The sequence below is a fragment of the Centruroides vittatus genome, unplaced genomic scaffold (assembly GCF_030686945.1).
Source record: "Centruroides vittatus isolate TY-2023 unplaced genomic scaffold, ASM3068694v2 scaffold_712, whole genome shotgun sequence".
Classification (NCBI taxonomy): domain Eukaryota; kingdom Metazoa; phylum Arthropoda; class Arachnida; order Scorpiones; family Buthidae; genus Centruroides; species Centruroides vittatus.
The window spans coordinates 1,918,074-1,990,162 of NW_027122715.1; the positions used below are offsets into that span (position 1 = coordinate 1,918,074).

At 27.0% G+C, this 72,089-nt stretch overlaps 1 protein-coding gene across 1 annotated transcript; it reads right to left on the bottom strand.

Annotated features, from left to right (window-relative positions):
- Positions 1-6,699: 6,699 nt before the first annotated feature.
- Positions 6,700-48,607, bottom strand: LOC136989586 (uncharacterized). Its single transcript, XM_067287802.1, has 5 exons — positions 48,256-48,607; positions 35,299-35,614; positions 16,021-16,192; positions 7,531-8,526; positions 6,700-7,415 (listed from the first exon to the last, which is right to left on the bottom strand). Exons 2-4 carry the CDS (start codon positions 35,589-35,591, stop codon positions 8,236-8,238), a joined length of 756 nt encoding a protein of 251 aa, XP_067143903.1. The 5' UTR covers positions 35,592-35,614; positions 48,256-48,607; the 3' UTR covers positions 6,700-7,415; positions 7,531-8,235.
- Positions 48,608-72,089: the final 23,482 nt, after the last annotated feature.

Sequence of the window (72,089 nt, forward strand, 5' to 3'; positions counted from 1 at the left end):
TTTTTTACTGCCTATTCGTATTATTAATATATACTACGTATAGTACAGTACATTATATTGCCATTAAATAATAATAATAGGATCATCACTCAAGAAGAAATAATGAAATTAAATTATATCAACATAATCCCAGTTATAATTTTGATTTACTCGTAAAGTTTTATATTTTATCAGATAAAATACATTTTTTTTTTTTTTGCTGTTTTATTTAATATAATTCTTCTTTATTGTTTGATTATTTAATTATGTTATGAACATAGTAATAATTAAAAATTAGAGTAAATTATATATGGGAACTATAAGTATCCGCTAAGGTTCTTCCCATACATAAGTCTTTAATCATTATCCGTATATAAGTCGTATTTTATTTGTTATAAATAAAAAAGGCTATTTACACCCGAAACAGTGGTTCGTATGGTGACCAGGCGAATTTGAATTAGGGGACCCCACGTGCAGTATTGATTTCAGACATTCTTCTTCGGGGAAGTTTGTATTGAAAAAAATATTTTTTTTTATATAAAAAAGTTGGTTTGGGGCCCCAAGCAAGTTCCCTTTTTGTCCATAGGAGAACGCTCCAGGACACGAAATGCATTTTCTAACAACAAATACAATAATAAATATGTATATTGGTAAAATAGCGCATCGAGATCTTTAATTTGTCGCTGGAACCATTAAAAAATGGCTATGGAAAGGAGGACCCTATCGTGGGGTTCCAAGCAATTGCCCTTTTTGCTTCGCCACTTATTACGATAAAAATAATATTTACTTATCCTCCGATAGAAAAGATTATAATTCGTTTACGAGTTTATTAATTATTTATAATTATAAAACTTTAATTACCCAATTTGTAACATACGAAATTACAAATAATTACATAAAAAAACATTTCATCAAATGAAAATGCCTATTTTTCAACACGATAAATTCATTATTTATTTATTTATTTTCGTGAATAAAACTACTTAAACTTTCTTTATATTTTATAATTATTAAAACAAAATATATATATTTCATTTATGACGAATTTAAACTTTAATAAAATTCGAAATAGCTAATCAATTATTTTTATTCCTCTTTCATTGTTTTATTTATTTATTTTCTAATATTTTATTCACACATTGATTCAAAAGTTACTCAGATATTCTTTGATGTCTAATGATTAAAATGTTTATTAAAGTTACATTCAAAATTCTTAGGGCTATACAAATTTCGGTTTACAAATTGGAAATCGGAATTTTATTTTACATTGTGTTATCGATATTCTTTGATTAGGGATAAAAGAAACCGAAAGAAATATTTTTTAAAAATTTTGTATTATAGTAAACATTACCTTAATGATATTTTATCGTAAATTATTTCGTAACAAAAATAATTGCCTTTAATTTTATAAAATATAATTATTTAGAGGAGAGGAAAAAAATAATAATAATAAATAACGTGATGATGATTAGACATATAAAATTAAACTCATTTGTAAATTACTTTGTTTCAGAAATTTTCCACAAAACTCTCAATTTTATTTTTAATATTGATGATAGGAACGTGTTATTAGTTAATTAATTTAGTAATTAAGCCGTGCTAAATCTATATAATTCAAAATCCGGAATCAAATTACCACTAAACAAACTGAATTTTTAAGAATTTAATTTATTATATTTAGTAATATTAAACTTAATATATAATTTTCAATTAATTTATTCATAACAAAAATAACAACAATTATTTTAAATAAACATTTAAGTTTTATTTTAAAAGAAAATCTCCGCAATGATTAATTTTTAATTAGAAATTTTATAAATAAAAATTTATTATTTAGTTACATTATAATAAACTGTAATTTAATCCTTGAAACAAGATAAATAAAATTTTTTTTTTTTTTTGTAAATTGTTTTCTAGTTTTATATACTTTTTTTAAAAATCAAATAAACGAATTTCTTTAACATTTACAAGCAGATTCAATCGATTTTAAAGAAATTTTAGTCTGCTTTCGAGTTAATGCTTTTATATTGAACACCTTTTCTCCAACAGACTGATACAACAGTTTCAACTTTTTTCCCTTTTTCTTCCTCTTCCTCTTCTTATTCTTCTTCCTCCCATCTTTCGTCACACTCTTTCTTTCATTCCAGTTTATTTTTAGTTTCAATAGATAGAATTTTTCGTCATTTTCCAACTTGGCAATCTTTATTTTCCTTATTTTGATATTTTCTCCTGTATTTTTACTTTTTTATCTGTTGAAATTCGGTAATGTATACCTTTTTTCACTTCTTACATTTATTGTATAGAAGATTATTTTATATATACAAAAAAAGAATCTGATTTGTAAACAGAATTAGAATAGAAATGTTAAATTTAGTGGGATTTTGTTAGCATTTTTTTTTTTTTTAAATATCTTAAAAACAATATTAAACCAAAAGTATGCTAGAAATTTGTCTTTTCGAGCTTGGTTTCTTTATTGAAAAAATATTCTGTTAAACTACATATATATATATATTCTCGTTTATATTCGTGATATAAGGGAAAGAAAGAAAAAAAATGAAATTCAACTTTTCTTCAATCAATGTTCAGATTGCCATAGAAACAGAAAATATTATTTGCTTTGTTGCTTTTTTTTTCTTATATTAGGCAACATTCCAATAGGGCAACATTCCAACATCCCTTTACTATTGCTTATTCTCAACACCGCATTCAAACAATAGCAACAATGCTATTTGAATATTGACATTTCGGCTGCAAAATTCTTCAAAAATTCTTAAAGTTTTGCTGTTTTAAATTCTGTAATACTTTGAGAAAACATTTTATAAAATTTTAATTTTTATATATAAGTTTATATACAGTTTTGTTTGTTTTTTTTAAATAATAAAGGAACGTTTTCTGAAATACTTAAAAAAATATTTTATAATATAAAATAAACTATTAGTATTAAATTTAATTATATTTAATGTATATACATTTATTTATTTAAAGATTTAAATTGCATTAGATTAAACATTATAATTCATTATTATATAAAAGTATTATTAAACGAGAGAATAAAAAAATAATAATAATATGTTTAAATAAATAAACAAAAGCTATTTCTAATTTATTCTTTTAAATTACAAAATTAAAGATTAATTTTTTTTAAAAATAATTTAATAGAATATTTTATGATGATTAATTTCACTAGTAGATTTTCTAATGTTTTTATCAAAATTTTATTATTTTAAAATTATAAATAACTTTAGAAGTTTTATCATTACTTCCTTCGTAAATGGTTAAACGACATTTTGATGTTATAAACTGTTTTAAAATTTCATTGAAAAATAGTTTTTTTTTTAAAAATTTCTCAAAGAATCCATTTTTCTATCTTTAAATTTTTAAAGTAATAAAAACATTTTTACTACTTTAAGCTAATTATCAATGCTAAACTCTTTTCAAGGAAGAAAAGTTTACTTTTTCTATACAAAACCTTTTTATAATTCGCACTTTTAATATTAAAAAAAAAAAAAAAACTCATTTTATATTTTTCCTTGATATATTCTTTTTCTTCTGATTTTTATCTCTTAGTTTTACAGTTTAACATTCTCAACATCCCTATCGATTAAAATTGTTTGCATAAGAAAGTCGATAACGAAGTCATTTACTTGACATTCAAGTAACTAAAATCTTGTAACTGTTAAAAACAAACTTTCGCTTGGGTAAAATATATAAATATATACTGAAAAAGAAAAAGTTGCGTGTTGTTTTTCTGATGAGAAATATAAACTTAACGTGCTTTTCCCATCTGGGTGCAAAATGAAGCTGATTTATATGCATACCATCTCTTGTAGCCACTTCTTTTAAATGCACAAAAATACCAAGAATCGAAATTCTTTTCTTTATAAAAATTTTTTGTAAATATTCAGAATAAATTCTACAATTTATAATGTGTAATAACTAGACTTTTTCTTCTCCTTTTTTTTTAAAATACAGAATATAAAAATCGAAAAGCATTTTAAATCCTCTTACTCTCACTGAAACATGACTTTTGATTTATTTTTATTTTCTTCATTTTAATTAAACGAATGTTTTATTATTTAAAATAGTATTCTAATATTAGTATCTGTTAAATAAATTATTATTTTATACTATTTTTAATTCTTTTACTTCATAAATTAATTTTTGTGTGTGTGTGTGTGTGTGTCCGTCCGAAATCAGTTTTTAAAGTTGAAATTTAATTATCAATAAGTTTAATGAAAGATTTTGAAGTTCAGAAAATAAAATTAGTATAAAGTTTTTACGTAGATTTTGCCAGTTAGTTATACACTTTAATTAATTCTTAATTAACGCTTAATAATTGAGTTAAATCAGTCCTCTTAAATAAGTCTGGAGAAAGGAGTTTCTCTTCTTTTCTCGTCTTTTCGAAAATTTTATTTTAGAGAAGTTACCTTTGCAAATTAAAGTTATACACATAAAAGAGATTATTTTTTTATTCTTTAAAAATCTCTGCAGATTTAAAACATTTATGAGTAAAATATTAAAAACAAACAAGAGACATACGATGAAAATCCGGTTTATTGCTGGTAAAATGTATACATTTTTTTCCTTTTTTTTTTGTTTGTTCAGAAACAGAATTATCAAAAAACTCATTTTTGCCTATAGGAACAAGGAAGGATTTCCAATCGATCCTTCACATATATATATATATTTATTTATTTATTTTTATATCACTTATTTTTTCAATTTAATAATCATGATGCAACATTTTGTGTCAAATTTATACAGAAAGATTTTTAATTACCATTTTGATCAGTCAATCTCTTAATGCTAAATTAACACATTTAATATAATTAAATTCAAAAAAAGACTTAAAATATATGTTTTCTTTTAGCAAAAAAACAAGCGATAAGAGTCTAAATCTATAAAGATAAACACAATAAGAATAAAAATATGCGTCCATCAATTCTTTTATGGTAGAGATCTGTTTAGGAGAGACGTTTTGTGAACAGTCATCACAGAAAATTCATTTTTCGGCTCTTTTGTCAGCAGCAGTTTCCAAACGACGTGTCCGCAGTAATTTTGTTTCATTTTTTTATTTTTTTTTACATTTTTCTGCCACAGGGCACAGTTTCTATCAAATACACATCTAACAAATAAGAATCTGCTTAGACTTATGTTTTCCAAGAAAAAAATAAAAAAAAAGAGGGAGGAAAAAATTGTAGTCATAAAAGACTACTTTATTACATTCTATACAGAGCAGAGCTTATATATATAATATATATATATATATATATATATATATATATATAAAACTTTGCTTAGCATCACTGACATTTTCTTAAATTTTTTGCGCTTCACATGTTCTTTTCTTGGAGTGTTGCCTTCGACTATCTTTGAAAAACTTGCCGCCATACTTTACAATATATTTTAAAATCAGAATATATATATATATTATTAAATTTTTCTATTTTTTTATTATGTTTTATCCCGTTAGTATTGCTTATAAACTGTTTAAGAAGTCACCTATAACCGTTCAATATTCAATCTCGAAAGAAAATATTGAATTTTATTTTATTTTTTTCTTCAAATGGAAGCAATTTATATGTATATATATATATTTTTTTATACATAAAAGTATCATTTATTTGTTGAAATAATTTTGTTTATCACAATATAAATTTTTCAATTTTCTGATAATTTTATCAATAAATAATCATTGTAATAGTCTTAAAAACTAATTATAATTAATTTCTACGTAAGCTTTTAATGACGATAATGTGAAATAATCACTTAGCGCAATCATTGTAAATGCATATTGACATTTTTTTTTTTTTGGTTTGATCAGCAGTTACAATGATTGATCGATTTTCAAGCTCATCTCGGAATAGTTTATGGGAGAGTAGAATAATTTACATATTATACTCTTCTTATACCATATACTGCATGTACAAGACACTTTTTTTTTAACCACAATTTTTTACGTAATTAATCTTAAATATAACACATTTAACAATACGCAACACTTAATAATTTTACTTAACATCAAAGGAAAATGTGTAAAACGTAGTTTTATCACTCATATATGCTAAAACTAGGGAGAAACAATGCACTAGAAACTAGATATCGTTCGGGATTTTCTCGGTTTTATTCACTTTTCTTGCATATCAAATTTTGGGAAATACTATCCTGGAATGTCAGACAATAATAATTCACAACTATAAAAACACAATTTATCTTAAGATTCAATACAGAAGGGTAATTGCATCATTCGTATTTATATACACTGTACACACTGCTTTCTGTTTTCAAATTTATATATTAACTACATTTTTTTTATTATTATTATTATTATTTTAACAACACTATCTTATATGGCAAATTTGCATAGACACGTTAAATGATGGCATCTTTGTTTTTGTAATAAAACGCAAAAACTTCGAAAAATTTGGGAAAAATGACATCACTGGGAGGCCATGGTTAAAATACATTGCTAGGGAATAATTGGGCATTAAGCGAGCGAAATAGCCCATACAGCTCATACACGATGAACTGTAAGTGAATAAATAAATTTACGAGATGATAGAAGAGATAAAATTAAAAAGAATTCCTGCTTTTCAATTATTTATTTAAAATATCAAATTTATGTTATAACGGCAAAACTAAATTAATGTAAACTAACTTCTGTTTACACTTTATTTCTTCTAGAAGTTATATTTATGTTTATAATATTTGATGCTCGGTTATCTTGTATACATTGCTAAAGTCTCTCTCTGAAGGAAAGATTCAATTTTATCTTTCATTTCTACTATCTCCATTTTTTATTCTATTTACTTACAGTTCATTCTGTATTTTTGGGGTGCCTTGAAAGATTGTCAGGCGCTTCTTAAGGGAGCATATGTATATATATATATATTTTTTTTTTGTCTTTTATTAAAGGCTATTTAAAATTTGCCATCGCTCTACGTCTATACAATATCTACACTTTAGCACTGGATAAAGTTGGGATTAAGGAAATATTCGCGATTGATTTTAAAAATGTTTTTCGATTCTATATCTATCGGGAATTATTCCGTGGTTTTTTTTTTTTTTTTTAAATATTTACAATATTTCGGAGAATGGGAAAAGTCAGAACTTTAACGAATAAGTTCTTCGTTTTCTCGTCTCCTATTCAACATCATAAATCATTCAACAAATTTTGGCTTTCTAGAACTTCGAGTCTTTACTAGAAATATTCATATACGCGATAGGATTATTGTTTTATCAATTCGAGCGCGATCTGATATTGAAAAAAAAAAAATTGGTTAAACTTAGAAACCGCCCTTCTTAACCAAACAATGATCACAGTTTAATATTTTATACGGACGATTTCTGTCTTTGTTGATCAGTTGGCCAGATTTCTTGCAGCTGCAGCTCGACTTTGGAATCAAGTTGTTAAATCTGATTATCGGTAATGAAAGCTACAAATATTAAATGGCATTATTATTAAAGAAAGAAAATTTTACTGTTTAAGATATTTATATTTCTCTATCTTTGGAGGTTCTATAGTATACGTTAAGATATAAAAGTACTCACATGTTCAGAAGCGCTACCGTTTCTCTCCTATATCTTGCAAAACTTGTGCTCTATCTAAAATTCTCGAACCTAAAATTGAAGAGCCTCTAGTCAGTCCAGCTATGGGATCACTGTATTTTCGACTTGCTATAGTAGCATAAGCCGGACGGATCTCGGCAGAATCTTCGTCTATGCTGTAATAAATATTTTCTGTAGACAAATGTCTGTCGTCTTCATTAGCGGGATATGGATGATAAGCGGATAAGAGCTGTTGGATTCTGGATTCTTCCGGAGTTCTCAGTAGTCTCTTCGATTCCTCTTTCTTTGACGGCATAGTCGAAGAACCTCTTCTGAAAGTAGGCGACCGCGAAGAATCTTCGTTCTGTTGGCTTCGGATAGTGAGGTGTATATTGTCTCTAGCTTCTTGAGGAGTTCTTCTAGAAGATCCCATAAGTAGTCTGTTATTTTGTGTAGATGGGGACGACTGGGCCAGGAAATAGGAGTGATCTGGTAACGAAGTGATGCTCGACCTATGTCTTTCGGTTGATCGTTCGTTCGGAAGCGAATTCTGTCTTCCATCAATTGTTCGAAAGCCTTCTGGAAAGATGAAATCCGGATGACGAAAATCCCTTGCTAAATAACGCCCTCTTGGATACACTTCCATGTACTTTCTAGCTCGGGGTTCTCTACGTAAAAATAACGCCATTAAAGCATTACTGCTACGATCTAGTGCGGGATCTTCTTGTATATTGGCAGAAGGGTTACGTCAACTGGTTGGGAGTTGTTGCTCAATCTTCTGGCTCTGTAAGTACCTCTTCCCGAATCTGTATCGTTGGATAGGTCGTTTATAGTTGACCGTTTGGATTTGTTTTCATTCCCGGCTCCAACTTCTTCGTAAATGGGTTCTAACGTTTCTTTACTTCCCGTTCTATCTCTGGTAGTTAAACCCATCAGGTCTTCTTGCTTTAATGGGACAAGTTGAGTGGCACCGCTATTATTTTTCATGACAGCCAGCAACTGAATGGTGGAAAAATAAAAACACGATACCATAATTTTTCCATAAAACTTTAAATATTTTGAATATATATATATATTAAACGTACAACAAACAACTCTCATTTTTCTGCATTTGAATTAAAGTCATATCATTAATAAAATTGAAGAGAAACAGAATTAGAGAAATAAGTGACTAAACATTAAAATAAAAATTATCTACATTATTTTTTATTATTTTCAATTACGATGCGAGTTTAATTGCGACTGATTTAATCGTACGGTTCCCTAAAGAGTAGATATCTCATGTTTAATGAGTACGTTATAATAAAAATCTCTCTTTTCTCTTTGAATGATAATACAGAGAGGACCGAAGAGATAAAAATTATCTCAGTAAGTATACATTACTAAAATAATGATATAATACACACAAAAACATTTTTATTATTACGTTGATGTTAATTGGTCCTTCCTTACTTTTTAAACGTATTTGTTTTAAAGTTTATTATAAAAAGAAGTTTTTTTTTCTTGTAATTAAAGTATGAAACACTCTCAAATGTAGTATATTACGAAAACAATAGCAATAAAATTACTTGAGATTGCACATATCTTTCTGAGTCAATTCACGCAAATTAACTTGGAAACTTGGACAAAAGTTGGATAAGAAAAATTTTAAAGTATCTGGAAAGACTTATTTTTTCTTCTTTATTTATCCAAACAATATAACCTGTCTTGGATTGGTTTAAACATAGAAATACTTGAGACAGTTCCATAAAGAAAAGCTCCTTCTGAACTCGAAAGCAATCTGTGTACTGTAGTTGCATTACTTTCTCACAGGACCTGATATTGCTTTGTCCTCTAAGCCTATTGGTATTTCTAACGAATTCCCTAAGGAACTGTGAGACACGAACCAAGTATAAGTCACAGAAGACGTGATGTGATCCGATTTCTACAGTTCAACTCATTACATCACAACCCTTTACATCTAAAGAATATCCTCTTGGGTCCTTTTCATCCTGAATTACCGACTAAGTCCCAAATGAATAGACAGCAATTTTACAACATCACCACCACTTTATATAACGGATAATGATATATATTGCACCCGAAACATTTAGCTGTAAATTAATTAAAATATTAATGCCTATTTTCTTTTTTACTTTCGACTTTATTTGTTTATTTATATTTAGTTTCTTTCGTTTAAAAAAAAAAAACAAATTCTAGATTACGAGACATTAATCAGGCGTTAATTAAGATAAAATTAAGCTGTTGATGCATGAATTTTCTTGTAATTTTAATATATTATTTTTAAAAGAAAAAAAGTAACACACTTTGCAATGTATCCATTATCATGTTGGTCACTTTTCTATTGACCTTTGGGAATGTGCCAACGACCAAGTCGGCCTTGATCCTATTTTAATAGAATTTAATTCACAACAGACCTACTTACTTCTTTTATCATCTGATCACGTTCGACTATCATTAAATTAAGCAATTTATGGTTAAATGGCCACTTTGAAAAAGAATATAACGAAATTAAAAAAGTCATAAATATTCTTAACAAAAGTTAATAGTAAAAATTAAAATTTTTAACAATATTAAATGACTTGCGAATACAGTTTTATAATCATCGTTAAAAATAGGAAAGGAATAAGGTCTTTAATCAAATAATACTTATGATCATTATTTATTTTTCAATTAGAAGGCCCATGGGATGGAATGTAGAGAGTTCTTAAACGATTTTGATCGCATCCATTAGCTCGACATTCCAATACTCATAATGAAGCAATAATGAGAGCATTTAGGTGATGTGTTCATCGGTAAAGAGAACGTAGAAAGGGGAGGATAACACCTTGTCTGGATAAGGAAATTCCATCCTCCCGGCACCCGTCGTCCAACAGGAAGTTCGAGGCACCAACCAAAGTGTTTGTCGTGCTTCGAACCTTCTTATCAACACCGGAAATTGGGCAATAGCGGAAGCGAATAGCGGAAGCAACCATAGTTAGCGGAAGTGGCATTCTGACGATTTATGAGCAGTCGTAATGAGAGTGGTTAGTTTGATTTGCTCACCTTTGTAAATCATCTCAGTTCTATCTTCGACATTGAAGCGGAAATCGGCTATTTTGTGGCTTTTTTTGTTTGTTTCAGACTAGCTAAACTATTACTTATTCCACTTTATTTAATTCTTCTTCCAATTAAATTATCTCAAAGAAATTTCAACTCGTCAAACATATGAACTATTCTTTTCTTATACATTTTTAATTATTAGAACCATAAGTCACTATTTATATGATTTTTAGATGTCCTAGCTCTAACAATTATAAACTAATTTGCCATTCATATTTTATAATTATAAAAATAATTTAAAATTTATGTTAAACTAAAGTAAATATATTATCAAAAGTAACTTTTTAATGGAAAAAAAGAGTAAGAATAAGAGAGAAAAATCTGAGCTTTTTTAGATGAATTTATATATTATATATTTAGTTAAAATGTTAATTTGAAAAATTATATAAAATATGCATGAATCTTGCTCATAAGATGTTTAATGTTAAAAAAAAATATATATTATCCATATTAAAATTGGGAAAATTCGGAAATTTATATGGAAGAAAAAAGAAATCCAATTTTAAATTTTTGATATATATTTTTTCTTTTTTTTTTAAGAATTAAAACCTGACATTCTTGGCTTCCTTCTTAAAAAGCAATTAAATTAACAAGAAGCGAATCTCATCCATTGAAAAGTAGGAATTTTCTTTACTACAGTCAAATCGAAGAGAAAGAGAGTAATGAATTATGCAATTTCTAATGGGAATTCATTACGAAAATATAATCACAGCAAAGATGAGAAAAGAGATGAGAGAAGTCGGGTTAGACAGAAAATAAAAAAATATATTAAAAAATTATATATATATATAAAAAATTCTGGCGTCAACATTGAAAGGCCAGGTTGAGGAAATGTGGTCGAGAATTATTATTAGCAAAGTAAAGGAAGAGAAGAAGAAGAAGAAGAAGAAGAAGAAGAAAAAAAAAAACTGAATTAATCTAAAGTTTTGAAAGAGCGCACCAATGGAAACTCAATTACCTTATTTCTAATGAGGAAAGATAGTCGAGGAAAAGATAGCGAATTAATGAATTCTGAGAAACGAACTTAATTAAAATAAAAAAGAAGGCAAAACTGGAAAAATAATGAAGGAAATAAATAAGATGGTGAAGTAGAGAGATAGCAATTGAAAAAAAAAAGAAGGGGGACTCTTCTTTGCCAGAAAGAATAAAGGCGATATGAAGGAAATCCATCTTTTGAATGCCTTTGATGGGTGAGGATTATTAACTCGGAAATTTAATGGAAATTTAAATTTTAATTTATTTTTTTCTCATCTTCCGAAATTATTATTATAACATTTATCAATATTCGAAGTTAAAAAAAAACGAAATTAATCATTAAAAAAATATATAGATATATATATTTTATTAAATAACAAAATATGAATATTCTATCTATTCTTACATTGCCACCTATTCGTTTGACTGATTTTATATTCCCACCTGTGCTATTTGGAACGGTGCCACGTTTTCTGATCAGACTGTCGACAATCTCAAGTATATAGAAGATAGCAAACAACTCGAGATTTCTTTCCTCCTGAACACAAGCAAAGTATAACCATTTATTCCAACTAAACTAATATAGATAAAATGTATCTTTATCTTAATAATTATTAGTCACAAGAGATGATTTTATTATTTAGATGAGCTGTCTTGAAGAGTCTCTTAAGCCTCTATTCTATTAATATTAAAACGGAGAAAGGAATAAGGATTCGTCTTATTATTTAGTAAATGAACTATTCTTCTAACAAACTCTACAAATTGACAAGACATTTCGATATATATTCTTTTGAATCATTTATAAACTTATCTGAAATTTAGCCTACATTATTGGTAATTTTTCAAAGGCCTCGAAGGAAGATCTTTAAAGGGAAAAAAAGAGGTAATTTGATTATGTTCGAATAAACCCAATGATGGCGCCAGAAAAGCCTAATCCGATTTCAAACTCACGAATTATTTATAAGGAAACGAATGAGATTATCTGTCATATCACACATTGAACAGTAACATGGAGGAAAGGGTCTGTGTTGTTTTTACGTTACAACAATAACTTGATCTGATATGATCTAAAGATGATTTTCTTTTTATTATATTTATATATATAGAAAATTGCCATCAAGATATAATTGTTATGTTTAAAACTCTAATAAAATTAATATAGATGGATTTCGTGATAGCATTTATTATACGATATGTTTTTCTTGCTGATAATTTTTCCCTTTGTTCTTTTTTCTCTTTCTGTAGATCTTATCGTAAAGATAGTTTTGATCTAAATCTTGCTTATATTGAGAATTCCTTCAACTTGCTCTACGTTAATTAAAATTTATTATTTTTACCAATGTATTAATTGTGAAAATGCAGTTTCAAAATCTGTTTTCGAATTCAGAAGCTCTTGAATAAATTATTAGAACAATCAGAATTAATAATGACTATTCTAAAATTCGACTATTTTACTATTCCTTAACCTATTAGTATTTAATTTCGCATGTTTTATAATTAAATTTTAATAAATTATTTCTCTTTTAAAAATTTTCGTGTAGAAACGATGGGAATTTAAAGTGTATCTTCATCATTATCGTGAGAAGATATCAGATGTCAAATTATAAATTCAGCATAATAATGTTTCAACAAATCTAGAATATTATGAAAATCACATGTGTTAAATATAGGAATTACATAACTTCCTTAATTTCTCTAAGGAATTTCGTTAACGCATCGTCCATTACGATTTGCTTAAATTATGGAAATTAATAGAAATGAATTATCCCAATTTATATACAATCATCGAACATGTTTAGATGTATAAAAATGATACAGTTTTGACACTTATCAATTTAGTTATTATATATTTATGAATCGATGATAATAAGCTAAACAATTCATGAAAAGAACATTATCTTAACTAGATTAATCTCGTTAATAGAGTTAATAATGCTTCTTAAACATGCTTGTTTATACATAAACTTTCATGATAAATATATTAAAATAAAACTTCTTAATACAGGAAATCAAATTGGAAAGTTTTATTTAATTTACATGTTTTATTTTCTACATTATTAAAGCATTAAGTTTTCTTAAGTATTATCTTAATTGGTTTACTCTTTTCATAAATAAAAACGGATAAATCGATTATATGAATCTAATATGGAATGGTCTTTTCGTGGAAGTAAGGATAATCAGAATAATAATTTATCAGAGGATGGATTCTTTCTAATTAAAGAGAATTCTGTAGACTTAAAGGGAAAAATAAAGAGAAGAGGAAGAGGGAAAAAAAAACTCTGGAGGGTGTAAGAAGCTGAGTAGGAGGGGAAAAAAAGGAAAACTGTAGGTCCGAAGAGAAAAGTAGCAGCGCTAATTGTGGCTAATTCCGGAATCATCCAACTGTGAAAAGAAGACGAAAGGAAATTAGTCGCGCGGAAACAGCAGCGTATACTCGTTCCCCTTTACTTAATTGCGTCATCAAAAGCATCTAGAAGAATCTGAAGATGAAAGAGGAGGAGGAGGAGGAGGAGAAACAAAGTAACAGCAACACATCGCCCATTCCTAGTTTATCTCATTGTTCTTCACTTTTAAATAAATTCTATTTTTCTGATTTAAAATAATTTAAAATCATTTCCCTTAGTAATAATGTCTACCTGATTAAAGTGCAAATCCTTTAAACATAAACATTGTTTATTTCGAAGAATTAAAGTTTTCCAACGAAGTAATAAAGCTTAGCGCTGATCTAAGTAATGCTTTTATGAATTAGCAAATGGAGATAATGTAAAAATAATCAAATAGAAGATAGATTCTATTTATTTAAAATAAATGGAATTTCCATTCCAAAAATGGCGACGGAACATTAATAAAGAAAAAAGTTTTCTGAAGTTTATATTCGTTCGAGTTTGTTCTAAGACATAAAAGATAATGATGGCCATGATAATTATACTGTAAAATTCAAGAAAAATGTATCTTACATCCGCTTAAATTATGTCTAGAAAAAAATTTTTTACACCAGTCTGGTGCCAAGTATTAACTGTTTTCGGTTGAAGCATTAGCTAGATGATATACAGAGTTTTTATTCAAGCAAACTCAGAATCCAATAATCTTTCTAAGCCATCAATAGTTGGTTGGAGTTAATTAAGACATTGGTGGCGCGTACCTTTCTACATAAACCTAATGGAAGCTATTTTGGAGAGACCGATGTGTCATTACCGAAATCGCTTGTTAGAGATTCTATATATTTTTGGGTGAAAAACGCATCGCGTGTCCTACCAAATGACGTCATTTCCGAACGAAACGAATCTCGAAGCAATGACCGCTAAAGAACATCTCCAACGTTCTTTGCTCGCTCATTTCTTAGAAGCATCTACCAAGTAATTTCCATTCTCGTCTAGATAAATGGATCGACTTTGATTACGCGTTTATTTCGGAGATATATTTGATTCCAAGTTGTCCCTTGAGTGAATTCACTTCGAGCTTTAATGTCCTCCACTCTCATTCCTTCCATCAATGTTGATAAAACTTTATCAAAAGCAAAAGAAAAATTTTATTTATTTATTTCAAAATTTTTCATAATGTAATTTAAATTTTTTTTCCAGTAAAGTTATTATAACTTGATGCAAAAAATTCTAAAATATTTATACGTTGAAAAGAATATATATATAAAGCACATAATGTTTTCGAGTTTCTCACGATATTCATTCAAAAAAGTGAACCAGCTTATACTTGGCTTTTAGAAGATATATGCTGGCTGACAATAGACGTGGCTGCTTTAAGTCACGTATTAATCTGCAGAAAGGTCATGAACTGTCCTAAGATAGGAGATCTTTTTGGAAAGTAGATGCAGCCATGAATGTTTGACGTGTTTGCTATCAATGATTCATTATATCACTGTAATACACAACGTGACACCCTACGTAGTCGTCAAAGAAATATTTCACGAATCCTAGTCTATGCAGTCGGATTCGATCCCATAATTGTACCGAAAGTCGTAAAGTAGACCACTTTCAATCTGGATTCCACTATAAAATCTCTGAGAGTTTAAGAACCCTACACGAAATTTCTTTTGTTGTTTATTTTAGCCTATCATTTTCTCCAATTCGAATCATCCTCTACGTGTTCCTGCAACTGGACGAATAAATGCCGAGTAAAGATGGAATGTGCAGCTTTACATTCTTTTTATTGCACTACCTTTTCTTAACATCTTTCCATCATACACTTCGATTTTCTCTATACCTTCGACTTTTATAATTTACAATACTTCGACTATTTTCTTAAAATTATATATCAGGGAAAAGCTAAGTTTAAATTTGTTCTACTATTCTGTGTAACATATATCTGTTCCTCTTGGAGGTTGAAATTTCATTAATGGAAGGAAAAAAAAACACTCTTATGTTTATATTTAAGTTATGCACGTGTACTGTATATATTTACCTCGAACGGAGTAACGGACTGTGCAGGTTGATCTGTCGTGGTTGGGGGTAGACGAGTAGGATGATGATTGATGATGACATCATCATAGGTTATCCCATTTGGGTTAGGGAGCTCACATCGTCCTTGAGGTTCTTCTTTACAAGGTAGAAAATTTTGCACTTTTTTCTTATGTCTGTCAAGTAGAAAAACCAACTATTTATTATGAAAAAATAATGTTACAGATTTAATAGAATTTCATACAAACATTTCATTTAATTAAAAATTGATTATTCCTAATAACAAAGTAAGGAAAATAACAAGCAAACTATATTATTCTTTTTTTAAGTAGGTCTGGAATTTTTAATGTACAGGAGAAGAAAAAAAAAGAATAACTAATAACTTAGACGAATAAAAATTTAAAGAATTAAAGAAATTAAAAAAACATCATTTGTTTCGTAGAAATGTGACCAAGCACCTATATTGCTATGGAAGTAAAGTAGACATTACAAACCTATTTACGGATGACAAATGGTCTCTTCGATGGGATTTGTACAGAAACTCATTTATAAAAAAAAAAGTCACGAAAATAAATTTTATAAAACTCAATCCATTTATAAATAATTCCCTTTTCCACTTAATGATTATTTTCTCGACAAGTTTTTATTTTTCTCCTCTTTTTAAAAAAAAATTTTATATATATAGTCATTAGGAATTCCAAGAAAAATTTTATGGATACGGTTCTCTTTCTAATAATGATTATCCACCTTTAGAACGTGATTATTCTCCTCTTAATAGAAAAAAAAAAGGTAACATTTGTCTTATTTCTCAAATACTAAATAATAAAACGATAGGGAAAATAATATAAAAAGTCAGTCAGTCAGTCATCAAGTAGTAAGATCTATCATCTTTCTACATCATTCTCTTATCAAGATTTTATCTTGTCTTTGATAACTTAATTATTATTTTTCTTTTTAAATATAACAAAGTAAGATTATGAAAATTAAGAGAATTATCCACTTCACGATTGTTTAACATCGTTTAGAATTAAATTTGCAAGGAATAAATACTTCAAAAATCAATTAACCATTTAATCACATTTACTGAAAAAATAATAAATTTTTACATAAAATTATTTCGTTTATTTTGTTTCATTTTTATTAGTCGTTATAAATAATTATTTATCATTAAACATTTTTAATTAATTAATGCAATAAACATAAATTTTATTTAATAATTTGATCATCTTTAAATTAGTTCAATGTTTGAAGAATTAATCATTAATATGTTTTATTTTTTTTCTAATTATCATCTTAAGAAGGTAAATTTTTTGAGAGAGAGATGTAATTAAACGCTCTTTTAGTTTAGTTTCAATTTTTTTTTCTTCTTCTTCTTCTTCTTTTTTCCGACTTACAAACACGTATTTTCTAAATAAATATTTCACTTAAAGATTCAAATTGTTGTTTGAACTTTAATTACCCAAGGGAATTCTCGAGATTCTTAATGAAAATTTCATTTTTGGAAAACTGAATTCTATCTACAAAATTATCCTTAAATATTTTTTAGTCGCACTAATGACCTTATATTTAATCTTTCTTTGTTAGATTGCACAATAAAATAATAATATAAATTTATTTATTTTCTTATTTTTTCCCTCCTCCTTTCGCTCGAGAAAGCTAAAACGACCTAAATTCTCTACAAATTTTAATTGAAATTTCTTAAATTTTAGTATATTTTTAAGTACCGGTAACATTGCTAAAATGCGATAGATTAATATTTCTCTACTACAATAACATATTTAAAAAAAAAAGAGCATTAAATAGTCAACATACTAAATTTTCTAGAGAATTATTTATTGTTTAAAATGGTAAATAGTCTAAATTACACAATTTAATGCGTAATTCTATGTCCTGGAGGACGAATAACCGTGATTACAAAGGATATCACGATATTATCTAATGCGAAAGAGTAATCCGATTATTAAAAGTATACTAATTTTGCATATTAATATCTAACAGAACAAGGAAAATTGTTATTGAATTTATATATAAATAGATTACAAATATGAAACAAAAGGAAAAAAAAATATATATATATATATATTAGATTTAATAATTATCAAAAAATTCTATTCGTGAAAGAAAATAATTTTAATACACGTTACAATTTATTTATTTTATTAAATTTAGTAATTTATATTTTTATGAGGAATCATAAACATTAAACATTTACCAAGTTCTCTTAAAATTTATCACATTTCCCTTCCTTTCCATCTTTACCTATAAAATATGAGTGTATATATATATATATATATATATATATATATATATATTTATATATATAAAGTACAGATACCATTTTATGGCTGGAAAACAGTTTGCTTCATCCGAAAGAGAAAAATTTCACTTTCTAACTTGATTAAATTCATAAAAAAAAAGTATTTTGGGATATTTCTTATTTCGAAAGTTTTTTCTCTTTAAAATGTTGTAAATTTTCCAATAAAACCATTTTATCTTGAATATTTTTCCTGCTGAGAAAATTGCTCTTGTTCGTTAATATCTTTCTTTTCTATTCTACGGTCGTGTATATAAAATTACTGAACGTACTACATTCAACGTGACTGGAAAAAACTATGTTTCAATTGCTGACAGCCGAGTCAATGAAAAGCCTAGTCACACCATAATTCTTTCTATTGCCGTTCTACAGTCATTCATCACCTCTCCCTGGACGACTTCTTTGTCATATAAATTAGTGAAATACGCTTTGCATCTGCTTGACCAAGCTTATGATTTATAAGCTATCACCTCAACTTGTCTAAATTCTATCGTAAATTTTTGCTATAATGCGCCAAGTAAACTGTATGAAAAATTGAAATCTTTGCTTATTTACTTGGGATTTTTTTTTAAAATTCTTTTCTCTAAAAAGTATTTAAACTTATTTCTAAATTATATGAAAAATTTGAGAGTATTAGATAATAACTTTAAATAAAATCCCATCTTGTTTGGTGAATAAATAAAATATATTTCGAACAGTAAATTTAATCAGCATTTTAAGAAAACTTTAATGGAAAATTTATGTATGAAAATTATATTATGAAAGCGGAAGCATTTCAGAGATTAAAACGAGATCACTCGTTAAGAAATATAATAAACGAGGAAGGAAGTGAAAAGATAAAATCAAGAGCTAAGCATCCTTATTTATATGTACGGTCCAGTAAATAGCAACTAAGATACAGCTTTAAAACTATTTGTGGTTTGCTCTAATCTGATTGGCTGATGTTTACCCCATCAACCAATCAGTTCAAACGAAGTGTGTATAAATATTTATTTTGAATTTATAGCTTAACTTGATTATTTATAGATCGTAAAGGCTAAAAGATTTATGTCAAAACACAATATTTAATTAAATTCAGATATTATTGGAGGAATAAATGTATTATAATTTCATAAAAGACACAGAAAGAGTAAATAATGATTAAGATATAAGAATTATATAATAAGCTTATAATAATAAAAATACACTCGTAATTTTGTAGGACGTTTACAAGATCTGTTCTTACTCAAATATCATCGTCCCCGGACATGTGAATTCGTGACCAGCGTGACGCCTACCTAGTGACGTGCGCCACGAATTTTTTCATTTGTTGCAGTTAGTGATGTGACAAGTTATTCTATCGCCCTCCAGAAAACCACACATGGCGCCAACCAGTCCCCATAACTGATCGATGACATAACGCATCGAGCATGACTATGTAATTTCGCAGCTTTGCAAAAATTTTAACTTAAAAATAATGATTTATATTTTCTTTATTTTATAAACTTTTCACTAAATACGAAATAATAATACTAATTAAAATATAAAAATTAAATTATATTAAAGGATATTAGATCAGAAAACAACACAAAAGGGAGAGAGAAATTTTATAATTATAGACACTATGCTGCCATCTGTAAGGGAAGTAAGATATTAAATTGAATACACACACACTATAAACAGATAGATATTTTGATACATTTTAATTAAACTGTTAACAATTTAAAAAAAGTCTAAAAATTGGATTAAATTTTCCAGTTAAATTTTATATAAAGTCCCTAACGTAATTTAAACTCATTCTCATTACGATTTTAAGGACAATAATAAAATAAAAGGCAAACGAAATAATTAAAATTTTCTCCAGAAAGAATTGAAGAATGCTACTTTGTTGCTTAATATTCGAGTTAACACTATCAAAATCATTTAGTGCGCTTACCCTCCTATGTTCTCCAGAGAATAAGCTCATCCGTTCGGCCAGATCGCCATAGCAACGGTTGACACTCGTAAACAGACTCTAATTACCTAATTATAAAGTAAAAGTAGCCAGAACTAAATATACGAAAAGGCATAATTAAAGTATGGAGGCCCTAAACCCCATTTCCATATGCTTTGATACAATACATGAAGGAAAAACAGTAGAGAAAGAAAGAGAGAGAGAGAGCTTTATTGATCTTCGTCCGAAGTATCTTTTAGAATAATGATTTAGACGCTTATATCGAAAAAGTTTAAGTAACGTATAGGCTTTAAAATGGCAACATCCCTGCGAAAGTGATGAAAACTAGTCACTATCTCAGCTAAACACAGCCCTGGTAAAGCTATATATTAGAGTTTAGAGCTAAATATTAGTTGTAAAAAAATATAAAACTTACTTTTCTGAAAATTTTATCAGAAATATTACGTAAGTTATATTTAACTACAAATAATTTAAAACACAAGGAAACTCTGTTACAATAACAAGCACTTTTATAAATCAAATTTTAAAACAAAATTATACACTATAAATAATTTTAGACGTAAATAAACATAATTGAAAGTCATCTTAAAAGTGTGAATTATCGGTCAGATTGTTCTGTATGAGAGGATTATCATTTCAAATGCAAATATACACCTCTTCTTCGGACTTTGGTGTAACTTTTATAATTATGAACGTGAATATCATTCCTTATTTCATTCTTCGTACGTTTCCGTTCGCTTCACTGGGCTTACATATAACAAAGTAAGAAAGTATTCTGTAAAATTGAACTTTCTAGTTATTAGTAAGTTCACAATTCTCCAGCTAGTTCAAATTCCATTCACCGCACGGCGCTGCCGGCAGGTTTGCTTGATATAATGCTGAAGGTTGTTTCCCATCGGGTGAAGTTCGTTAGATGTTGCTATGTCGGAATAAATAGTTTGGACTAAACCCGGCTTTAAGTAGAAGTTGTGGCAAGTCTGAAGCTTTATTTCCGTTCTGTACTGACTCGTTTCTAACGCTCCCCTGTGTGAGATACGTGACTAGAATTGCCACTTTATTTCTATTGTAGTTTCTATTCCCTAGCGGATAGAGAAGTTTTTGGCAGTAGAAGAATGTATACAGTATATATACTCGTTGTCAATACATGATATTTTACACTTATATATAAAATAAATTTAATTTTAAGTAGTGAAAACCTGCTTAAATCTCTTATATTTATGTAGAAAACTATATGAATTTGTGAAGCATTGCTCTAAGGTCTCGGGTTCACTTAACCTTAAATTATATTCCTGCAGTACTGGAGCATGATATACAATGTTGTGACGTCATGTTTACAATGTGCAGGTATAATAAGTGTTGCTCGTTGACCTTCGCACCTTTCATCAGATTGTCACGCCTCAGTAGACGTTCTTAACGACTTAATGAGGGATAAAACCGAGTCTTTTAAATCCTTACAACAAAAATCTACTTTATAGTAAATTTATCTAGCATAAAATATTTTTTAAATTTAAAAAAAAAGTATTAGTTAAAAAAGTTAGCAATAAATTTAAAAATTTATAACCCTACATCATTTTAAATAGAAACTTTTCCTCATAACCGAATAGGTAAACATTAATAACGTTAAAATATTATATTTGCACATTATAAATTCTATATTTATATAGATATATTTGAAAATAAAATATGAGTAAAAGTGATTTTATTGGAGATGAATAATTATACTTAATGATAATTTTATTCAGGATCTTTATGGAAATTACCGATTACCTTACTGGAAAATGATAAGAGAAGTTTAACGAAAACAAATTTGGAAGTTATTGTCTGTAATAAAATTTAATGAGATGATTAAAAAATTTATCTATAGTCTTGAAGTAATTCAGAGTTGAATTTACAGCTATCACTTTCATTAAAGATATTACATCCTTATTCTAGGAATTTTATCTGGAATTTTTACTATTTAATAACGAGCTAAAAAAAACATTTTTTCATAAGTTTATATTAAAATTTATTGTATAAATAACTGAAAAGATTGTATCAATTTTTTCGTGATAAAGTTTTCCAACGAAAAGTATCATATGTATACAGATTGATCCACAATAAACTCTGGATATTTTATAAAAAAAAAGATATAGGGCCTATACACTATCCGAATTTTGGAGCAAACTTTATTTTTCAATTTTTATCATCTCATAAAATTTTTAAAACGAATTTTGATCTATGGAAGATGAGATGTTATATTACATTTTTATATAAAAATAGAAATAATTTTGCTTTATTTTTATATAAAAAAATATAAACATTATTATTTCTATTATATGAACATATATTACATAATAGAACATACGTTATATATGTTATATTCTTTATATAAAAAAAATGTCTTTAAAGCCATTGTAAAATATTAAAATTTAAGTATAAATATTTCAATATTTAAGATGTTGTTATAACATGAATAGAAACATTTTAAAATAAAGCGAAAAGAAAAAAATATTCAATAAATAAATGATTAAATTTAAATATTAGTTTAGTTAGAAAACTATTCATAATTTAAAAATTAATATTTAATTGGAAAGGAGAAAAGAAAAGAAAAAAAAATAGATAAAATAAATTTCCAGGATATAAATGGTAAACAATGAATGAATATTTAATAAATATTTATAATGTTTAGGAACATTAAAAAGATAACAATTTGAAACCAAATAACAATAATAAATTATATTAACTTGTAATTTTTACAAGAATAAAAATTTCCTTCTGTATTAATTTGCATAATCATAAAATTCAATTAGAAATTACATCTAATCATACAAAATAATGTACAGGTCGAACTTCCAACGTCAGCAATCTCCTAAAAATGGCCACCTCTTAACAACGAGTTTTTTATGTTCCTGTCAGTGGCCGTTCTTCAGAGCTTTAACTGTATTTGGAATAAAAGAAAAAAAGATACTTCTCTTTGCTAAAATTTAATAAATATTAAATTATTTAGTCGCATTTTCTACTTTAACATTGATACTAAATATAAAATTAAAATAAAAAATTTAATGCTTGTAACATTTGATGTATATAATATACAAATAAATTTAAATAAACATCTAAACTTTGACTAAATATTAATTTAGAAGATTATCTTTAATATATATATATTTAAGCCTACAAAAATAATTTTCAAACTGCTAATTACATTAAAACTTTATTATTAGGCTGCTAGATCTCTTTTATATAAAATTATGTTCTCTAATTACGTTAAATTTTATAGATTTCTTTAATTTTTACTTTATTAAATTTTAAATATCTTTAATATACTTAACAAATTCCGCACAGCACTAATCTCATTTATCATGTATTAATTTATAGAATTTAATCTATTCAGAGTATAAACTTCTATTAGATAATTAATGTCATAAGCAATTCTACAAGCTATACAGAACTTTAATTAACATTAATATTTACTAAATATTAGAAACTGCATAGATATATTATATCTTCAGATAGTAAGTTTCCCAGCTTAACAGTCATAAATAACAGCCATAAACACACTTAAGAGAGATGTAAGCAATTAATTTTCTTCATGTAAATTTTAGCATTTTTGAGAAAAATATAATTATAACAAATTATTTATGAGGCTTGTTTGTGCTTATAATTAATTTAATACATTAATATATATATATATATATATAGAGAGAGAGAGAGAGAACAATAACAATATTAATACAGAGAAAAATCACAGAAAGGAAAGAGGAAAAGAATGAAAAAAAATTCCTTAGAGAATCACCATAAATCTTGAAAATTAATGACAATCACACAAAGCATGAGTAATCAATAAAGTTCATTGTTAAAAGTTGGGTTATCCTAATTGTAATTTGATTATTTACCTAAATAAGCTGTAAAATTTATGTATGGTTTATTCAAATAAAGCAATCTTGCTAAATTATTGTAGTATTATTCTGAAAGTCACAGTAGTAGTGATAATTAATTTTAATTATAGAAAGTTTGTGAAAAGACCACACTAATGATATTACATTAGATTAGTTAGGATTAGTTAGACTTCTATTCACGAAAAGTGTTGATATTGCCGAAACTTTTCAAAAGTAAAAATAAATAAAATCTTTCGAGTGCAATTTTAATTCATTTTACAATAACTTAATTATATAATCTTTTACATTTAATTAAAATAAATGATATTTTAAAACTGGTTCAACATTTTCCACTAAATTAATATCAAATTAGTATTTAGGTAAATTAAAATAGTTCATTTTCACCTGATTTTCTAGTTATAACCTCATATATTTTTATTTCGTTTAAACAATTTTTACTCGCTCCTTAACACACGAACTCAACAATAAAAAACATAATTCGTACAATATACACGTGGGATAATTCAGATTTTCATAAATAAATAAAATACACTTATTTCAATGCTAAAAATAGGTTTTAAAATAAATAAATAAATACAAAAAAAGCATTCATGATAACATAAAAATAAATAAAGAATTAATAAGTAGTTATTTTATGTGATTTATGAAAGATCAGGATAAAAACTAAATTCAATTTCTTTCAAAATCGAATGAAAGTTTTGGAAATCTGATAACATACGAAAGAAAAAAAAATTTGTAGAATATTTTTTTCCCTCTTTTTCGTTAACTTATAAATAAAAGTAACAATGGTGGAACATGGTAGAAAATGGTTTTTTCGGTATTGATTGGTACGTCGTTTCAATTTTATCTAAAATGGGTGATTACCAACGAAACAAAAGTGTACTATACAAGGAATAAAATTAAAGTTTAAAATTTGTGAATATATCTTTTTTTTTCTTCTGTTTTCTAGTAAAATTTCGCAGAGAAAATTCATTTATTTTTTACGATTTTTTTCCCTTCTTTAATAACACTATGCTGCATTCATGAATGTTATAACATTAAATTCAATTGATCCGTAGAGATTTTTCGAAACTTGCAATAATCAAAACGAAAAAAAAATAATCTTTATATATATATATAGGCTTAGAAATATCTAAAAAGATTTTAATATTTCAAATATATAAGTTATAATTACATAATTAATGAATTAAATTATTTTTGAATTATTATGGAATATTTATTTGAAAAATTAACTTTAAATAAGAAATGCGAGCAACTACACAGTTATTTTTATAATATTCAATTGTTTAAAGCGAGTTTTAAAGTGATTTATATTATTAGCAATCATTTTATGTTACATCTTTCATAATAAACAGATGATATATTAATATTTTTATCAGTTGTTTTCATAATAAACTTTGAAGAATATTGAAAATAATTTAAGTTCTTCTTATTTTAGTCATTTTATTCAGTTGATGGCCATAAAGTTTCAGATTTATTATGATATTTTTGGCAATAAAATCTTGCCAAAAATAGATATTTGAAAGAATCGAAAATAAAAATTTATATTATTAGCATTCTTTTCCTTTCTTTAACTCTTCACATTTTTCTTATGGTTAAGATTAGAAAATAATCTATAAATTTAAGCAAAAAAAGGATTTTATATTAGCCTAAAATTTTTACAAAAAAAAAAAACATTTCTTACGTTAAATAATATCTACTTGAGGAAATTTCGATTGTCGTTAAAGTCATATTTAAAAACTTAACTACGAGCCAAGTAAACTTATTACCGGAAAATTCCAATATTGTGCTCGAAAATTCTCTGTTATCAATGCACTTTAATACGTTAGAAAGTATTGTATCCTTTCATACGAACGTGTACATTCGCATAATAGGTTTGCTCCTATTTATTATCCTTTTATTCGATATTTTACTCGGGACGAATGTTCTCGTTAGTGATGGACTAGCCGAACTGTAAGACATGGTGTACACTGATGTTACAATCTGTTTGGGTAGTCAACTTCAAAACTACCCAATAATTACCTCGAAAGCACAACTTACAAGCGAGCCATTAAATACGATCGATACTTGTATTGTCAAACTCTGCAAACCAGAAGTTTATTCCATGCTTTTTCTAATCATATCCGCTTTTACATTATTTTAATGCCCTCACTAAATTATCACAAGACAGTTCTTCGCTTCTACTCAACGATTCCTTATTCCTAAAATGGCTCCATCATTAAAAAAAAAAAATTTGAAACAAACGTGAATGTTTATCAATTGATTCTGTCTCTTACAGGGAAAAAGAATTTTTCTTAATAATTTTAATTAGTTATAAATTATATTTCTTGTCAATTTTTTAAAAAAATTTATAGCGCAAAGTAACTTTAAATAAGAACTTTTAAAAATCTTTGTAAAAAAAAAAAAAGGAAAAATTTATTTTCATATTTATTGATTTATCGTTTTGCATGATGTATTGCCCATTTATCCAAGAAGCCTTCAATCTTGTCATTTTTACAAAAAAACTTATACCCCTTTTAAAAGGGTATAAATAATGTTATATTTATTCGTTAAAAGTGTAATGCTCGATTTTGCACTTTTGTAGGTTTTCCTAAATTTGATTCAAATAAGAAGACACAACTTTGTACTTTGCAACTTGGCTATAACTAAATCGATATAGATTGCCGACAATATATCAGAAAGTAAAAAGAAAAATAATAATAATAAAAAAAGAAACAAAACTCAATTCGCCAAAAACATCGAACTAGCACGTTTTTCCACGCATTTCATTATAAAATGACGTTTGAATGATATTTTTCTATAAGAGGAGAAAATAGCAGCTCATAATCTTATCTAGAACACGGCACGATCGCAGAGAATCACCTCCAACACTTCTTCCGACTTTAAAGCATCATTTGTTTTAATTTAATTTTACAGCTTTGTATCTACACCAAATGGTCGAAAACGATCGCGTATTTATTTTCATAATTCCTAACAAGAAACTCAAAAATTTTCACTTAGAAAATTGCTATTCTTCCACACAAAAAAAGAAGAAAATAAAAAGAAGGTTTTACAACAAACAATCCTTCCCCATTTTCGATATTATATCGTGAAAACGACAAGAGAACTTTAGCTATAAAGTGAATACTTTTATATATAAAAGTTTATTAAGGACATTTTAACTGATAATAAAATTAACAAAAATGAGTTAATTAAAGTTTCCTATTTAACGATTAAACTTTAATGGACAGTTTGTTTTAGTTAATTGCTTACAAATCCATGAAAGAATTAGGTTATTTTTTGTTTTACTACAGTAATTATTTTCTGCAGAAAGAGAAGAAAATAAAAATTAAAAAAAAAAAAGTCACGTTTGAAAATTACACAAAAGAAAAATAAAATATGTAGAAAATTTTGCTAGAATATTCCTGAAAAATTTTTAAAATTGAAGTTGGAAGTCCAAGAAGAATCTAATAATAAATTCGGGATTCTTAGAGACAAGAATTGCGCTTGTCGAAAATGTAGAAAAATATTAAAAATTTACCAAACCGTATAAGATTAAGAAAATGTAAATTTTGTTTATGATAATTAACTTGAAAAAAAAATAAATAAAATAATAATAATAATAATAAAGTTAAACGAGTTAATATTATACAAACTCGATTACGAAGAATGTAAATAAATTATAATTATTTGCGATATTTAAAAATTACTGAATGAGTTTAATGAAGCAATAGATATATAATTGAATCGATTATGCTTTAAGGAATGCGTAATTTTATTATACAAGAATTACTCATGCTCATATTGCTAATATATCCTAAATTGGGCATGTTTGTACTTTCTGCTTAATGATCAGAGAAATCGGAATGACCATCTCATGATCATTTAGTAGCATCACGCAACATTACTTGCATTACCGTCCGCTTTTACCACTGTTTGTTTATTATCGTACGCTTAATTAGTAAAAATTACGAAGTATTCCTTTAATGTCTAACTATAACATCGCCCCGAAACATTCTATACGATAGCTCATATAGTGATAATAAAGCATAATAGCCATTTATACAACTTATTCGTTTTTATTTATGTATTCATTTTCCATAAGAAAACTTCTCTAAAGTAAATTAGATTTTATATATATATATATATAAACAAAGAAGAAAACATTAATTTTAACGACATAAACTTCAATAATAATAAATGAATATGGCGTGATGAAGTTAAATAATCTCTATGCTAACCTATTCAAAGTTTGTTACTCGTTTATGTGTTTAAGCATTAAAATTCACGAATGTTAGTTAAATTTCCTTATTTTCTCTTAAGTGAAAGTTCAAAAAATACGTCACACACTTAGTAATATTGCTGACGTATAAAGTTAGACTTCTTCCAATAGAATATTAATTAATTTCGAAATCGAAAATTGCTACCATCGACAATCCATATCATCACCTTTAGGGATCCAAACATCGGATTATCCAGGCTGTAGATTTTTAATTTTATTGCTAAGCTTCATTCCCTCCACTAAGAAACATATTGCTTTCCTTTCCTACCAGTTGGATTTGCATTGAAATGACGTGTCAACAGTGCCTATTATTAATTATGGTCCTCTCCCCTTTCGACTTTCCATCAATCTCGAGTGCCAAATATTGGCTAGAGAGCGAGATGAAGGGGGAAATATATATATATATATAATTCAGGCGGAGTAATTTTTTTGATAAATAAGAAAGCGAATTATATATGCAAATGATAAAAGCGTTTTGAAATTATATGTAAATGTATAGAATACGTTTAGCAATCGTTTCAACTTTCGAAATTATTTTAGCTGTTTGTTTTCAATATAAATTTAAATTCTGTTTCTAAAGTAATGTTTTACATTCAAATTGAGTCTTTGCCATATTTATACATCGAAACGGAATCATTGTTAAGAGTTATGAAAGGAAATTTAAAGAAAAGAATTTTTTAGATGATTCAAAAAAAGGTTTAAAATAAAAAGAAAATACTATTTCTCCTTTTTCTTCTATATATATTCAACATTCAAAAATTTTCTATTCTTTCGAATAATCTATGAAAAGAATCGTTTCTATAGAATTTTCCCCCCTCACTTTAAATCGTCTATCATTTCAAAATGTTATCAGCGCAAATATTTAACAATAAGCTGGAAGAAAACCTATAAATCATAATCCATTCATTGAAAAGCAATAAATCACTCGATTTAAAAAAAAAAAATTATATATAATAATCGAATCGATTATAAATTTTAAACGTAAAATGGCGCGACTAATGAAAAAAATAATAATAATTTTTTTAAAAAAAATCTACTAAATCAATAATACGAAAAGTTGAAAATTTGTTTAAAAACAAACAAAACAGTTGTTTTGGATAGAAATAGGCTCGCTAGAATCAATGAGTGCGTGTTAACAGGCCATTTAAGTTGGCCCCCTTTATGATTTTTCATCTCTTACTAGAGACTTTCATCTCCATCTTCTGTGAAAACGTAGTTTACCATTGCTTGGGTTAAGTCTGTTCAACCGATGTCCGTATAGCATAGTGGAAGGTGACGAATAGATCCGATTTACTATAGCGTGATGAGATTTTTGCGTGTTTTTCGGCAGTTTAAAGGAATGACCTGCCGCCTAGATATACACCGACGTGCAGTATTAGACTTAGTCATCGCTAGAAGGTGGGACAATGTACATCCTGCGCCTTTATATGCGATGGACACGAAGGCTACAGGATGATGGCAGAGAAAGATAAAATAGCTACGCCTGATGGCAGTTGATTTTCACATCACTACAGAAGAATTTAATGTACTCATTTTGTGTTGTTTTGTAAAATTAGAAATTGCTTTTTTTTTGCCTTTAATTTATTCTTTAATACACGCTTTTCTCGATTTATGTTAAAAAAAAGTTTTTTAATCCTATTTCTTAATGATAAAAAAACTATGGCAAATTTTGTTTATAAAATATTTACGCAGATATATAATAATTTCAATATTTAACTTAAAAATTTTTAGTATTTTTCATAGCATAATACTTTTTGATAAGATTTGAGGATTGTAGTAAGAGGATAAACTTATATGTGACATTTTGAATTTAAAAAACTCGAAAGGATAAAAAAAAAGGGGGAGGAAAAGGAGTCGGAAAATGTTATTTTTCCAATCAAATCAACGAAATTTCGACATTTCTATAGAAAATTTCTCCCCTTTAAACAAATAAAGGTTGTTATTTTTAGAAAATTCTTCTGATCTTATAGATGATTTTGATATTTCTGAATATTTGATGTAAGAACTAGAATGAACTTATTATACTACGACTGGTATACATGTATACAAGATTACTTATGGGTTATTCATTTAATTTTGTCAAAATGCAATGTTATAATAATAACTTTTCGAGTAGTTTACTATGAAAATGTTGATGTTTTCAATATCGGTATGAAAAATCTCAAAAAAATTCTCTTTATCTAGCTCAACGAAACTTCGGCATCAGTTATAACTAGAATATTCGATCTAAATAAAGTACTTATATTGAGAAAATTGTATATATTGTAGACTAAAGAGATGACACTCAGTCTCTGTTGGGTTAAGTTAGCTTGTGTCGGGTGTCTTCATCATCTCGCAGCATCCAATCAGATACCTTAGTTTTTCTCTATTAAATCCTCCCGCAGAAACTGGATTCAGTGTTTCGTCCGATAGAAGCTGTGTTTAAAATCTCTCTTACTCGTTTCATATCAGGCGTATTTTTTTCTTTGTTTTTTTCTTTCTTATCTAGCTCAGCTTATTGGGATTTAGCAAAAAAGCCTTATCGACGTTGACGGTGAGTCGGCATTGCAGAAATTGACTTTCTTCCTTCCATGTGGAGTTGATTTTCTTTCTGTAAAGAAAGCAAAGTGATTACGTGCTTCTGTCGGAGAACGTCACGTAATTGATGTTGACTGCACAAGAAGCTCACGCGTGATACACTGCATCGAGGCTGAAGCTGACACCGAATATAATTCTAAAGCTAATTGAATGGAAATTACACATTGCATACTAACAATTTACCATATTCTGAATAATAATTTGTTGATTATTCTAGCCGTAACTTGCCAAACAATAATTCTGATGAGGCGAAACATACTCCAGAAGTTTATTATAATACAATATCCATAACAAAAATTAAGTCCTTGTAATAAAAAAGGAGCTTCTTATTTATTTATTTTTCTTTCTTAAGTTAATGCATTAACTTAAGTATTAAGCCAGCGATTATTTATATAAAATTTAAATATAATTCCGTTATAACTATATGAAGAAAAATACATAATCGAATACAAAATTATATATTTTGGTCTACACATTTTGTATGGTAAGTTAATATTTATAATTAAATTTTAAAAAATATATATATATATGTATCAAAAATGTCGAAATCAAATAACATTTTTTAAATTGTTCCAGAGAAAATATTTATATGGATACGTTTCAGGAATACGTACTCATATATATATATATAAAATACATTAAAAATATAATATTTTAGGATTACTTAGAGGAAATTTTTTTTATAAATTTTATTTTATTTTATAGTAAAATCCGACTTCTGTCCTCATTATTCGGACAAAGTTTCATCCCAGATATTGCCATTTTGATGCTTGGCAGAGAAAATTTCCATTGGAATGAATACTGTTGCTGTAGATATGTCTTCTTGAATAAGAAAAATAGAGGAAAAAACGACAAAAGAAGGTGCAATAAATGGAGTGTAAAAACATCCTCAAATGTTGAAAATGTTCTTTATATGTCAGAAAAGGATAAAAGTGTTGAAAGGATACATTTTATTCTCTTCTTGCATGGATAAGTTTTATCATATCGAAATGTACTGATTTTAATAAAACTACTACTACAACAACAATGCTGTAAAAAGTCCATTAATTATATGAATATTATTTGAATTTTAAACTAAATTTTTTAATATAATATAATAAAATCTTGAAAGAAATTTAATAAAAACAAAAATCTTTTCGATAAATCAATGCGTTGTAGCATTTTTTAACGTTAAAAGTGAACCTTTTTTTAAATAAAAATTCTAGTAAAAAACGTTAGCTTTGTGAACAATATATAATAAAAAATAATTTAAAAACGTCTTTTGAACGTATTTATGTGATAAAAATGTAATCTATTATTCATGAAATTGTATGAAGTTTCAAATTACTTAATTTGTATCTATATAAATAAATAAAAAAACTTTTTTTACTCTTATAAATTGTAAAAAAATTCTCATGCCATAATGTAAAGTAATCAGTACATTTTCTCTCAGGTAATTCCAATGGATTAAAAAGTATCATCATATAAACAATTTTTTTTAACAATGTAATTTTAGCTTAAAGCAATTTTATTTATCTTATTATACATAATGAAATTATAAATTTGCAAGAAAGATTTTACTCTGATTAATAAGATTTTTCTTAATAATAGTAGTAATAATAATAATAATAATGACAACAATCTATTGCTTTAAGCAATCAATTTTAAATGATTTTGGAAAATATTTTTCAAGTAATTAACACTAAAAAAACAATTTTGTATGTTTGTACATATACAAAACTAACAAAGTAAATGGAGTGATTCAACAACGAACACAGTAAATGGAATGATTCAACAATGAACTATATAGAAATTTATTTTAAAATATTTATTAATATATAAGGATTAAGCTCTATACGACGTACTTCTAAATTATTTTTTTAATTTAAATATAAAAAATAAGCTTATATTTTAGGTTTTTTTTTTTGCAATAAATTATGCTCTTTCCGTATTAGTTATTCGTAAAATTATTATTATAATTTAATAAATTCTTATAGATTAAAAACCATGGAATATAACACTCGAACGAACAAAAAAAATAACAATATTTGGACATAACAAAATATTTTCTTTTTGATAAAAGAGAATATAGATTCTGAATGACGTGGGTTCACTTCCCATTTGGTCCAAAACATCATTTTTTTCTTCTTTCGACATATGATTTATGTTCTAGGCTTATGTTCGTGGTTAATTTATTTATTTTTATTCTCTACATTATCATTATTATAAAAATTATTATTTTCTGGTCATTAAACACGTAAAGAGCATATTTTTCAAAATTTTCTCGTAATTTGTATTTATTCAAATCAATTTTATTTGCATGTAAATTACGATTATTCTAAAATATTTTACTTTATACTTTAAAATGTTTACTTTACGCGATATCTATGAAATATTCTTTCGAATTATTCGAAGTTATTCTCTGTGACTGACAAGAGCTTAAAAGTAAGAGCACTACGAAAACCACTGGAGTCTTCTCAGTGCTTCACTCTTAACCTGTCAACGCTTTATCATACCTGATACTTTCAACTGAATTTAAATATATATATATATATATATTAAAATATTTGGTTAAATTTACCTATGGTAGTCAAAATGGCGGCTCGTCTCTGATTCCAGCAAACAGAAGAAAGGAAACAGTGGGGACGCATGTTCTAACCTAACCTATTCTAATAAATTACCATAATTATTACTAAACAAAATTATTAGAATAGGTTAGGTTAGATTAGAACGTGCGTCCCTACTGTTTCCTTTCTTCTGTTTGCTGGAATCAGAGGCGAGCCGCCATTTTGACTACCATAGGTAAATAGTAAATGTTACCTATGGTTCCAAGATGGCGGCTCGTCTCTGATTCCAGCAAATAGAAGAAGGGAAACAGTGGGGACGCGCGTTCTAACCTAACCTATTCTAATAAATGACCATAATTATTACCAACAAAATTATTAGAACAGGTTAGGTTAGAACGTGCATCCCCACTGTTTCCTTGCTGGAATCAGACGAGCCGCCATCTTGGAACCATAGGTAACATTAACCGAAAAAATATTTATAGTAACTTAAAAATTTATCAGGTGAAGCTAATGCTAAGCAAGCCTAGAAGCTAAGGTATTAGTATCTGATAAGTTAGCTTTCTAGACCCCATAGAAGAAGTTTAAATATTAAAAATTTAATTTTTTTTTTCAAATATTGCTTATTTTGAAATCGCATAACGAATTTAAATATAAAATCTTTTTCGTTGCTCGATTCTTCTCACCATAAAGAGTATCATCCTTCTTAATTCCGGATTATTTGTACTGATAAGATGACTAATATAATCCTTACACTTATTAAGAAAAGTTTGAGGAATCATTCAGGTAGTCAATTAACAAAAGTTTCGTTCCAGATGACATACCTTCTACCTAATCCCTAGCAATCATTAACTCCTCTTCATAATTATGCTCGGATGACATTTTAGTCTATAAACTTGTTTTCTTTAAAGAATAAATAAAGAAAAACTGTAAAAGTTGTAATCTCGTTTGCTTATCTAGATTAAGCTTAACGATGCCAGTAATTATATCTTATTTTGTTAAGGCAACGAAGTCGATAGTGATTTCGCATCAAAGCTGATCAAATATAGAACAAGACTTAATTAACGAGATGTTATTACTTTAAAGTTAATAAGATGAAGAAATAAGGCAGAGCCATAAAATTTCTCTCTACTTTCTACTGGATTATTTTAAGTTTAATTCACTTTGCTACATTTAATTTCTTTTTATATATATTATTAAAAGTAATTTTCTCTTATAAACTTGCTATTTTTAGATTCTTATCGTCTTGGTTTAAAAAAGAGAATGTGGAATTTTCTTTAGCCTTTTTTTTTTAAAAAAAATAAGAGGAAAAAAAATTATTTTAATGATGTTGAGAGAGGAAAAAAAATTTTTTTTTTCTATCGGAATCTAACAATGCTAGACAATTGATAAGCTCAATATAAGTTTATCTACTGAAATTTATTTTTTCAAAATACGTTTGGCATTTTCCTGCCATCTTATCGCATCATCGTCATCACGCCACTTCTCTTATGTAAATTATTTAAAGTAAAGTTATATATATATTTGTCTCAATACTTTAAAAAATACCAAAGTTTAAAACACTTCTTAAATTAAAAACATTACATTATTAACATTTTTATACGTTATTTAGTTAGCGCTCGACCATCAGCAACGAGTCTGAATTTGGTACTAGCTCATTTGATAAGATTAAAAATCATACTTTTTCTCCTCTTTTTATTTCAAGAAATTAAAGTATAGAAGCTATATGATTTATGTTCTACAGGAACACGTAGAAAATAAGTTATTTTTGGTACTTACTTCCAGAGAAGAAAGAAAGCAACGACCAATGCCACGATCACTACTGATGTGCAAACGGCTATAACTGGAAGGTAAGGAAAACTGGAATGACGATAGATTGTTCCGACAGTCACCAGATGACAATTTTGAAGTCCAGTACCACCCGCTCGACATTGCTGTTGTGATGGCGGGGGAGGAGGAGGGGGAACACCAAACTGCGGAGGTGGAGGTGGGCAGTCGCATTGAGTGTAATCGACTTCTTCGGCTTCCCAATAGGGACTTGGATGGGGATAATGTCCCACTGGTGACTCCATAGGGTCTTCACCCGGGTTGGTACCTAAAAATAAAAATAAAAAAAGAAAGTAATTCCAAACCTAAATCTCTTTTACTCTTCGTTCAAAGACGAAGAAATCAATAGAAAACATAACATAAGGATGCACGTTAACACAATGACGTTAGTTACTATTTAAATGCAAATATTACAGATAATTCTCGATAATTGAAACTGCCCGAGGAATTAGTTATAACAGTGGCGTGTTTAATGAGAACAATATGTAAATATTAATAATATTTTCATACAGAAAAGCTCATTTTAAATATTTTAATTGAAAATAAATCGAAATTTTTCTTCCAAAAATATAATTATTTTTAATTTTTTTTTCTTTCGAATGCGGGTCGAGATATTTGCATTTTTATTACATAATTTCACCTTGGAAAATTTATTATCATCTTTTTTTTATTGTTATTATTACGATTATTATTATTATTATTTTTTCTTAGCTGGAAAATTTCATCTTAGGACATTAAACACGCATCCCACAGATAATCATATCAGACAGTCCATATTTTTCGTTGAAAATGGAAAAATTTCCATCACAAACTTTTCCCGTTATCGAGTAAGTTTTCCAATGATGCCAGAAAAGCAAGTTTCTTTGGGACGGCTAAAAATTTAAAATTTAAATCAATCCAAATCCTACAGTTCACTCGTCCAAAACCAGTCAACAGGAATTGCCCGTTCCTATCAGTTCCAGCAGAGTGCCCATAGCGGATGGTAAGCGATATCCCGTCATGCACCGCGAACCACACTCTGGTATCTTAATCGAACATTTCAGGAGTCTTTTGTCATCCTTTCCATGGAATTATGGCAAAACTCTCCATTGCTGAAATGAATAATTCTTCCAACCGTATAAAAGTCTCCATAAACACGTGTTCCTCAATCCAATACAGTTAGACATATGTTACTTAATAATTATAAAATTTACCACTCGTGCTTAAAATTAAGGATAAAATGGTAAATTAAAAGCATTAAAAGTATAGATTTTCACTACTTACCGAACGAGTCGCCTTTAGCTAAACTAGTAAGAATTTTTAATTAATTTAACATTAAACAAACTGAAACGAATAAAGACAAGTTTACATTTGTGTGATTCTTAAAGATTTATATATATATATATATATATAAATTTTTAAAATATTCGTTTTTAAAAGGTTATTTTCGTGTAATAAAAAAGTACAACTTTTACTTTTTGAATATTTTGAATGTAGATATCCCTTAGAATTCCTATAATAAGACGACGACTTGCGGCGATTTCGAATAAATCTTCAATCCACGATTCAATAGTTTTGTATCAAATATTCTTTCTAGAAATTTTCGAATCCTGGAGAGAATATTTAATAAGGAACTACATAATTCAAAGAAATGCAAAATAATAGTTAGAGAAGAAAAAAATTGAACTTTTTCGATATATATTTTCTTTTTACTTTAAAAAAGTTGACATTTATGAATTTCTCCTCAAGCTAGAATCGAATTATAAAAGTTTTATATAGGTAAAAAAAAAAAAAAAAGAAAATACTATTTAAAGAGTTAAAGGATTTCTAATTAATTCTAGATGCGATGCCTTACAGAACAGGAAGAGACGAAGTGAAAAACGTAACAATATAAGCCGATTAATGTATGTTAAAAAAGAACTTTTTTTTATTTTAGGTTATTTACGTTATTTTCTGCGATTATTTTTTTTTACTTTATCGTAATTAGTTAGCATTAAAATCGAATTTTAAACCGTGTCAGCCCTTAAAACGTTCCTACAAAATCTTTCATCCGAATTAATTTACATATGCAACTAGTATTTTCGATTTTGTATCATTATTAAACTATTATTAGTTTTGTTTTTTTTAATATAAATAATAAATAATAATGGCATTAATCCTTAGAAATAACGTAAATTTTAAGAAGCTTTAACAAGCTTTTGATTAAAAGGATGTTTATTTATAGATTTAACCTTAATATTTATATAATAATGATTTTATTAAAGAGAAGTTTAAAAAAAGAGAGAGAGGAAAAGGGGAGGAATAAGGTAAAAATTGTAAAATTTTAATTAGATTAAGGAAGAAAATGTTATGTTTTTGTCAAATTTACGATTTAATTAGAACAATTTAAATTGTGTACAATCTTGACAATTTTCTTCTTAATGAAAAATATTTTGGCGATATAAACTTTGTTTAATACAAACACTTATAGTAAAGATACGCAGGTTGCTTTAATTGAGGTCTTATTACACGTCAGTCGTCAGTTCAAATGACAATAATCCCATAGGAAACGTAATTAAACTAACAGTTGTCAGTTATAAGCAGCAGCTGTCATTAATTCGAAGGAATAAAGATAGTTTGAACGGCAATTGATAAATTGAAACAAAAATTAATTAGCTGTGTTTTTCTATTTTGTTATAAGATTAATGATCTCCAGCATCTTTTGAACGTTGAACGGTACTTAAAAAATCATTTATATATATGTATATATGTATTTATATATGAATATCTTTCTCTTTTCGATATCTTACTCTAAAAGAAACTTCTAGAGTATTATAATAGAGAAAATAGCTTTAAATTTTCCATTAAATTTGTCATTTTTTCCCCTTCTCCAAGAGATTTTGCTACTTGGAAAATGAGAAATCATTTGTTGTACAGAAGAGGAGAGAAGAAAAAAAATACCAAGATCGACTTTATCATGAAAATACTTTTCTAGCAGATAAATATTCAGTTTAAATAACTATTGATAAAAATCATTACCTGCTAATCTACTCAATAATCATCCTATAATGTTTAAATTACGATAGGGAAGCAGTTACATTTGAATCTACATCAGTAACTTGGATAAAATTTTTTTTATTTTTTAAAATAAAAAAACAGGAATTATAAAAGTTATTATCTTAATTGTAATTTGAAAAGTTACTTTAATTATATATTAAATTTTATTTATTGTTAAGTAATATGATATAAACTAGATTTTTTTTAATCCATTAAAAATTATATTAGGATAAAAAAATATAATTTTATAATTTTGTAAATAACTGGTTCTTATCAGATATTTTTCAGCAATAAATTTATAATTTATTGCTGGAGGAGCATGATTTATGTGGCGCCATCTAAGAGAAAAAATTCAAGATACTGAAAATTTTAAACAATATATATATATATATATATATACACCTTTACATATTATCTATATACAGTATAGTCTATACATTATATACAGTATATATAAACACACACATACACACAGCTTAAACTAATTTAAAAAGCAAGAAAATTTTCATTTACTTTTAAAATATTGACAGTGATGAATGACTTAGCTTTACTAATTTCTAGAATAATATAATAATTAAAATTATAAAGTCATGTTATTATAGGATTTAACAACATATTTGCATTCGTATTCTGCTAAATATGTTTAACTTCCCTCTTTAAATTCTCATTAGAATTATTACAATATTAATTTTAATGAAGTTAAAATCATAATGACAGCGAAAACAAAGTTATTTTATGAAGTGTCATCGAAAAAAAACGAAAAATATATATATATATATATCAGTAAATACATTGAAAAATAATTACGATGAATGTCAGGATATGTGGCTAATGAGATATAAGTAGCAATTTTTATATTTTAATTTATTGATTTTCTAGCTTTTGATACATTTTTCAAAAATGTAATAAATGTTATAAAATTTATGAGAAATAATCAAATTTGATAACATTTTATAAATCATTTTTGTAGATAACTTTGTTATTCCTTTCCTGGAAATTTCAGTGAGTAAGCAATAGTTCTAAATCAATTTGTTTCTGTAGATGTGACTCAAATGTTAAATGTAATAATAATTTCAAAAATTACCGCTTTTTTCTCCTTTCTTTTTTTATATAAAAAAAGTTTACAAGTCTTGAATCATCAATAAGCTGCGAATTATAGAAAGTTTCGTCAAAGCTTCCTGTAATTTTTCATCGAATTTTTCACTTCTGTCCTTATTTTTTTTTTTTTTTTAATCTTAAAGCTCAAAAATTGTTAAAGTATCGAAAAATGACAAAAGATAATCTAGATTTAAAAGAATTTTCTAAGAACTTTCTACTTTTTTTTTTAAATTTTTATGTCTTCATCCACTTTTTATCCACTTCTCTGTGATGCGGATAAAAGATCAAATTATCTAAAATTATTACATCTTTCTAGTTTATAAAACGTTATTTTTTTAACTATTTTAAATCGATTTAACGATAATAATTTTATAGCATTATTCTTTTTATTTTTTTTAAAAAAAAGAAATACATTCTAAACACATTTTGAAAGTAAAACAAAAACTTAGAAGTCTACTGTACTAAAGAACACTTATGAATACAGCATGGTACATGTCATAAGGCAATGATTTCCGCAGGAACAGGAAGTAAGCATCGAACAGACAAGGTTTCGTACAGGAAATGGCATCGTCGTGTCATCTTTCTGTCCGAAAAGGGATCTTTTCCTTCAAGGGTGACAGGAAATGACGTCATTATTGCCAATTGAAGTATCGTCCGAAAGAGATATTCAGAACAAGCAGAAATAAGACGATTTTCCAGATAAAAGTCATTTTATAAAATGAAACTAAAGTGATGACTCGTTCAACTTTTAAGATTTATTAACTTCCATTAATGTAAATTTTCGTCATTATGTAGATTTTTAAGTATATTTATCCTATACAATTAATAACCTTAAACTTCTTTCTCGTTTGTTTTAATGAGCAGGAAGATAATTTTAAAAGTTGTACAGTTCTTTAAAAAGATCTCGACCAAAAAAATTGTTATTGTTATCTCATTAAGAGTTAAACGAACTATATATATATATATATATAAAGCAATAAAAAGTGTAAAAAGCAGAAAGCACATTCGGCTTTTTGATAACAGTTGTTATTGTGTTCTCCTTGACAACCCGAAGTGAATTGTCTACTTAAACAATCTGGTTGTCACAACAAAAATAAAAGACTTCTCGGATGAAATTTAATACTATCAAAAGTCATTAAACTCTATCAATAATAATAGAAAAAAAATTTATAAAAATTTAATTAACTTTGATCGTCAGAAAAATATCTCTGGCCATGAGCTGAATCTTACACCATATTTATTATATAAGTGACAATATATTTTAAATTTATTTTTAAGACATTGTTATGCTGCTTATAAACAAGTATTGACAGACAATATAACATCAGTCAATGCGTAGGCCTACTGCTTTATATCCTTAGAAGAAATATTCTTAACGATTGGGGATGATGCATGTTAATAAATATAGAAAAAAAATTAAATTAAATATAAAGAAAAGACATACTTCAGTTTATAATTAATGTGTTATTTTAGTAAACGAAAAGAATTTGAAATCATAAATCACTTTTAAAATATATTTAACGTTAATGCAGTCGTGTAATAAATTAAAATATTTATTAATAATTTCATTAAAAATAGTTTTAAAAAAAACTGTTTAAAAATATTTTCTAAACGGTTTAATCGTTAATTTGAAAATAATGTGTTTTAAACATATTAAAATAAGAAACTTTCGGCGCAGATTTCTATTCTTTAAGAATAAAATATAAAGGAAACATGCCACTAAAAATGCATTTTACTATATTAAGATATCATTCTTTAACATAAATGAATGCCTAATTTAATTCTGTTTAGTTTTGTTAACGCAATGAGTAATAATTCTTGGTCGTATTCTATAAAAGAAGAGTCATCCCAACCTCATCTTTAGCAATCAAATGTTGCAGGCTATTAAAGATCCATTGATGTATAGCTCGAGTTCAGGATCTTTTGTAGTGAAGGAAATGATGATTCTTTGTTAAATCTCACCCCAGCAGTCATTACCATCGTTAACTCTTATCTGTCCGTAAATCTGAGTCTGCTGCAGTTGGCCTATAATTATCCCCACCCACAACATTTGTGTATAGGAGGGTAGGACCCTTGACACGTGATTAAGAAAGACTAATGAGAAGTCGACAGTTTTGCCGATAGGAGGTAATATTGCTGGAGTCTTTCCATGCATTTTGTCTTGTTGATTTGACAGGAAAAGACATAATTTTCATAAACTGGATGCTATCGACGATAACGTATGCTATATATTTCTCTGGTTTAAAATTTAAACATTGATCTTTACAACAAAAATTAATAGTTGACATATTTTATAAATTCATCAACCTATCATAATTACTTATTATACAAAATTATTCTCGTAAGGGAATAATATTTTATGGAATAAAAGTCTTAAATTCATAAACAACTTTCATATAATTCATTGTAAATGGCTTTAAATAATAATTTAAAATGTAATTATTTAGACGGTCTTTTAAAATATGCGTATATATTTTAATGAATTGATATAAAATACTTTTATGTTGGGATTCTAAAAGGTTTCGAATTCAGAATCCATTACGTTTGTGCAATCATTGGAAATTCTGAAAATTGTTAGTCTGATGGAGAATTTTTGTCAGTAACTTGAAACATTCTGACTGAATTTGACGTTTAAATAAACTCAAGACATTCCTAATACTCTCTGGATTATTACTAGAAAACCTTCAACTGTTTTCAATGGATTCAAAAGACTTACATTTTTTTTCTTTTTTTCAGCTCTAAGCAAATTTATCAATTTTTCTGCGGCATAAATTTATATTTTAATTAAAATTTAAGCATATTAACATGCCACTTACTATAAAATACTTAAGAATTTTGAATTTCGATTAGAAGATTAAATTATAAATTTTATAAACGTGTAAAATAAATAATTTATCTACTTGTATACTCGTTCAAGCATTAAAGAGACTCTTAGATACAATTAGAAATGAAATATTGAAAAATAGATTATAAATTAATAAAGATAAATGCCACTTTGAATAGAAAATGATTGACTAAATCTCTTAAAACTATTCTAATTTTAATCAATTTTTTCGCCAGTTAAATCATCCATATATCAATTTTATCTTTCCTAAATCTAAAATGTTTACTGGAAAATAAATATAATTATGGGCCATTTTTATTTAATTTCCCATTAAAATTACTTTATTTAATAAGAATTAAATTCTTCTCGAATAACTAGAAGCTCGATATCATTAGAAAATGTCAGATTATCATTAAACATTTTCATTAAAAGACGATAAAGCCGGGTTATAATTTACATATTCCAATATAAATTAACCAAGTATCGTATCGTTATTACTTAAGATAATAAAATTTTCGAGTGGATTTTAATATTCTAAGAGGATCCATTTTTATATTTAAACTCTCTTAAATAAATATTTTAATAATTCATAAATACGAAAACACTCCGACAATAAACTTATTAACAATGTAACAGATAATACGAAGAAGAAGAAGAAGAAGAAGAAGAAGGGGGGAAAAAATAAAACAAAACATAAAATTTATTATTCTACCTTAATTAGTATCATTTTGAAAAATTTCCAGAATGAATAAAAATTTGACTAGAGATTCAGCATATTGCAAACTTTCTTTATTAGCTTTACAGAATGGAAGCAATGAGAGAAGAGAGAGAGAGAGGAGGAAGAAAAAAATCCTTGTACGCTTGTGTTATTGAAATTCTATTGTTGGAACTTTCTAAGCTAATTCAAATATCGCCAATTGTTTGTCACCACAACAGAATATTTTTATAAACCTCTTCGTCTGCTTTAATTAACAAAGTTGATGATATATTTTTTTTTTTTTTTGTTTTTAATTTGAGAAGAGTTAAACCATCCATTTTATACAGATTTCCATATACACGTATAGAGAAGAGAGAGAGAGAGAGAGAGAGATAAAAAGTTTCTAGCTAAAAGCAATTTTTTTTCCTGTTTTTAAAACAATTTCCTATATAAAAACATTAATAATTTAGATAAAAGTTTTTGACTCTTAATATAATTTTAATCTATTATTTTCCATTTAAATTTTCTTCCTCTTTCTCTCTCTCTCTCTCCCTCTCTCTCTTGATGCTCTACTTTACACGTTGAAAATATTGGATTTCATTCTGACAGTTTGCGTGACAATTTTACCTACGTTTAGAAAATGTCCTTTTAGATTACATATACGATAAAATTCCCAGCTTGTGGATAGAATTTGAAAGTTTATTCAAAATTTACATTTCTTTTACATAAACGCATCATGTATTTTGTAACTGCATGCTTTATATAAGTTGTATATATAAACATATATTTAGATCTTTATTAAAGCGTGATTTATTCTTTGTAAATAAAACTTTTTATATTCTTGTTTATATAAATAAAACTGTTACAAATAAATTATATATATATATATATATATATATATATATATATATATATTAATAAGAAGGGACTTTTATAAGGAAATACTTATAATTTTTTTAATATTTGTTTTTATTAAAAATATAGTAAATATTATTGTAAAATGATTAGAATATTCTAAGAAACGTGTAAATATAATTTAATATTTATGTAAATATAGGAAATATTCCTGTCAATAGATGAATGATTCATGTAAACATAGTGGAATATTATTGTAAATATTGTTTTCCTACAAAATCAAATATAATCTTAGTATATTATGAATTTTCTCAATAGATTTAACTTGTTTATTATTGTAAACTTTTAATAAAATATTGATATAATATATTGATAAAATATTGTTTAATTAATTGGGCTGCAACTTGAAAAAATTGTAGTCCTATAAATTCTCGCTGTCGCCATTTGCCTGTCTGTCCTCCCATAATCTCGAGAATGAAGTTAGATACATGAAAGTCGCGACCAGATATGGAAAGTTTAGGGGCAGGAGGCCCTGATTAACTGTATAGAAACTTCTGCAAACGAAAGGTTACGTTATTTCAATTGAAAATTTTTCTCTGAAAGGTGTCAGACAACCGGAACGACTCTATTGTTAAAGGAAAAGTATAACGTACAGTGGCAAAACACTACTAATTTGAGGTGGAGAGGATATATTTCAAATTAAATACATTTAAAAATATGATTAAAAATTGCAGCCCGGCATTGTGACGACGTCACAATAAATAATTGCATGTCTTTGTGTGAATCTATGAAACTTCTCTATTACATTTTTATCTCTCTTCTTCAACAGAATAACAATTATAATGCGGAATTTTAAAGGAAGATATCGCCAAATCTTGATATTATTGGAAAGCATCACTATGAAAATTTATCATTTAGATTATTCCAAGGACTAAATCATGGACACTTTATAGACATTTTATCTTTGTTTTTCGATCATAGAGATATTTACTTTAATATGCATAATACCCAGGAGTAAAGTTTGTATATTTTCATTTACTTTTTTATAATTCAAAGAGATGGTTGAACGTGATAGGACCACTAATTTTGTGACTCTTCGTATTTTTTGTTAGTTGTATCACCTCGAAAGATCTCTGACTCCTAATACTTGTTAAAGGTTTATTATTATGAATATGTTAACTTTAAATTTTTAATAATAATAAAATACTATCGGATAATTTCATTTTATGGCGAATTAATCCTATTTTTAAATAATAAACGTTTAAAGTAAATTATGTTTGTATTAAATAGACTGCTAACATTTTGTAAATATATTCTCTCATTCACAAAAATCAATACACGAACAAATATTCTATTAATATTAAAAATGTATAAACATTTACAAGGATATTCTGCATTAATAAATATTTTTAATTTGTTAAAAATATTCTTAGAAATTAGTAAAATGGGAAAATATTCCTGTAAATGCGTTTATTGACTTTTTAAATTTCGCTTTTAAAAAAAAGAAAAACTCTTTCGTGTTGATTTTTATTACAGTTATTAAAAAATTTTATGGGAATTTTTGAACATTTTTATGGGTTTATTTCTTATCTATCTTCCAAATTTACTTTTCTATAAACGAGAGAATAATTAATATTCAATATCCAGATGGTTTTTTTCCTCCCAATCCATCTAATCAAAAGATTTCTAATTTCGAATAAGAAGACGGACGGACAGTTTATTGAATACCTATATTAAAAATCATTTTTTTTCTAAGCTAAAAGGAAGATTATTCGTTTCTTTCGTGAAAAAAACAATGAACCAGTATTAAGAATACTTCAATTTTCACAAAGACTGATCCTATTTTATTACGTTAGCAAAGAAGAGGGAGAAAAAAATGCCTGGAGAACAATACTGCACACTTATAAATAAAAATATCTGCATGATTAAATGTCAATTTTGAAATTTCAGTAAAGTTTTTATGCTTTTTTTTATTTATCACTCTTCTAAAAATTGTCTACAACATCCTTTTTATCAATTTAAAAACTACATTACATACATTTAAAGTTTAAAAAAAGTAGAAGTAAAATTAACACGATATCATTTAAACGTTTTATGTGTGAAGAATAGAAATTAATACATAATTCTTTTCTTAATTCGAGAAAAAAAAAACAAAAATGTAAATAATTTAAACGTAATTTAATGCCTGTGTTGGGAACCTGTTGAAACGTAAAAATACTTTATAAATTAATTAAAATAAATCAATAAATCTGGATTTTTTGTTTTGTTTGTTTTTTATCTGTAACAATACTGTAGTATATGTTTTGAAAACCTTGAGAATTAACTCGGATAGATGAACAGAGTCATCCTAATCTGTCAAAATCGCCTCAACATGACCTCAATCTCTGTCAATACAGCAAATGCTGTTGGATAACAATAGTCGTCGCCTGAGATCGAGATCGAACTGGCAATGCCAAAATCGATTTAGCATCGATGCCTTACCCACTTTCCCGCATCGAGAATCAATATTAAACATTTACCGAATATTTTTTATCTTATTTATCCAAGCGTTTTGTATATATACAATATATACAATATATATATATATATATATATATACATTTCAAGCATTGTAATCATCAAAGGAGATTACGAGTTAGTGTAAGAGTTTTTATTTATTTATTCTTTTTTTAAGAAGCGTATTTTAAAAAAAAAATTATCTCGAATTAATGGATAATTAATTTATCGTGATTTTAAGTGAAAAGTGAAAGGACGGGGTTGTTTTTTTATTTTTCGGAAATCTCTAGACGCATTGTACTCTGAAGAATCGACACAGGATGAGGATAGAAAAAACTTCTACCAAACAATTCTGTTTCCCAAATGACTGTAGCAAAGGAAAAGTGCAAGGTTTGTCGTCATGGCGACGTACGTCGACTGCCTGGCAGTCAATTTAGAGGCTTGCGCCTTCGCCATCCGCATTTAAACGAATTACGAACTGCCAGAGGGGACGAGTCTTTCTTCGCTGAATCTTCTTTGAATGAAGATCCATTCCTTGATGACGCAACCCTTGGCAATGTTCGTCTTGTACATTACTCATAATTACTCTGTAATCTATCGATGCGGTTTTGAACGAGGAAAAATTTCTGCCCCAAATCACTCTTACTAAGTTTTGAAATTGTAGAAACATGACGTAATTCTTTCGAGGATTATTAAAATGATAAAGATTCAATCGGCAACTTAGAGTCGTTATCATTTAATTATTTATTCTAAATTGAAAATTTAACTGTGGATAACTAATCCAATCAATGAAGTTTAGAGAAAGTTAATGTGGTCGACAATGAGATATTAATAAAGTGATAAAATATGCATAAGCCTGTCTAAAATTTTATTTTTAGTTACATTTAACACGTTTATCTTTACGAAAACTTTAACCTTTTGTCCCTCATAAGCCATCAAACGTTTCTGATTAATTCAATTTTCTATATCCAATAAAACATTTTTCATTAATATAAAAGCCTTTCAAATAGCAAATGCTTATATTATATTACTGAAAATCCATAGAGACATTTATCTAACTTATATTAACTGTTCATTTCTTATAATAAATTTCTTACATTGTACGCTCGAAGCGATGGAAAATCGGTTTATCGTTCCGACTTTTTAAATATTAATATATGACTTATGTTCTGATATCACTAGAAGTTTTGATAAATATATTTTTTATAGAATTTATCTGAAAGATAAACATATATAAATAAATCTTATTAATGAAATTTAATTATATGGATAGAGAGAAGAATTATTTAAATATATATGTATGTATATATATATATATTGCTTATACTGTTATAAATCTCGGTAAATAACTTACAAAATTTTATTCCCTAAACTATTAAATAATCATAAAATCTTTTCTTTTTTTTTCTGTGGATTTAAAGATTTAGAAAATTTAAATAATGTGTTAATTAATTTTAATTAAAAAGCAATTTTTACTTGATGATATTTTAATTTCATTTAACCATTCAAAAATAATAAATTTTGCTTAACGCGAAGTAAACAAATTTGTATACGTCTACATATATACGAGGTTGACGGCTATTACTAGTTAATTTGTCTTTTCGCCTTCATTTACGTATGATCTAGTCATGTCATCGCATGCTAACCTCATTTGTGAGTGTGTAGTACATATTAGAAGCATCTACTGTTCGTGAATAGATTACTGCATACCACTACATAAAGGCACCTGTACTAATGTGTCCAATTTGCTAAACATATCCGATAATCGATTTTTAACTCTACGCCCGAATATTTACTTTAACGATGCTAGAAACTTGGCGCCAAATCCAAATCTGTCATAAGTTACTACACGCTTTTCAAGTATAGAAAAGAATTTTTGATTAAACTCTTAGATTTTTACATAAAGTTTTTAAGGGCAACTCACCTGTCTCCTTGTAATCCGAACCAAACAAAGTCGTACATGATTCTTACGCACCCAGACACCAAAACACAAAGTGAGCTAAGCTACTCTCTGGAGATCGGACAGTCATTCTCCGGCCCGCTGTCTACGTCACATCCTGTATCCTCCGCTAAAAGAAAGCACGCATCACTGAGGACGGTAGCAGAGCAGACAGCTCACTGTACAGTGACTGCCACCAGAGAACTCTCGGGTCAATATACGGGAGCCGGGACTGTGTCGTGTCTTTCCTATCCACCATCGGCATCAATCAACGTCCGCTAGGGCGGCGCTGCCATCGCTGCCAGGTGGCGGCACCACGCAGATGATGCCAGAACTACCTTACCTCTCGTAAGATTTCATTCAAACCATTGTAGTTGCCAAGAAGTTTACTTCGTCTCCAAATGATCCGTTTTCAATACATTAAATTTTGCCCATTTGGTTCACTCTTACCCGTTTAACTTGAAAAATGTTTCTACTATATGACTATGGAAAGATATCAAGAAAAATTCACGTTGGCTTTGTTACACATTGATAAATTTCCTAGCCCCTGTAAATCGAGTTTCACTGCCGAGTATTGGTGTTTGGCAGCGTATCTCTTCGCTCCATTGAAAGTTTAATTATTGCGGGAGAAATCTTCTTCTTTTTTTTTCTAATTAAAAAGCGAAAAATAAAATTAAAATCTAACTAAATTTGAAATTATGTTACAATATTTTTAATCTGATTAAAAAGTAAACTTTTTAAAAGATAAAAAAGTAGAAAATTCTAATTCGATCAAATCAATTCTGATGGCATTTTAATTGGAATAATCTCTTTAAAAATTAATTAATAGATATTTACATATCATAATTATCTTATAACAAAAAGTGATTATAGTTAAATATTCAAATTTAAAAGTAATAAAAAAAAATAATAATCATAATAATAATAAATAACGTTTAAAATTGGATTAAAATTGCTATACTTCTATAAACGATCTTTTAAAATGAAATATTTATTTTGACAATTTAATGAATAATAAAGCGATATTATTACATTTTTACATTTAGAAACTCGTCTGAGATGCTTAATTATTTAAGAAAAGAAAAAAAACATGAAACATGATACGTGTATTATATTACATTAGTCTGAATATTGTTTATTAAAGATTGATGAAGGGGAAGCATAACTGCAAATTAGTATTTTGAATAAATAAGAATAAATTTATTTATTCTTTTAAAATTATTTAAAATTTAAATTTTGTTTGTTCGAAGAGAAAATTTCGAAATTTTTATTCAAATATTTATATTAAAAAAAAACTTTTTAAAATAAATTTAAAATATGATATTTGCAGGCGACGTAAGTAGATAATTCAATAATATTCTAATATTGAATTATCGTTCATTTTGTGGATAATTTCGGTCCATAATCGTCTGAGAATCCCGAATGTGTTTTAAGTATACGAATGCCATTTGTTAAAGTAACTTTTTTTGCCATTTCTCTTCATTTATTTCCTCCACTTCTAATTAGCTTGGTTCGCATGTGCAATCTCGCGTGCTTGGGTGCAATAGTAGATAAGAAACGAGACCCTAGACAGTCGTTAACAATTCATTAAAAAATTTCCAAATTAGCACTTGGCCATTGGAAATATTAGAACTATAGATGATCGTAATTAACTTAAATATATAGATATATATACGTAATGAAAAATAAGAATATTTTGAGTTGGTAGAGAAGTAATATTTTTAAGTGTAATGGCTTTGAGAAATTTTTTGCTGCTTTAAAAATTAATAATATAATAATTCAGTTATTGTTATTTATTTATCCTATAAGGATAGGGAATTTTCTGAAAAGACAATTTTTCTACGATGCACGAAATGTTTTAGAAGTTTTTCGATTGTCGAATTAATCCAATAATATTCTTACTTTACTTTAAATTTTACATATTTTTATCCCGATCGGCCGGTAAAATACATGGAAGTATGCATGCCGTGCAGTTGCGGCAATTTCCTATTTCAGGATCATAAAATAAGTTATGGCAGCGAAGATAACCGCGTCTGAAACAATGTCAATTTTTCGCAAAAATGGTTTACATTTCATATCAAAACCCCCACCTTAATACGCGCTATTTTCAATTCTTGAAAAAATGAAAAATACTTTATAAATCATACAAAATATCCTATTCAATCCACTTTCAAAATAACATATTTTCCTGACTCGAAATTCCTAAAATCGATCAGTTGATAAAAAGAAATGTAGTCGAGTCTTTCTATTTCCTTCAATTATATATACGATCGTAGTTTTTGAGGGAAATACTAGGGATACATTCGATCAATATCCCTTTTTCTAGGGGATTCAATTTAGATTTTCATTTTAGAATCTAAATTGAATCTGAGGGGTCATGTTAGCCCGTCCAATTTTGGATAGGGACATACACACTCTCGATAACAAGCCTCCCCTAACCTGCACACAGTTTCATTAGGGGACTTATCTCCACTACCAGATAAGTCAAGGGGAAGGTTGGATCGGACGTCCGAACGTGATAAGAGTCAGTTTCAGAGTGTAGTGAGTCACCCAACAAACCTGTACAACTAACTTGTACATGTAGAAGACCCCACTAACCCTTTTCACTCGGAAGGATCCTTTCTCTACAGTTGCATCTGTGAATACAGATAGCTTCAATTCTCATTGCGACTAGAGTTTAATGCACCGTAATTATCCAAAACTGTAATTGTAATTGTACAGTACATGCATATGAGTATGATTTTATAAATTGACTTCGCTTCAATTTCCTCTCGTTTCTTTCAAATTTCTATCGGATAGCCTCAGGTAAGTGGTACAGATGTAAGTAAAAAGTATTGTGCATTACATAATGGAATTTACATTATTGACAAGAACAATATTTCAATTTGTAACCATCTGGACAGATCCGACCCGCCAGGCTCGTTTTACTATTTGGTTATCCGAGAAACTTTCAAATCGTATTACTTTCTTCTATTCTCCGATTATGCTTCGAGAAATGATAAAAAATAAACTTTGCTATAAAATAATTATTTTATTTTATATCGAATTTTATTTTCTTTTATCGATTTATCTTTAGTCTAAAAATGCAAAATTAATTCGTTAATACATCTAAATTTATAAATATTTTTGGTAAAATAAATGATCAAACTTCATACAAATTAAAAATAACAAAAATTTATAATATATTTAAGTAGATTTTTAGTACTTTAAACGTGACACGATATAAAAATATATTAAAAAGTAACTTCATATCATGCGACAGAAATTTATGTTGTATGGGTTTAGCCCTTTAGAATTTTTTCGTGTGAATTATGACATTAATAAATCAAAATACGGAATCGTTAACTCTATAATAAAACGTATTTTCTCCGTTTATTTTAATGTTTTCTAGAATATAAAACCTTTTTCCAACAGCGAAAAAATGTATAAGATATAAGCTAATGCAAAAGAACAGATAACCAGTAGAGCTATATCAGCTGAGCAACATCAATAGTGACATTTGCAAACTTTCCGACGCGATGTCATCACTCAGTGTTGTTGTTTTTTATTCTCAGAGTACTCTAATGAGGGCTTAGTCGACTACGTAAGCGACAAAGCTGTCACATTGAATCCCAATCCAAAGAGAACCGTGTCGTCGCGACTCATCTCCTGATGTCTCAACGCATCTAGTTCAAGAAGTGTGTATGCTCCGACAACACTAAGCGGTATCAAGACATCAAGTCACGACCGGTAATGCCTGGGGCGTGGAAAGTGTCGTGACACGAACAGGCCCAGCAATCACTACATTCTGTCTTTCTCTCGCTCTTCCCCTTTGTTTTGAAACCCTATCGAGAAATTGTAGGTGAAAAGAAGTCATTCGGACACCGACTCGAGGAGAGCATTTTTTTGGTTGCAAACTGGAAGGTCCGACAGGAAATAGGGTTAGTGACGAAGCGGAAGTGCGGAGGAGTGACAAGTGAAGCTTCGTGTGATGCATTAAGACCAAGAAGTTGGAAGATGGAGTACTCAAACTAAAGGAATCTCGCCTAAAGAAAAAAGTCCTAGCCAATCAAGCTAGTAAAAAAAAAAAGAAAAACTAGCACTAATGGAATGTATAGGTCATTGCTTGCTGTATATAAGTAAAATACTCTTGCACGACTTATTTATTATTAATATATTCTCTGCGTAATTCTATTTAAAAATATATAATCTTTACTTAAATATATTATTTAAAAAATACATTGGTTACATCATATATATATATATGTACATATTAAATTTACTTAAAACATTCACTAATTTTGCATATTTAAGTATTACTAATGCAAAAATTCTTATAACATCCCTTAAGAATTATCAGCATCTTTCAGACGTAGTCGTAAGTATTTATAATTTATATGTTAATTAAAAAATATTCTATAACGTTATAGAAAAATAGAATTAATTAACGACGTTAGAAAACAGTTTTCCGAATATATATCCATAATTTTTCTGGTCGATTATCTCTAAACGAATAGAGAATTGTTAGTATTCAACTTTAAAGTTAAATAGTAAATATTGAAAATGACTCCTTAAATCTATTCTTTCATCGAGTTTATTACTTTAATTTTGGAGTATATATTAATTAAATATCTATTTTTATTTGTTCTGTGGTAGAAATGTAAACTTCTCTGCTCTTTTATTAGCTTCTCTCTCTCTCTAGATTAAAGAAGGAAAAATCATATATATTATAATAAAAATAAACAGCTCAAACTCAATATAATTTCTGAGACTTTTAAATAAAAATTTATAATGAACAAGTTCCAAATATAATATATTTATGCTCGGAAGCCTGATTAAATACCAAATTCTCATCAAAGTCATATTATAAATTTAAAATTCTTATTATATATTCCATATTGATGAAAGTGCTTTTGAATCATTTGCATAATGAAATTTTCATGTGTTAGTTTATTCAATTTTTTATTAATGAAATTTTGTAAAAAATTATTAGTTTTTATAACATATTATCTTATTTTAAAACTCCAAATGAAATTATAAATTTAAAAATTAGTTCTTTTCCCGTTATACAGTCTGGTTACCAAGGTAACTGTCTCTAACGTCCTGTCAAGAGTATTATCATTAGTATAGAGACGTATCCTTTTAAACAAGCTAAGGCATCAATTTTAAATTATGCTTAATAAACTTATGTAATATTAATTTAAAATCATCATAAGTTAACTTTTAAGATTTTGAAAATATTTGTTTTTTTTTTGTTTTAATTTTTAAATAATTAAGTACATATTATTTTCTAAAACACTTGTTCTATAAATACCTTAAATGTATTTATTATATAATAATAATATTTTTAATAAATTTTAGATATTTTTATTAATTGAGTGACTTCCATTTGTAAAAAATCTTTCCATTTCTATTCATGCTATTAAGGAAAAGAAGAAGAAATTTAGAAAGTATAACCGTCATTATATCTTCTAAATTCTTTTTTTTTAATATATTAAAATAGGATACTTTGTGAAAATTTAGTTTTATTTTAAAAAAAAAGAGAGAGAGAATTACTCGTATCAATTTATTTCATACAAATACGACTTCTATATTTCACTAGATCAATTTATTTCTTTAAGAAAAAAAAATCGTTTCTATTTAGAAAGAAATATTAGTTTTTCGTGTAAATAATTAGAAATTAACATTTAAAAAAAAGAAATGATGAAATTGTTAGCTTTGCCAGAGCATTAAATATTGAGAATTTCTTTCTGGTTTACTCATCTAAAGTTTAATCTCATGTTACCTGTAATTCTGAGATGTAACATTTAATACATTCTTCACATTTGTCACTACTGTCTCGATGTACTATCTCCGGATCGTTAAATTTTACACTGCGACATATTAACCTCAATAATAATGCTATAAGAGGATATAGAGGCAATATTTTGTCGTCGTCGTCTTTGCATCGCTCATATATAACTAGATGAATCAATCCTCTGTAATGTTAAGGTTGCAGCTAAGTTGGTAAGCTATCATCTTTGATGGATGCCTCCGCTTCCTTCGTAATCAGAAGTCACATTTTCAGAAGATTTGATTATAAAATATTTCGACTCGTGAATATTTTATTCTGACAACCATGATGTAATTTGTAGGATCGTATTTTTAAATATTTAATCACGTTTATATATATAATTTGTTAAATTTTTGTAAATTTTAAAAATGAAATAAAAATTAAGTAAAAAAAAAAAAACATAACGAATTTATAAAGATTTTTTTCGTGTATAAAATCATTCATATGACGTTTTTTTTTAACGACTCTAACATCCTTATAGTATCTGTATATTTATATAGTGTTAATATAATAGTTGAAATTAAAGCGATAGAAAGTACCTTAAAGAACACTTTTGAAGTAGAATAAGGGATCCACTTAGTGTTAGGTGAAAACACTAAAGAAGCAAAAGTAATATTGTCCTGAATGGAACGACCGAGTATAATGTGACTGTTAGAAAGGATGCTAGTCGTAAACACAGGATGTGGGAGTCATCCAAATGTTTTGTCGTCATTTTAACGGTAATGGCGAAATCCTGTTAGCTTTCCTGGTGCTTGCTAAAGGATCGATTGTTCAAAAAGAGGGATCGACGAACGAAGAGATAGCGGTTGCGATTTTTGAAATCCAATATGCTCAAAGCCTGCGGTAGAATAGAGAAGAAGAAATTATCCCGGATGCTGCACGAATAATACACTTCTCTCTCTCGTCTCTCGCTGGCCGAATTAAGCCGTTGTATAGTGTGCTGTACAACGGTTTAATTTCGGAAGACGTCAGTAGAAAAGACCAAAGTGGTAATTGTCGTCGACCTCTCGAAACAGTTTTGTAAATCTTCGTCCGTAGTTGACTCTAAATACTTTTATTCCAAGACATTGATTTGGGTTTTTGTTTGTGACGTAAATGGCGAAATTCGGTATCGATTGCCAATATTCTTTCGCTCCATTTAGTCTTACAACGTTTTCAAATCCCCATCCAGAGAAGTCTAATCGAGCGTTCCTAAATTTTCATTTTTGAAACAATTGAGAAACGGCACCTGACTCAAATGTCCTTTTTATAATTTATAAGCATACATTATCTGGAAAACATGTTTCCTAAAAATTGAATGGCGTTTAAGTTATTTTAATAAACGTCAGCTTAATTATATAAAAGTTTAAACGAGGAACGAAGCGTGGTGAATTATTGGTGAGTTTCCAGAAACGATATTTTTCCGAATCTATAGATAAAATTTCGTCTTTTTAATAACAAAGGATAAAATGAACGTTATATATATATATATAGGTAGATAGTAACGATCTTGATTCTGTTTATCTCATAATTTTCCTTCGATTCTAGATATCATTAAAACGTTACATTATATAGCTTTATTAACGTTGCGTGACTATTATTCGCCTACACCAATTAACTAACGAGCAAAGAGAAATGATAAACTAAGAAAATAAGAAGGCATTTTTTTCGTCTATTAACTGATAAGAGGACTACTTATCCAATACAAATATTTTGAATGGCTCAGAACCGATTTTCAAATCGATGCGGATTGTTTGGAGAGGGTGAGAATTATTATCGTCGTCTAAGTAATTGAATAAGCCTAAGGGAAAAAATGCATCTTGTAAATCTGTTCCCGTTATAACGCTTTCTATTCTATTCTTTTTTTATCGCTGTTGTTATAAACAATGCGGGTGATTCGGGAAACATCCTACATAACTTAAGGTAGACGATAGAGAATGTAGAAGAGGTAGAAGTGCGGGTAGATACATTCTTAAGAGCGAGTCCGGTCGACCGAGTGCAAAGAGAACGTCACTCAGACGGAATGGGGAAGCGAATGGTCTACCAACCGGAAGAAGGGTGCTGAAGTACTACGACGTTAGCGCCCCTGTGTGGTGAGTAATGGAATCACGGTGGCTCTTCGTTGGAGCGTGAGTCCTATACCCACGTTGACTCATACGGGCTCCTCCTCCTCTTCTCTCACTCTTATTGCTCGATTTTTTTTTGTTTCCGATTCGGCTATATGACTCCCAACTTTGTTTTCTCTTAATATAACTTAGCCTACTAGTAAAGAAATATTGTGAAAACAATAAAAGACATCATTCTAAAAATATATCTTTTAAACAGTATATCTAACTAATAACGTGTTTACTTATAGTCTATTTTAATATTATAGAAATTGTTTAATGTTATGTACTTCGAAGTTTCTAAAAATATAAAATTATTTTTCTCCAGTTCAATTTCGATTAATTTTTTCCTAGAAAATGTTGCATTGTCTTCTGTTTCGAATGTTCTTTTATGGAATTATTTTATAGACTTTAAAAATATAAAATCATTGTCATATTTTATAATGTAAAAATATAGAACTATTGTCTATTTTTAGAAATATAGATTTACTTTTCTCTTTAATAATCCGCAATGGGAAACATATAAATTTATTATTTTGTTGTTGACTCTAGATTCATTTTATTCGTATTTTTTCGTTATTTTAAACTAGAAAAAAGAAAGGGAATTGTTTCAGTTATTATTTAATTACATAAATTAATTATATTTGTAATATTTTTTAATGCTATTACATCTAAAAGATCCAAGTTTACAATCATTATTTACTGTATAAAGGAAATTCGAGTTTATCGTATTTTATTCTGCATCCAGCTTCACTTCTTTATGCAGAATTTCTGCTGATAATGTTGTATTGGAATAGATATTATATACAATAGCGGAAAAGATATTTTACATCAATATGATTATGTAAACTCTGGTGTTTTAGACGTCAGAAGAATTGACTTTTTGTTTCTTTAAACAAAACACAACAGTAGAATATAGACGATAAAATAGTCAACCAGAGATAGAAAGAAGTGTTTATTTGCCGGAAAAGAGACGAGGTGACATAACAGTGATGCTGTCTACCAATTTCATTCATCAAAAGGGAGTCTCTGCCAAGCTAAGAATCCGAACGTCTGTCTTTTATTGAATAATTCATAGAAATGTATTGGCTGCGCTTCGCTTCTGCCAGGCAGACTACATAACCTGTTCGTCTGTAATATGTGATAACAATGGTAAAAGTCGGATAAAGAACGTAAAAATAACTTAACGAAATTAGAAAATCCCAAAATCCCGAATTAATTCTTAAATATCAAAAAAATTTTTTCATTATTTTCTAAGAAGAAAATTGAGTTTGCTTCGATAGAAATTGTAAAAATTGATTATATGAAGTTAAAATTAAACACTCGAGTGGATTTAAAAATAAATCCCGAACGTGTAGACGTTATATTCAACACTAAAAAAAAAAAATTTAAATAATTGAACAGAAAAACATTTTCCTGAATTTATAAACAGAAAATTGCATTAAACGTAAAATAAATAAAATTATCAAAATTTATTATAAAATAATTTATTTAAATTTTCTATAATCTTATTAAAATATTTATATATTTTTAAAATCATATATAAATTAGTTTATTGTATCATATAAAACAATGTAATTAATAACACAAGAAACAATATTAAAAAAATTTTGTTTAGTTTAGTGCATCAATTTATATTAGATAAAATCATAAAAACTGATAAGAAGTTAAAAAATTAAAGACTTATATAATTCCGAAGATAATCCCAACAGTTTCCAATAATATAGGGAAAAAGATAATCTTTTTTTTTTTTTTAAAAAAAAAAAGAGTGTTTTCCATCAGACAAGAAACACGGTCGGCTGCATTTTTATATTGCAAGAAAAATTAGATATGTCCAAGTTTCGAACGGATTTAAACTATACAGGAGGCTCTAACTAAGAAGTAAAATATCGATCGGGATAGAAAAGAGACGAAAGGGTGCCAGTTCTGGCCGGGTGCCAAGGAATGCTTACCATGTGCCGAAAGGAGAGAGAGAGATCGGGCAAGAAGAAGAAAAAGAAAAAGAAAGAAAGAAAAAAAAAAAGCCGTGGCACTGACTGACATTGCCGTGATGAAATCTGCTAGGTCGTGTTCATTGGGTGTCTCCTTACAGGACCTATTACGTGTCTCGGGACTTCTCGTTATTGCGCTGTTTTCCCTGCCCCTTGGCGCCAACGTAATAAGGCCGAGGTACGCAATTAAGAGTTCTACTGCTACTTCCTATAAGTGTTCTTTCAGAAGTATCCAGTATTAAAGTTTCTTCTTTCTTTTTATGCGGCACTGATCGCAATTTTTGTTTAGAAATGTAATCCAATTTCTAATTATTTCCATTTTTCTTTCTTTTCGTTTTTTAAATGAAATATTCATATTGTATTTTTCTCACTTTTACCATTCCTTCTTCTGCATCTTTCACTTTTATACTGTACATTTCCTATTTTAATCATTTGTTATGTTTTCTATTTTTCTGTTTCTCATATCTACTATTGCTATTTATACATTCTTCTACATTTTTGCTACTTCTTACTTTACTTTTTTCTTGTTTTAATATATAAATATATATACATATATATATTCATACTTTATACTTTATTTTTCACTGTTTCTTATATTTACATAGGCTTTATCGTACTGTACACATCTCGTTTGAGTTTAATTGTTTATTAATATTTCTATATTTCATTTTGAGTCATTTTTATTCTTAATTTTTCCATTTAATTTTTCGAATTTTTACTATTTTAATTATGTTACACAGTTTTTCTCCTTCATTTATCCTAATATTATTTACTACGTAACATCTGTATTAAATAAATAAATGAATATAAAACTTTTAAAATGTTTTAAATTACGTAAATATTAAGAAATTTAATAAATATCTACTTACAAAGCAAAATAAAAATTTAAGATATAAAATTATATTGATCATAGAACGTATAAGTAGTATCGAGAATATATCTAGAAGAATGAAAGGTCAATATATTTAATAAATATATAGCCATTTTTTAATTATAAACGAATGTAATTATCTGAATAAAGATAAAATATAGAATTTATATCTAATTTAATTATGTAAATACTCGAAAACGGATGCTAGATTATTAAACTTCGTTCAACCTCATCATTACTACTAAATCCAACACAAGATATAGTTAAAACTTTAAAAAATGTAAAATGTATTAAAATAAAATAACATAAATAAACGTTGTATTGTTGTTATTATTATTATTATAATTATTTACTTAAAAGTTAATTTAAAAAATTCATTTCACATTCTTTACCATTTTTATTTTAGAATAAAAGTATTATAGCATTAAGAAATTAATTTTTAAAAATAAAAAAAGCTTTTATCAAATTAAGAAAATGCAGTTTATATAAAGTAAATCAAGCTTTAAATTTTCTCTTTTTTTTCAAGGTCAATGATAAATTTAGTTTGTTTTTTTTTTTTATTACATTTGAATTAATTAACGTTGTAACATGATAATTGGATGGGTTAACGAATTTGAAGTTTATAAGAAATTAAAACTAACAATGTTTAACTTATCTGTGTGTTAATCTACTATTGATTACATTTAAACTGAGGTGAAAAATAATATAAAAAAAAGAAGAGAAATTTAATTAGGAAAAATCACAGATAAAGGGCCATTAGGTACGCAAATGTCTAGTGTTTTTTTTTACCTTTGGTTTCGTTTTTCTTGTACTTTCTCTTTATTTTTAAAAGTTACCTTTTAATTATCCATAAAATATTCTGAAAATTTTATAATAATGATCATGTAAATGCACTTATTTAAATTCCTTCGAGAGCTTTAATAAAGTATAAGGATACCTTAATCAAACTAATATAAAAATAATCAATTTTATCTTTTATAAATTATACTCAAGGGAAATTTTATATATAAAAATATTTAGAATTTTAAGTTACAAATAACTTATTATATTTTCATAAAAATAAAAAGTAATACCCAACTAATAAAGATCTAATGCTAAATGTTTAAACAACCATTACTAAGATCCTAACCAAACCTAAAAAAAAAAAAAAAAAATCGTTTCTCGCGTGAAATATTCTAAAAATAAGATGAAAAACAAAAGTAGAATGCAGAATTTTATTATGCAACATTTATTCTTATAGAAAAGAATCCATATCGATTTATTGCATGTTTTTAAATTACTGCATTGGAATGCATTAACTCAAAAATGGATCCAGATGGAATTCTTTGAGGGGGGATTTTCAATTTGTGTAATGAAATAAACAATATATATATAAAGGTTTTATCGCTTTAATAGTTATTTAAAATAAGCTTAAACAAAGTAAAAATATAAGAAAATTTTAAAAAAATGATTAAAATATTTTAAAGGAAGAAATAATGAAGAACTTGTTAACAATAATAAATCCCTATTGTCTCTATCTATAAATCTGTTCCTGTATTAACAGAGTTTATTTCGTAACTATAAACATATTTACTTTTGCTAAAATTTTGGCAAAACTTCTAAAATGAAGAACTTAATTTCCAATTATGAAGTATGTATGTAATTTTATTTTATATCATTTTTATTTATAGAAACAAATTTAAAAAAAGAAACACTCCGTCGAAAATATTCTTGTACGTAACCCCGTTCTACGATATATCATAGAGATTTGAATAAGTATTTTATTAGTATTCCATAAACGAATCTCTTATTTCCATCTTTATGAGTAGATTTTCATTTCCTATCGGTTTCTAAACTAAAAAAAATATATATATATATATATATATATAAAAGTTCTATATTTTAACATGTAAATTTTATAATAAATATTCTCTTATACGTTTATCAAGTAAAATTCGGTAAAATATTATCCATCATTTAAATGATTTCTCTATTTTTCCTCCCATTAAAAATTAATTAAAATTAAACATTATTCAATATTTTTTTAAATTTAATATTTAATGTGTAAATATGAATAGTTGTTGCTAATGAAAAATAAACAAACAATAAAATTGTCTCCAACGACTTATACGAATAAATCCGAACAGCAAATAAGAATAATAATGGAAAATGTAACAGCCAAGAGAATAAACTCTGTGGTGTGTTTCTTGTTATCAAACGGTGCTGATGACAACTGCAACAATATGTGACAAGTCCTGACTTTAGGCACCACACTAAACTAAACTTGTGCAATCATGGCGCGATGCTGTTAGTGGCCAAGGTGCATTTGACAGGTAATATCCGACAGTTTGTGACGAGGGTGGTTCGTTAGTCAACTACGAGGTGACGGCTCTCATAAGCAATCTTCGACACACACAACCTCTCGAAGATGCTGCCTTTTGTTGAAACTTCCTGCCAATTAAAAAGAGAATAACAAAAGAATAACTTTGCGTTTTTAAAAATAAAGGATAAGTTTATATAATCAAACCTTTTATAGGAGAGAGAGAGAGAGAGAGAGGAAAAAACAGGAAAATTATTTTTTTCTAATTTCTAGTTTACTCCAAACGACATTAAAATATAATTTGCAATTTAAAATAAGTTATTTTCCATAAATTTTAATAAAATGACTATTAGAGTTAATGTTATAAATTATAACTGTATAAGTTGAAAATTAAATTATATATTAAATATTTATTTAATATATTTTTTGAAAATTTAGCATTGTGTTTACTGGCAAGAATTCAAAACTTTATTCATCAATAATACGGTCTCGTCTGGTGAGAATTTAATGGTAAACAGTTTTTATCTTTACTTCCATTAAGTAGCTTGTATCTGACTTATCCCTTGCCTGTTACGCGTTATAAACATCTTCTATTACATTTTCTCTCTTTTTTTTTCGTATATTTAATACTTCTAGAAAACGAGTTGCTGTTAAAAATACTATTTAGATAGCGACTGTAATTCTTTTTTCTACTGGTCAGAATTTTAAAATAATCATTTCTAATCGGATTTTCATTACTTTTACTTCGGATAAATTCCGTAAAATTTAATTTTGACGACTTAAAAATAATGTAAGAGTTAATTAAGATTTTACGATTACTAAATTGTATTTTACATGTAATTAAGTAAGAGGTTGTATTTTTTTTTAATACTTTCTTTTAATGCTTTTATTGAGTTCTTTTAGACTTAACAAGAATTAAATATATTTATCCACGATCGATACCTTTACCAAGTTTAATTTAAAAAAGACGTATTTAATCATTTAAAAATAGTTTATAAAATGCATAAGTTGTTATCTATGGCATTAATACGTGACAGATAACAACTTGTTAATTTTATCAATGTTCCAGAATTAGATATAAATGAATTTAACAAGAATATTCCTGAATTATTAATTATTTTAGCTGTCTGAAATATAAACGGAAATTTACTAAATTATTCTAGAAAAGATAACACAAAATGAGTTAATTTTAATTTTAATTTTTAAATAAATACGTGTGAAATTTATATATATATATATATTAATACATAATCACTACTAAAATTTAATAGAAATTCAACTCTGAAATCTTAATATTCTACAATAAAAATAGGATCATGAAATTCTGTTTATATATATATATCTGACTCCTTTTTTAAATCAATATTTATAAATATTTTTGACTCGACTTATATTATTATTATTATTAAATCACTTAGAAAGAGCAAATCTAACATATTCGGTTAATGTAACCCTTGGTGCCAAGATGGAGACTCGTCTCTGATTCCAGCAAGGAAACAGTGGGACGCACGTTCTAACCTAACCTAACCTATTCTAATAAATTACCATAATTATTAGAATAGGTTAGGTTAGGTTAGAACGTGCGTCCCACTGTTTCCTTGTTGGAATCAGAGACGAGCCGCCATCTTGGCACCAAGAGTTTAAATTTTAATCATTTTACGTGCAAGATAACTTCAGTATAATAAAAATTATAGGATAAACTGTTTCAAATTGCTAACGAATAAATTTGTGTTTAGTAGGGGAAGAAAAATATTAAATATTAATATTAACATTTCAACAATTCCTATATAATATTTCAGCAACGAATTAATCAGTTCCCATATAAAGAATTCCTGATTTTAAATGATGTTATCTTAATTAATCATTTATTTTGGATATAAAATGTCGTAAAATTTTAATACAGACGTTTTGAATAATGTATTTCAGTCGTATTATATGTAACATAAACATATTTCGCGTAGAATAATAACACTAATTGTACTTATATTCCTAACGAATATATTTTATTAAATAATTAAATAATTAAATAAAAAAACGTTAAAACATTTACGTATTTCATCATTTAGTAGTTGTTTTTTTCTTAAAATAAAAATATATTATTAAATATCTTCACAAATTTGAATAAATAACTTTTATTTTTTTTTTAAATAAGAATATCCAATAAAATGGAAAATTTCCTTATTAAATTAGTATATATTTTTTTCTTATCTTGTGTTTAAAATACTTCAATGTTTTATTAACTGTTTAGATAAAAAATCGGAATATTTAAACAAGAAGATTTCTTTATCACAAAATAAATTATAACAGCAAACTGAACTAAGATCTTAATAAATCTCCCTTCTATAAATGTAAATAAGTTAAGAAAGGAATAACATTGAGATGAAACATATTCTCAACCGTGCTACTGACAAAATTCATTCTGTAATATTTCGATATAAACATCAGAAATAATCTCACAGCATGGAAACATATCTAGAGTGTTATAAAGAACATATAAGCTTAGATTTTTCTGCTACTGAATTCATTTGTTACCAATTTTATCTTTTTCTGTTGAATATTTCATCTTCTTTACAAGTATAACATCGTTCAGACAAATCTTTGAATTTATAACTAACAAATTTTAGAATTCAACAACTATGAGAACCTTCAATCTTTGTCGATTCATATTAAACGATAAAGTTTGTCGTTTTTTTTTCTCCCCAAGAATCTAAAATTTCTTTAAAAATTCTTGAGTACGTGTAGAAAATATAAACTAAAAAAAGTTTATTTCTCCTTTAAATAATGATATAATATTATAACGTGGCTCTAAATATATTTGAATAAGAAATACATAAGTACTTTTACTAGTTTCTACAAAAATTCAGATAGGAACGAAGTAACTTCTTAATTCTTTCCGTAAAGAACGTAGAAATTCTATATCATTATATCTCTTTATTCCATCAGATGATATTGTTTCTACCGCATTCGGAGAATTACTGTCACAGCAGCGCCTAATTTGCATGTAGCAGGATAGAAAAGACCGAAAGAACTGTCCAATCTTTTAGTTATTATATTGTTACTTTTCGGTGATGGAATAAAATGTTTCTGTTTTTGATCAGGCGAAAAGAACATTTTCCTTCTGACTGCGATTATTTCTCTAGTTTTGTCAATTATCAGCCCACCATTAGCGTTAAATCTTGTGATTTTAGATACAGAAAGAAGATTTCCCTCGAGGTACAGAATGAGTAATAGTACATCATGGGCTATTACCTTTATCACAACATCATTCAGTTTCGTATGTACTGTTACTGTAGCCTTTACTTCTACTAGCTAGCTTTGGCTAATATAGTGTCCATATTAATATCTATAGCTTGTTCCAAAAACTAATCCTTAATGCTTGTTATATGTCTATGTAGATAATTTCAAACAAATAAGAGTTTGTTTGAAATTATCAGAAAATTCAGTTTAGTATATTGTTTTTTTATACAATAAAATTCTATTTTGGGACATTTAATTAAAACAAAAAGTAGCATGGCTATTTTAGGAGTCTAATAAGAAAAATACTACTCATTAGAAGGGATTATTGTGGAATCTCATCGCCATACAGAAGCATTGATTTTCATTCACATAATGATTTAAACATTTGGTCATTATGTAGTTAGCATTCAACTGCATCGATTGATAATACATAAAGCATCATCAAATTATTAACAGTATAACATGAAGATTTTAAAAATGTACATACATAATAATATATACTTATATCTATAACAGTAACTTTTACAATATTAATTTAATTACCGTTAAAGTACTAGTATATTTCAATAAGACATATCTAATTTACATATTTATTTAATTCTTTACTGATAATTTTTTGCTTGCTGTAATATATTTTACGGCAAAATGATCATTGCTGCTCGATTCTTATATTACGCTCGGTAAAAATAAAACTTTTTTTTTCATTCACGATACACTCTACTTTTGAATTAAAGAAGGTTGTTTGCTAAGAATATTTTCAATTCTAAGTTTATATTTCTTGATGACAATAAAAAGATTTCTTTGAATGACCATTGTGCTCTTTTGCAGAACGGTCGCTGAAGGATCTTCCAGTCATTTATCTGTTCATTGTACCTAAGACCTAAGGGAAAATTCTTTCATAAATTCAAAGATTGTAGGAACAATTTTAAATCTAGTTTCTTTTGTTTATTTCGATATTTATTTTATTATATTTCTTGTTTTTTTTATGCAGTACGTTTTCTATTTACATTGAAAGAGCGTGTTTTCAAGCCAACTAATATTTAAATATATTAAAATTAAACAGAAAAATTATTTTATAAATTAAATTACCACAGATCTAATTACTTTTGCACTTTTAATATTTTAAAATATTTAATTTCCTCACATAATTTTATAATTTTACATTACAGATTTTTCGAATAAATAAAAAAAAAAACTGATTTTAAATCTATTTAAAACATTAATTTGCTTAATTTTATGTTGAATGATAGGTTGTTTTTCTTATTTTTATTTTTATTGGAGGCAATTGTTTTCGAGGAACGTTTTTATTTACCAATGGTATTACCTATAAGTTTAAAATAAATAAAATAAAAGAAGTAAGTAAACTTTAGCACGTATTCTTTAACAAAATAACAATTTTTAATACCGTCAACGGTTTTAAAGATTAAAACAATTTGATTAAATTTTCAAACTTAAGTTTACGTTTATTAGATTAGAAATATATGTATAACTTAATCCAATAAAACAAGAGAACGTATAGGTATATACTTTCTTGATTTTATTATTATTATTATTTTTAAAGAAGTAGAAATAAAAAGATTTACGTAGATAAACACATTTCATAACGTCAAAAACAATATCACGTGTTTTATGTTTTCAATAAAACAATAAACGATGTTCTTGTTTAATTACTTTTTATACTTATAAAAAATTTGTTTTATTAATAAATTGAGTTATGTTTAGTGCATCGTTTTTAATAATTAATATTTTATAAAGTTATAAAATAAATAAATAAATATTTAAACACCGTTCGAACAATTATTAATTCCATAATTAAATTTTCAATCTTTTCTTTTTTTAACAGAAAATTCGAGTTATCTTGTAAATTATTTCCAAATTGAATAATTTTCAATCATCTTAACTTACTTTAAAAAATAATAATTTATACTTTGTTAACAGTTTTTACTTTCTAGAAAATCTAATAATTTTAATATACAGGTAACCCCGTATAAAGGCACTTCTATAGCACGGATTCACTCTAACACGGTTCGAGAATTGGGACCATCCCCGTATAACACGGTACTTTTATAGCACGGATTCACTTTCACACGGTTCGAGAATTGGGTAAAACCCTCGTACAACATGAAATGTAATAAAAACTATTAAAAGCGAACTTTATCTAATTTGAAAATAGGGAAATCCCCGTTCAATAAACGTGATAAAGCTTTTAAGTGCGAAAGATACCTCATTTGAAAGTCCTTCTCGAAACTTCTCTCAGTGTTGCCAGATCTCGACGCTTCTGCTTTTAGTGTTGCCAGATGTTTTTCCCTTATTCCATACTTTATTCAGTCACCGATTTTTAGGCATTGAACCGCTCCTCCGACCGTTGGGACAATCCACACCTTTACAAGTATACTTTAAGACTTTGTGTGTCATTTTTGGTTACGTAGATTAAAAATTTTCAGTTAATAGTGCTTAGTGATGACAAAGAAAAAACATTGTTTAATTTATATTAATATGTATCACTTCTTAAGAAAATTTTAATAAAGATAGTTATCTTAATTATGAAAATATAATAGCATGTATTTTTTTTAATTTTTGGAACCTAATCCCCCTTTTCGTATTAGTTCTTTGTTTCGTATAACACGGATTCGCATAACACGGCAATTTTTTGGAACGTAACTCCCGTGTTATACGGGGGTTACCTGTATATACTTTTTTACGTAATTTTTACGTAATATTCTTAAAGTATGTGTATATTAATGGATAATTTAAGTCGCAATCATCTATCTAATTTTCTCTTTTAACTTTTTTTTCGGACGAGTAGATAGAAGAATACGAAAAATCACATTTATTGCCATCTATAGCCGTAGGAGTAATATTTCACTAGAGATTTGTCGTATGTGAATCTTTAAAAAGAATATATATATATATATATACGCCATTTTTCTGACGTTCTCTCTAAAATTTATAAAATATAAGAAGAAAATTTCATTTGCTACTTAGTTCCTTAATTAAGTAATTTTATTATGAAATTTTTACATTAAAATAACTTAATTTCTTATTATTCTTTATATAAATTTATAATTATATTAACGTTTAATCACTAAATATTTTCCTTTCTATATATTTTCATTTTTGCAAAGAATTCCTCAATTATAAACGTTAAATTCATTGATTAAGAATAGGTCTGTATACTAATAAAATAAAATAATTATAAGGTCTGTATTGTTTATATAATGAGAAGAAAATATTAAAATGTAAGTCTGGATATAATATTAATAAAATATACTAATTGATCTTTACGTTTTACGTGTTTTTATCGTAAAGATCAATGTAAATTTATAAGGGTAATTCACCGAAAATTTAAACAGGAATTGCATTAAAGAAGAATATTATTGAAGCTAAATATAAATAATAATAATAATAATAATAAAAAGGAAAAAATAAAACTTTTTTTCTTAATTATTGAAAATTTTTTTATATTTTTATGAAATTCTGTTAAAAATTCAGTGGAATTCTTTCTTAGAAATGCCGTTGTTCAGATATCGGAAAATCGAATACCTATAAAGTTTGACGAGAGTCAACAAATTCAATTTCTATAGTTTGTAAGAATCAGAGATGCGGCTTTGTAAAGGCTGATTTCTTTTCCAATCGGAGTTCGTTGTATTTCGTTTTATTTGTATGATATATATATATATATATATGTATACATTTTTTTGCACTACTTACTTTACTAAACTTTGCCATTTTTATTGAAAGACAGGTTTGTTAACTTTTCTCAATTTCTTCAATATTTTTTAACGTGTCGTTTCGTTGAATTTAATATAACTCGATTTAATTTCGGTTCCGAATCTAAGTTTAATATATCGAAATTAATCTTTTAAGTTCGAAGAATTTTTTTTATTTATATATAAAAAAAAAATAATTCTCCTCGACTACCGCAATATTTATAATAATTCACGCATTAATCCAATTAGATAGTCTGAGTAAAATAAGTAATGAAATGTCAGAAAAAAAGAAAGAAAGGAGAAAAAAAACACGGCTCGATACGTTCCGAGAAATTTCTAACACATCTGATTAATGAATCTTTTGAGGAAAGATGGTCGGAACAACTTCTCAACAAAAGTAGTTACTTAACAGAAAAAAATTGCTTTTCTTCCTCCTCTAGACTGAGTTTGCCTCTAAGTCGTTGATCACGATTAACATTAATCGCACATTTCGACACTCGAACCATTCTCTGATCGTAACCATGACAACAAACCCCCCCAATAACGGATCAATCAAGAGTGTATATGGTATTAGATCTCTTCACGCCTTCCATTCGATTACACCCATTACAAAAGACATTCATTTCTCGTTTTTTGACCATCTTCCAAAAATTCTATTTCTCAGAACTGAGTAATATGAAAATAAAACGCATTTTAAAACTTTTTTGGAAAACTTTGATAGATTTTTATTATACATTCTTAGTAGCTCAGAGATTTAAAAATAATAAAAAATAATAATAATAAAGGGGGGGGGAAATCTATTGAGAGACTTTTGCAATTATTCTTTATTTAGTGAAGAATAATGTCGTCCTGGAATATAGAGCAATTATATATTTAAATATAATTCGCATTATTATTCATTACATATAATTAATTATTGGCAAATTTATTATTACTAGATCATAATTTTTACTTTACGAATGGTTTTATTAAAATATATTTTACGTCTAAGATATTTTTCTGGCCATTTATTTCCGTAATAGAAAACTAAATAATGTATAATTTTTTCCACTTAAAACATCAAAAAATTCGAGAAATTATATATGTATATATATATATTTACTTTATATATAATGATTACTTTTTACATTAAATTACTTGATAAATATTTAAAAATATAAAATGCTAATAAATTAAACGTAATTTTTAATATGTAAACTTTATAATTGCAACATAAATTAACGTATATATGTATGATAAAAAAAAGATTTAAACTTTGTATCTCTAGGAATGACTTATGAATTATAGCGCACAAAGGACATTTAACATAACTTAAAATAAAAAAAATGAAATATATATATATATATATATATATATTTTAAAGTTAAAGAATCCAAATAAAACATAGGAAAGCCATAAATGTTTATTACATCATTCTTTACAAAGAATAATTGCATACTAACGAGATCCTTCCGCATCCCAGCAAACCCATAAAATGCGTCATGCGCGACAGCAATCCATGCAATCCAACATTAAGCTTAACACTAAGCCCAATGTCGGAGGTAAGGATAATAGGGTTTTAATGGTCCATGACCCACACAAGTCGTTACGTCAGTATCAGACGGTAAAGACAAAACTGGTGTCGACATACAAAACGACGAAAAGTTTTGTTATTTTACAAATAGGGTGGGAAGAGAGAGAGAGAGAGGGAAGAAGAAAATAAAAGAAAAATAAAAAATAAAAAAAGGTATTTGAAAGAGGGAGAAAAAAGTGATTTACAACACGGTTTACAGTAAATACCATTGGAGAGAAAGAGCGTGTCTTTGTGCAGTTAAGGTTCCGAAAACGAAGTAGGAACCCACTTCTTTCCGGCTGACATTTGTGGAGTGCAGGATGTTAGGAGAGGTAATATACGGATCTGGTATTTACGTAAATGTCCATAAATCCAGAAGATTGTCGCAGCAAAGCGCAACTAGAGGCTGAATCGAAAGAGTCTCATATAATTCTTCCTTTAATATGACGGGAAGAATTGTCGTTTTCGGCATCTTTCCTCCCCGATGGGGAATTGGGGGTGGAGAAACACCATGATGTGTGTTCCGATATCGCAAGGTGTAGTGAATAGGATACAAATTCTTGTTACTACAGTTCTTTTTTTCCTATTGTATGTTTACGTTTGCCTGAAAGTATTTCAGTCCGTATTTGTTTCCTGTTGGAAATCCTTGAGAGAATTTTGATAAGAGAGCAAAGGAAAAATACTACATTTTATCTATTCTAAAAAGCGAACTGACTGTAAAAATATTTTATCTTATTATATATATATATATATATATATATATTATTTATAAATTTATGAAAATATATAAATATATATATATATGAATAAATATAGAGGCTTACGTATAGTACATATATATAGATATAGACGTAAATTTAAATTTATATAATATAGTATTTGGATTCACAAAAGTGTCGTAAGAAACAACATCTTATCTTTTAGGATGTCGTTTCTTATGCACATTATGATTTATATCGATTACATTTGATTTTTTTGTTTATGATAAAACTATGACAGTTTGGTATTGAAATTCTTATATATTATAATGATTTTGGATAAATCAACCAAAGGAAAACATCAACATAATAAATCAACACGCGTTTTATTTTATTAAAGAAAAGAAAACGAAAGCCGAATTTCATGAAATATAAAACTTTCGGGCATTTTTTAACGTATAAAAATAAATAAAGATATTAGCAAAGTGGAAAGATGGTTGATATAAAGAGAAAATAGGCCTAATATAAAGAAATAAACGAGATTATAATAGCAAATCAAAGAAACAAGATGTGATATTTATGAACCAATGCTAATCTGTTGACTATATTTGGCATTGATACTGCCAGCAACAAGAAATTAATAGATAAAATTATCGATACCGTTTACTTTGGTCTAATAAATCAGGAACAAAATAATTATAGTTGACGTTCCTCTACAATTTAATACTGTATAATGTTATTAAAATACTAATCTGTGATTTACTGAACGTCAAAGCAAACATTACTATTTTGAAGGCATTTAAAGCAATTATGGTAATGCCATGGAGGCTTGAAACATAGACAAATTATTTATTCATAAAAGAAGTAATCATGACTTAAACTTGATAGTATTCTCATATTATTAACTAAAAACTGCATGCATCTCACTCGTAATAATTCCAATCTTCGGTAGAATGTAAAAAAAAAAAAAAATCGAATAATCGGACATAACAGATTTATTTTATCGCGACAAACTCTTGTAACTACTTTATTTGCTTTGTAAACTAGCCTAAGGTGATAAACAGTTTGAGCGCAAAGAAAAATTTTTTCTAGAAAAACAAGAAACAAAACCTTTGACATTTATATAAACTTTCTTCTCATTCTAGAATGAGTGCAGATGTTGTTTTTGCAAAGCCGTCATTTTAAACTCAGAAATAAACGGAAAATATCTATATAAATCCAGTTGGGCCATTAATCTCTTTGTTGGATTTGGACTAACTACCGGATTAAGGTAACAAAAAATGTGAATGACTTTCCAGATGGAGTTGTTCCCTTGAGTCCAATAACCGGACTAATCCTAGTCAATCGACTTTTGCATCGAGTCGTTACGACAATGGATCTACAAATGGAAAACTGTGAAGTGGATTTAAATAATCGAAGGATATAAAGTTTTGAAAACTTTAATTCACTTTCATTTGCAATTTCCGTTGAGAATTTCTATCTCTAACTTCTTGCCTACATTTAGCTCTTTTAGAGAATAAACAATTCCGTATGATAATTGTGTTTTCTGATACTTTATATACCTT

Excerpts from the sequence above, each read along its gene's own strand:
- LOC136989586 (XM_067287802.1), bottom strand. The coding sequence starts at position 35,591 with ATGGAGTCACCAGTGGGACATTATCCCCATCCAAGTCCCTATTGGGAA. Across the intron at positions 16,193-35,298 it reads GCTTTCTTTCTTCTCTGGAA|ACATAAGAAAAAAGTGCAAA; the intron begins GTAAGTACCAAA and ends TCTACTTGACAG. Across the intron at positions 8,527-16,020 it reads AGTCCGTTACTCCGTTCGAG|TTGCTGGCTGTCATGAAAAA; the intron begins GTAAATATATAC and ends TCCACCATTCAG.